The sequence below is a fragment of the Mastigoproctus giganteus genome, chromosome 5, assembly GCF_048544385.1.
Source record: "Mastigoproctus giganteus isolate SK-2022 chromosome 5, ASM4854438v1, whole genome shotgun sequence".
NCBI lineage: Eukaryota > Metazoa > Arthropoda > Arachnida > Uropygi > Thelyphonidae > Mastigoproctus > Mastigoproctus giganteus.
In genome coordinates, this window is record NC_143579.1 from 93,844,439 (window position 1) to 93,916,527 (window position 72,089).

The 72,089-nt window shown below is 38.3% G+C and overlaps 1 protein-coding gene across 1 annotated transcript; it reads right to left on the reverse strand.

Annotated features, from left to right (window-relative positions):
• Positions 1-5,826: 5,826 nt before the first annotated feature.
• On the reverse strand, positions 5,827-51,186 carry LOC150085571 (homeobox protein HMX3-like). The gene is made up of 2 exons (XM_090374608.1): positions 50,817-51,186; positions 5,827-6,446 (listed from the first exon to the last, which is right to left on the reverse strand). Exons 1-2 carry the CDS (start codon positions 51,184-51,186, stop codon positions 5,827-5,829), a joined length of 990 nt encoding a protein of 329 aa, XP_090230734.1.
• Between the last annotated feature and the right edge of the window lie 20,903 nt (positions 51,187-72,089).

Sequence of the window (72,089 nt, forward strand, 5' to 3'; positions counted from 1 at the left end):
ATATGGGGAAGAATTTTGATTCCATGCCAAGACAAAATAAGGCTCATCGCTGCCAGAGGATTCATGCTATGTACTGACGTATGCCGCTTTTTCGAATAACCAACGATATTTTGTTCTAATTTTGATAATTTCTTACTTATTTGTATAGTAAAGGTCGGATATATCGATCTACAGTTTTAAGGCAGAGACATTTTTCTCATATGCATAGCTTTTGGCAAAAGGAAGGCAGCCATTGGTCTAATGTCCTGGAGGTGATCACTGAGGTGTGAAGTAATGTAAGCACGGGTAAAGCTCTCAAGTTCCAAAGTGGTAGATGCTTCTCATCAGATGGCTCTTCTCGTCTGATAGCGCAATAATGTTGCCCTGATAATTTGGACACTTGAACTGATCAAAAGACTCCAGCATTTCCTCCATTTTTTTCTGCAGTGTATTACTTTAAGAAGTTTAGAGTCGGATAGCGAATATTCTTTTTGTCGCTTAATAGAAATATAGCCTCACTGGAGTGAGTCTGCAGTAATGGTATGGGGACTAGAGGAGAGGACAATATTGCAGGGACCACATTTCCAAAGGAATTTGATGTAACTTCTCTCTGTGCGTGTACTGCCCAAAATTTCATCCCACTGCTGCACGTTCCATTCAGATTTTGATCTTAATGACCCATCATCATCATCATCATCAGCCATTTTCAATCCACTGCAGGATGAAGGCCTCTCCAGCAACTTTCCAGTTCCTTCTGTTTCCTTCTGTTCCTTCCTTCTGTTCCTTCTTAATGACCCATGAATAGTCAAACTGATGGAACAGTCTTATTTGTTAGGAAAAAGAAACTTTCTAATTCACTTAATACGCAGTCAAAATGATCACGAAAGGTAACTTTCCACCTATAAAATTTTGATCATCACTTACCTTTTATTTAAAAAAATCTGAACTGTTGTTTTCTAAGCGCCACTTGTTTTAACTACCTATTACTTACCTCATGATTATTCCTACCGATAGAAATTCCCTCACGCTCAAATGCAAAGGATAATGCTTCTGCTTTTTCAGAAAAGGTGTGGGTTTGATTCCCGGCGGTAACCGATCTAATTGATCTCGAAGAGGGGGCGTAATATTTTCCACAGAAGTTCGCGTTCTTCATTCCGAAGAAATCATATTTGTTATAAACTGAGTGATTTATTTTTCTCCTTTCCTAATTGCACTACCATATCTTCTATTCCTTAAGCTTTCTTCAGTCGCAACTCTGGAATAATTTTTGTAGGAATGAAATCCTTCATTTCAGTTTAAACTCCTTTCCTTTCAGTTGTCCAGACGACAACAGAGTTGCTAAAAAATTGCAAGGAAATTACAATTTTATATTCAGAAACCAAACTCAATATAGAAGATTGTAAGAGGAAAAAATTACTGTTTTAATGGCAGGTGGGTTTTCGGATTCCTTTTCAAACCTATCAACTTTTAAGTATTACTTTTCTTCTATCTTTCATATTTCGCTAGTTATGATGCATCTTCTTTAAAGGGAAAAGCTGATATATCCAAATCTTACTTTTCTTTTAATTTCTATATTGATAGTTTTTAAAAGCTATGAATATTAGGGGGATCGCGAATGTTCTTGATAGCAGATAGTATCCAGATCATGAGAATTTCTGCAGTTTTTCTTAAAACTAGTGCATCAGGTTTAACTCCTATTTGTCATATTCTTTTTTTATTTTATTCCACTTGTGATCTTTCAACTTTCATGAGGATGAAGATGTTAGCTAGTCTTAGGCATATGTTTTAGGATATCCAGATTTCTTTTTTCCAAGCTTGCAAATAGAAACTGACCTTAAACGCAGGCACATTACCCTGACATTTTGTGGTCTGAATTTTGCCCCATTCATCCCTTACACCATCTTGAAACCTGCCTTCTGTTTTTTTTTCGTTTGTTTAGTATTTGTATCAGGGCAGCTAAGCGATGAAGTGTCGGTATTGCGTGTGTAAATTGCAACCATTCTATAGTCGGTCTGTCTGTTTTCTCGATGAAAAACACGTTTCTGCAAAAAAAAAAAAAAAAAAAAAACATGTAACCATTTTCCAAGACCGATTAACTCGGCCACCGTTTAAAAAAAAGTCTTCCCTTAAAGTTTCTCCCGCTGAAACGTAATTTGAACTTGGGTCTTTTCCACGGCGTTGAAGTACCACGATCATAACAGCTGTGCTGCTATGTGGGGCCCCCATCTGATTGACGACCGTCAGCGTGAATCTGCTTTGCCCACTTTCGAACAAATTCCATGGAACAGTGAACTCAAGAAGTTCTGAATATTTCAAAGAGATTTGACAAATTTTATCAGCGGTTCCATTCTATCCTGCTGTATCTGTTTTTCTGCAAGATGTATATCCATGTGTACTTCGTTGTGGAATGAAATCAATAACTCCTTCTAGTCAGACTGACATGGTCTGACTTCTAATCAGACCATGTGCGCCACTCAGTTAACGTCTCTTCTTGGTTAAATTTTAAACTTTTTGAATTAATTTTCTTTTCATTTTTTCACTTTAATTCACTTTTGACGAACAACCATCCTTCATATATCTTTTCTTAGTGTACATTAATTCAATTCTGTGTTAGAATTTCCCCTTAATTCGCAGTTCCCCCCAATCAGTCTATAGTAATGCATTGGATCAACTTGAAAACGAAAGGCTCTTTATAGCTAGAATGGCCATAGCTTTTGCAGCAACTTCAACTAGTAATATAAGTTCATATTTTACCTACAAAGGAATTAAAAGATTAATTATGCATAGAATTAAGATATTCTCATAAATTCTATGCATAATTAATAGATTGTTTTTAAGATTTTGCACCAAAAAGGGAATTTTATTTCTTCTTTTCAGCTTAGGTGGAACACATTCAATCGGTTTGATTCAAAGACTAAATGACAATCGTAGCACCAATCTTACGAACACTTTCGCACAGTTACCTTCATAAAAGAGAATCGCATTAGGAAACCATGAAATCTGGCAATCTGTGGATTAATTGCCCATAAAAATGCAGTGTCTTGATTTCTTAATAGTAAAAATACGAACTCTTCGAACCTTAATTTCTCAAAGTGTATTTTGTCTATTTTTGTTAAGTTCTAAAATCATCTGTAAGAAAAAGCTTCCAATGCCCGAGTTGCTTTCGACATACAGGAATTCTGTTGGATAACCTCCCTGTAGAAAGGTGTGCATTACGGATTCCCATTTGTGAAGAAACTCTTACCTTCCCGCATCTACTTTTTATGGTTGTATAAAATTTTTACGGCATTGTTTTCACCATAAAGCTGCATCATGGTCTTTGCTAACGGTTTTCATCTGCCTCTACAGTTGGATCATGAACTTTATTAAACGTGGTCTTTACAAGATCCCTTGTTTTTGAAAAATCTATCTGAATTTCGTAAGTGATGTTCCAAGCATCGGTTGCTAACATATCAGCGATTTCGTGGGTTGTCTACCTAGTGGTATTATTTAGAATAAAATATTGGGGATATTATTTTTGTTGATTGTTACCATTAAGATTCATTGTTTTAAAGAAGCCTGTCAAACAGGAGAATCCATTCTCTTTTACCATTGTATCACAGAAAGCAACAAGTCCATAATCAGATAAAACATATTCCATGGATGAAAAAGATAACACTTTGAAATGTGAAGGTAGTTTAAATTAAACATCAAATAACTTGCATTAAAATAACTTTTACGTGATTTGTACAATACATTTTCACCAAAGAGATACTTGGTTTGCGGAGTAGAATATAATGTCTATTTAACCTTTGAATGGCGTATAATATTCGAAAATAATTTATATATTTAGAAGAGCCTGCTCCTCAGTCGAATGATGTCAAAATGTCAGATATTTTGGCTGCCTACTCAATGCGAAACCAAGGATCGTCCAGAGATTAAATTTTGAATACACTGTCCACACCATCCATGCGGAAACGAAAGACATAAAAATTCAAGTTCCAAAAACTGAATATAAAGATGCGCTTGACGTTGCACGCAGCCAGTACAAAGTAGATCTCATGGCGCGCTATGTTTTTGATGTGATAAAAGGAGGTGTTGACCACAGTGGCAAGCAAAAGTAAACATGCTTCTGAAAATGAAAGATGGTGCCTTTTTTGGTGAAATTCATTTTCAAAACTACAATAACACCGTGGCTGCATTTCGTAATGGGAAAAAAAAAAAACTTAAGAAGAGGGGGGGTTTCTTTTCCAAAATGGACTGCGCAAAATGATTAGGAAATTGAAATGAACACTTTGTTTTTTTTTGTGGTTCTTGGCGGTGGACGCTCATAAAATTTCATCAAAAACCTAATGCCCAGTTGCGTAAGGTTGTTGAAAAAGCTACTGTTGTTGTTGTGGCCGCCGGTGCCACACGAAATGCGCACCCTCTTCCTCCAGTATCCGAACGATATTCCTATAATTAGATATTCTATGGACAACAGGCTGCAAAGTGCTTCGATCTCTCCTGCAATGGTGTCCGTACGAGAATATATGCTAGTTAGCTCTACGTGATCCCAGTAACGAATCATCTTCGCTCTACAGGTTTTAGCCAATATGTAGGTGGGTGATATGTGGACTTTGAATCCCCAACGGACCGATGAAGCTCATTTATAACTAAGCCGTGATGCGAACACCCATAATTTCCGAAATTACCACTATATGTTGTCGACGTTCTTCTGGAATGCCCAATTGTTACTCACAATTTCCAGGAAATGAAAATTCACCTCATCAGAATTTCTGTTTGGTGTGGGTTGGCAGAAAACTATAACTGGATCATTCTTCTTTGAGGAGGTTCGAGCGCATGATCCCAAAGCATGTATCATTACCAGTGTACATTACTAATCATCTCCGACACTGCACAATTCCTGCCATTCAAGAGAGAGAGAGAGAGAGAGAGAGAGAGAGAGAGAGAGAGAGAGAGAGAGAGAGAGAGAGAGAGAGAGAGAGAGAGAGAGAGAGAGAGAGAGAGAGAGAGAATGTTTGTGTCCAAACATTATCTCTTGAAAGGAGAGACAAAGTTTGGACACAACTCAGGATGGAATTTCACTACATATGACATGTTTCAGGCACCAGCTAACAATGCTATATTGAGCATATTTGCAATACACACGGCTATCAAGATGGAGCAGTTTTATCTTCGCTGCCTATAGCTGTCTCATACTGTGCTATAATTTGATCAAATAAATTGCGTTATTAGTTATATGCAGCGCCAGTCTTACCCGATGTCACTTTTTGGAACTAGTTTCTCTGCTTGTTTTTGCATGGTCTAAACGCTGTACTCCAAATTTCATCTCTGGGAAAATCATAATTGTCATCTGTAGGTGGCTAAAGTGACCGAATTTAATTGTAAGCACTCTGTACATATTTCTCCAAGGAATTTCCCATGGATGGTTGTGTAAATTTTCTGAGGAGCACACCCCGTTATGCAATGTACAGACAACTAAGCTACAGAAGAGAAAGAGAGAAGATACAGCCATTACTGGGCACACCTTTATTCTACCAACGGAAGCGGAAACTTACAAATGGCAAGCATGCAGGAATGAGTGAGCATACGTGAGAACAGGGATGTCTATACATCAAGCCGTATACATAAATAAGAAGATATTTACATGGAACTTAGTCCTAAACTTCAGGCGTCACCTTCACAACAGTCCATGCTGACTTCTTCCATACGCATGCACACACTAATCGGAGTTTAAAATGTCTTATGAGCGAGCACACGTGCATTCAGTCCTTTATTCCACACCATCACACACTAGTTCCAGAGTACATAGAAACTCTACCTTCCTTTTGTAGGTGTCGCTGCTGCTTCTGCTGTTCTCGGACATCAGACCAGACTAGGAAGCGGCGCCCTCACCGACGAGGCTTGGCTGGGGTTGAACGAAGGGTGGTAGTAGAGGGATGGGTAAGAAGTTAGGGCAGCTTGAGATGCCACAGCCAATGACGGAGAGTCGGCTGTGTGCGAAGGGGCTCCCGAGCCGCTGTCGTGATACAGGATGGGTACTCGAACCATCCTCTGGGCTGCAGCTGCGTGGGCCATGTTTGCTGCTTCAAGTTCTGCCGCCAGCTGGCGCTTCCACTTGTTGCGCCTGTTCTGGAACCAGATCTTGACTTGGGTTTCCGTTAAGTGGAGGGATGCGGCGAGGCCTGCGCGCTCAGAACTGGACAGGTAGCGTTTCATGTCGAAAGTCGATTCTAGTTGAAACACTTGACTCCGGGTGAAGACTGTGCGGGTCTTCTTCTTCCTGCGATTCTTTTTGTTCTTATCGTCCCTGCTGGACTCTTCGCTGCCACCGCCAACCTGATCACCGTCGTGTTCGTTAGACTCGTGTAAAGAGGCCGTCTGTTGTGTGAGAGGCGGAGACAAAGGAGACGAAGTTCGGCTGTCGGAAGTGATGAGGGCTTCCTCCCTGCTGGGAATAGGTGACCGAGAGGATCGACATCCACCTGGTGGAGAAAATAAGACATTATTACTTTGGTTGGCATCACTCCTTTATGAAAAACTAAACTTACAAAAATGTACATGAAATATCAAATATGTACTCGTTGCATTTTTCCCATATTTTTGGTGGCAAAAACATGCACATCAATTGGTGATGCATTCTTAGAAAAAATAGTTCAATATAATCGTTTCAATTGAATACAATCTTGGCTGACCATTATCTGAAGAGAACAGAAAGGTTAAGATGGCTTCGTATTTTCAAGGATTTAAAACAAACAAAAAAATGGTTGTCATGACTAAACATTGGTTGACATGACTACCACTCCTACATATATAAAGAACATTTTTTTACAAAGTGATCAGAATTTTATGGTCGTAGTTGAACTGAAGTCAAAAATGAATATGAAGTATTACGAACTCAGTGATGCTCTCCTTTCCCTCCTGGAAATCGAAATAACTATCAAGGAAGTCACATTCGAGTTTTCAGCTTGGTTAAAAACAAGTATTTCGAGAAATATTCAAATTAGATACTTTCCAGTTAGAGAGAGTTGCTATGTGTTGTCTCTAAAGTCATATGTTTTGGGTACCCATTTCTGTGTATATAAAAATTACTTCAATGTCGATGAAATGATCGAGTAATAACGTTTGCACGATCAAAAATTCTGGTCTTCTGAATAATGATGCCATTGTTTGGTTGCAGAATGAATTTCAAACTTTTTTTTATCTTAAACGCGAAGAAACGGATCACTTATGATTGAGAGAAGCCACAGCGTGAATATCGAATACTTTTTAACCTACAGCTAATTGATAGAAAGTAGAAATGCCATTGAGAAAGAACTTTCTGTGTTTGCCTTTCACGGATGCTTACACGAAAACAGAAACGAGAAGTTGACTGAAGTGCTTATCATCACATTTGCAGGCAAGCCAAAGATTAAAAACGAAAATAAAGACCTTCTATGAAACTGAATCCACAAGAGGAAACCAATAATAAATAATTAATCTGGTGTATGTAAACTGCAGCCAGAATCGATTCAGGTGAAAACAAAAAGATCAAACTCTCCATTTAACATGTAATCGAAGACCTCTTATGTTATCATGTACGAACAACAAAAGCCTCTCAGAAACTTAATACAATTTCGAAGATGCGCGCTATAATGGTAGAACACAAGGGGTTTTTACAGATTGTCTGTGGGTAATTGCGCTGTTTAACTTTCCGAAAATAGCTGTTTCGTTGAACTTGATTCAATGAACTACGACGATGATTCCCTTTATAATAGACCAATTGGTATGCAGATTTCTTTGTAGTGCTGATAAATTCACTGCCAACATTTTTTTAAGAAATGAAAAGATCCACTTCTCATAATTTGGATGCATTAAATATGACAAAGGTGTCTTCAAGACATTACTTCGAACTAAATGCATAAATTAAGCAGCGCACACAGTCGGGTTGTTTACCTGAGATTTTGGGGTTGAATCCTATGTATGCTTTTCTATTACTCTTATCTGTATCGTATTTAGCTTGTTGAGTATAACTAAGTCTTCAGTAGTGTCAATTTACAGGTTGGTTTTTATATGGGTATCCTGGGCTTTGCTACAAACAATGTCCACCCAATTATGCAACCAGTTATAGAACACACGATGAACACATACCTATTCTTAAACATCTAATACGCGTCTCTTATCTTTTTCCTTCGCTCGTTAGGGAGTAAGGACACAATTCCGGCTTCCTCTCTCTTTATATTATGTAAAAATTAATCAAGAGTAGCTATCAAAGAAAACAAATAACCTTCTGAAATGAAATTGTAATTAAAATTAATTTTATAAGTAATGAATCTATCGAATTAGATCTTATACTGTAAATGCAAAATCAGTATGAAATAAGTTTCGTGATTCGTTGAAGCGAACCCTCCTCTTTATCACTTGGAAATTATTTTCTCCAGAATAAACAGAGTGCCCTGTATGCTGGCTTTCAAGTACATACTTTTAATTTCGGGTGCGGATTTTCTTTCTTCAACAACTGTACATTCTTGCCAAAGTATATCTGTCAGAAGTGAATTTCTCTTTTTATTTGCGAGGTTGTCTCAAAATGTGAAGTACGCGTGCATACAACCCCAGTATTAAGATGAGAATTCAAGATTCTAACTTCGCTAAAAAGTCACTATAAATCAAATAGGGAAGTTTGCAATTCTGTAATTCGACAGGCCATTGGCCATTCATCTCGTACTAAATTTCTGGAGAATGGAAGACTTGATTTCCAGTTCTGCCAACTGCGTGCCATTTTTTAATCGGACTGAAACATGGATTGGGCGGTTTATAGCAAAGTACTCGTTTTCTTCTCTTCGAAAACTAGCTGCAATAGCTCCACGCCCGTCTAAGTGGTCCCCCAGGACTGTTGAGGGCTAGTCACGTAAATAAAAAGGGGACCATATCATCTTCACAAGACAGCTGCATTTTCAAGAGATAACGTTGTCACGACATGGCCAGAATTGCCTCGATCCGCACATGTTATAAAAATATAACCCTTAAAAATGCATGAGTCAGTATGGTCGAAGCCTTTCCACCTTTCCCTTATTGGAAACGATATACGAGTGATAGATATCCGCCTGCCAGTAATCACTCCAGTGTCTAAGAACCCACGGTTTGGGTGGAAAAGGCAGTTGGGCCAAATTGTCTATACATTTTATCAGTGCGTGTCAAGTGAAGACAGATCCTATCTGCTGATACTCGCAGATGGGAGTTTAAGTATAAAATCCACTTTAAGTTTTCATAAGCCGAAAGCTTCAAACTTTTTTGCAAGTTATCTGGTTAGGAACAAAATTTGTAACTTATTTTTGTGTCATATCTCGGAGATTTATTTCAAATGGCCACCGCAATTAAGAAAGAAGTTTGAGAATATTTCTCTGAATTACTGATAGTCATCGGATTCGATTTCCAATAGCAATTCTTTGGTGGATTTTGGAGCAAATAACTCTGGTTTCAGAAATTCTCTCGGAATGTTTTTGTCAAATATGGATTTTGAAATCGAAAAATATATAATTCAGTACGTTTCTTTATAACAAGTTTTATTTACTCAAAATGCTTCAGTACTGCGATGTTACGCTGATGAAACATTGGTTAGTTCGGTTATTGCCAATTCTGATAGCTTCTGTTATTTAAATGGAGTGAATTCCTACTGAAGAATCAAATCTTTCTTGTGTGCATATAGAAAAGAATCTCATTGGAAAATAATATCTTTGTGTACTTTGATTCCTTTTCTTGGAAGGAAACGTAGTATAACAGGACAAATATCATCTACTAAATAAAAAAAAATCTAATTTTACTTTCTTCTTTTTAAAAGGAGTAGTTATCCCAATCTATTGTCTTGTATATGAGAGACAACAGCGTAGTCTATCAATGATGATGTCGATGAATCGAGACAACTTAAAGAAAAGATGAACATACCATAGATTAATAATTTCAACCATCGGAATCAAATGAACCTCACTTTGGTAGCCACAGAAAATGATTAAGAATATTTGGGATTCCGGGTTATCATTTCTAAATACATTCTGTCTGCATACGAAAGGGAATCATACAAAAGAAAGAAAATTACAATAATTTGTGCATCTATTAGGTATCTTGCATGTTTTATACAGCTTTAAAATAACTGCCGCTGTTGTGGTGCTCGAAATATGGTAGTTCTTTCGTCGACCACGTTGATAGTTCTAATTCTGTGCGATGTGCCTCATTTAATAGATATCAAGTGTGTGTGTGCACATCATAATGTTCCCTCTTCATTTTCTATTTCTGTCGATTCATTATAGTATCTAATAATGAAACAATTTCCTCATCTATCAGAAAGTGATAGCGTGGATCGTTATAAAAACAACTTTCAGTTAGCGTCTCTAGTTTGCCTTTAGTTTTGTGCACTGCTGTTAAAATTTCTAAAGTATTTAAGTTCTTTGGCTTGTACAGGGAGAACCGATGTTTGTTGGAAACCTAAATCGATGGACTATATAAATAAACATTTAAAAGGAGGAGTATAAAAATTAAGATTGACTTTTTAATGGGGCCTTTCTTTATAATACCAACCATACGAATTCGATAGTAATATTGATGATATTCGCTTCATTCATAATGTCACTGGAGTTTATTATTTCATACGATAGTTCTATTTTTAATAGTTTATACATTAAACGTACCAATTACTTCGAGTAAAATCAGGAGAAAAACCTCGAAAGATTTTTCGGATAAATGGGATTGGTTATAATAATATTGTTAAATACTGAAGAAGATAAATAAAACATCGTAAGAAAATAAAATATTACTAAAAATCGATGTTTTCAAATATCATCTTGAAACTATATTTTGTTGCATGCTAGTTTTAAATTCGGGAGATGCGTGACTCTAAAGGCCGCCAATACGACCTCGGGTCTTCTAATTGAAGGAAGGGGCTGTCTAAAGTTTATGTTCACACAATATCGTGTGTGGGTTTGAGGGTTGAGATGAAAGAGGATACTTGTTGACATTACACTTGAACTTTTGTAGATTGTAATTTTAAAGAAATGAAGAAGAAGAAGAAAAGTTGGTTCTGCGAGTTTGAAGTTGGACAGTAAAAGGATGATGATTGGTTGCGGTACTGGTTTGGAATGGGGGGGGGGATTATGGAAGCCAATTCAGGAGAACAGTGCCCATGGAGGTGTCTGTAGAAAGGGCATGTAGCAGAAACAGAGCGTCTGTAGACAGAGTGGAGGGCCTTTGTAAGAGATGGGTCATCAATTAACCTAACTGTCGTCTTTTGAATGGAGTCTATAAATTTGAGAGACGTTAAGGGGCACCGCCCCAGATGTGGGAGCGATATTCTGTGGTAGGGCGAATTTACGATACAGCTGTTTGGAGGAAAAGTAAGGCCAAGAGTGAAAACGAAAAGCCAGTTTTTAGTAGCAGTATCAGTTATGAAATTGGAAAAGAATATTCGGTTTTAAAATAAATGTTTGAATATTTATTTTAAATATGAATAATGAATTTTTTTAAAACTAAAATTGTTTAATTTTCAAATATCTGAATGCATCGTCGTAATTTGTGATAAAGATTTACCAAGTATAATATACGCTGCTGCTCTTGAGGCCAAACAGATTTGAAAAACAATGTTTTAAATATGCCGCAAAGAACATGGTCACGGCACATGTAAATGGTGGAGAAATACAGTGCGAACATTTCTGAAAGTTCAACGAGTGTACGCTTTTTTCATAAAGATTATTTTCATGATGGTGGTAATTTTTTTTTAGAACGCACAATCAATGTACTAAACTCTAATGGCCCAAGTTGCCCTTTTATAACCCAATAGAATGTCATGTCGTGTCATATTACTGAAGTCAGCAAATTTGTGACGCAGACAGAAAGGGTGCATCTGATTGTGCTGAAGTGAACTAAAAGAAAAAAGGTAATCCAAAAGAGTTTGATTAATTTCATTGAAAACCTATAGCTAACATACCTGTGTTGTATTTAGTGGTTATACCTATTTTATCTCTCCACTGGTGTTCTGAGATGCAATTGATCAATTTCAGTCCGTACTGGTCAAGGAAGGTGAAAAATGGTTCTGTTTGGGCGACTTTTTTTCGCAGTACTGTTCTTATGCTAAGATAAGGTATCATGTCAGAGTATTAATTGAAGAACCTGATCATCAATTTATTGTCAATTATTGAATGATAGAACCAAAATAGGCTGGCTAAAAAGGCCTTCGATGACCATCGGACTTCCAGTCCGACTGGAGCAGTACATCAAGTTGTATTCACACAATAGTCTGTCCCCTTCCCTATACGTCAGGTTTATTTCTTGTACAAGATGTGATCAAAAAGTTATATTTTATTAAAAATGTTGTCACTTACCCAGTTTTCCATGCTGTTAACCATGGAGTAATCTTCTTGAAAGTTGATACAGCGAGTCCAGCCATTTTGCCACTGTTGGAAGAAATTGTTTGTTGTTGTTTTACTTCTTCAACACGTCCTGTGAGTCTCACAGATATCCGAAAATATATGAAATCTCTGCCATTTAGTGCAAATTTTAATTTCAAGAAAGAAGAAAAGACGGAGAGAGAGAGAGAGATATGAGGAAGGGATCATGCATCAAAACTTGATCCACTCAAGAAAATTAATTATTATAATACACTCTTATACCTCGTGAAATTAATATTATAGTTTGTTAAGCTCATAACCCGAACCAAGACTCCTGCTCCCGATGCTTCCAAAACTTGATGTGCATACATATCAGGTTTTAGAAGCATCGGCAAGCAGGAGTCTGTCAATAGTCTGATGATGGGTATCGGCAAGATGCCTGAAACATCACCTTAAATGTTTGGGCTATAAGCTCAATAAACTATATTATTAATTTCACGTAGTACAAGAGTGATTATTAATTGTAGTAATTAATTTTCATAGAAACCAACCGCGTAACATCCTTCCATAACACTATATTGTTCCACTCAGCCAAACTGCCATTCTAAAAAAAAAATAAGTTGATAAATATCTGTAAAATGGCATATTAAACTGCTTACTGTTCGAGTTTCTGTGTGTGACAGTTTCTGGCCAAGAATACAGTGGGGTTCTACTCTTCATTCTTTAGATGCAGTAGATCCCTGTAATTGCTTCATGTTCTCGAAATTTTGGTTTTCGGGCAAACTCGTTGGATTCGCTGTATCACATCACAAGGAAGGCAGTTTTGGGGGAATCCCAGTAAGTGACATATTTTTTTTTTACTTTTATTAAAAAAATACAATTCGAGAAGTTTCTGCTCTCATATATTTATACTGTTCGTGTAGCATCCTATAAAAATAAATGAAGTTTCTTTTTCAACGGAAGTAAACCTATGCTTTTCCTTGATGATACATTTAATCCGTGGTATAGATTGGATTATCTTAATTTTCTTGGCTGTTTGCCTTAGCGAATCTGTTTTTTGCTGTTATTTTCTTAGAAGGGTCTTTTCGGAGCCTTTGTAAACCACGGCTTCACACTTCATCGTTCTTTTGCTTACGGCCAAGACAGCGGGAATCCGCTCTCCGATACTCATCACATATGAGGATTGTTCAAATGAACTGTTGGAAAATCGATTGGAAAAGATTGGTTTGGACTGAACAGGTGTTTCGTATGCATGTGCAGATACAAAGAAGCTGAAACACGTTTAAATTTTGCGTTAACACAATGTTTCTCATATTAAAATCATTAAAAAAAGCCTCACAGGTATCAAGAAATTGTTCATAATCGTTATCGGGAAAATGGTTATGAACGGTTGGACGCCACTAAAGAGATTTACTGAGCATTCCCTGCGAAATATACTATTTATTTACCTCTGTTTCCCCTCATCCCTTACCGGTTCTGACGATGGTTACGAAAAGCAGGCAGCACAGAGATTATGATCGCTGTCCTCCCACACCATGAAGCAGCACGACAATTAGGTGTAATGGTCGTGCTGCACTTAGAAATTGCTAATAATAGTAATGCTTAATTACACAGTGTATCTGTTGTAAAACAATGAGATAAAAATTCAAAATAAAAAGCAGATGTTCAGAAATCTTTGAAAGCATTCTTAAAATTCCTCCAAAGTTATCTTCTTCATTTTTAACTTCAGAAAGAGAAAGAAGCCAGCTGGAGCCAGATCTAATGAATGTGAGGGAGTGGTTTATCTCAATAACCGCTTTTCGCAAATTAAGCATTTGAAAAATTGATGTGGAATCAGCAAGCGTATTGCCAAGCAATAAGAACCAGTTTTGTTTTCATGAAAATCTGGTCTGACCCGTCGAATTCTCTGCAGTAGTCGTTCCATCACTTCTAAATAAGTCCACCCTATTCACCAGGTTTGGGTCCACCTCTTTTTAAGAGTAAAATGAAGATGAAAGGGAAATGACTTCGCACCATCCAAAAGGATGGATGACCATCTCAAGATAATTTCTGAAGAATTTCAAAAATGCTTTCAACGATTAAAAGAGAGGGGTAACAAGTACACAGAGTAATTTTCATAATAAATTTTCTCTAAACGTTTTCTTTATTTTTTACAATTTTTTTTAGAAGAATTGTGTATACGCAATTTCAAGATGCGTGAGGGATGTTGTCACAGAATGTTGGTCGTAATTTCCAAGTGTCGTTAACCGTCAATAATCGATTTACACTCTGGCTTTCTCCCTCCGTAACAGTATCGTCGGTTCGTCACGTGTTCAAATCCCGTCGAAGGCGGAAGAATTCTTAAATATCTCCTCAATTGTGGCTGCAGTAAGTCGATGACGGGGGGAGGAGAATAGGGTTCTCCCTCCTGAGTTATTCCGGGTTGTTAAGCCCACACAAAGTATAAATCGCCCCGTTAGCGCTTTGTCAACCGGGTCATTATAGCCAAAATAATCTGTTTTCAAAAAGATTCCAACCACAACGGAGATACAGACACTCAGTAAACCTGACATATATATTGTGACGAATCACTTATCTTAATTGTGTTGGTTTAGGGTCGACCTGGATATGAAGATTTTTAAACGATTGCAAAAACTGAAAGCATTTCGGCCTAGTCTGAAATGTTACCGAGAGCCTGGCAGAAATACTTTTGAGAGCCACATCAGGGTCGCTATTTGACCATCTCTGCACTAGGATCCGCAAATTCTTACATCAGCTGCACGTGTAAGGATTTGCAGTTACAAATATAAACAATACCATCAGCACTAAGGCATAAATGACAGGCCTTTGGATGTTCTGAAGCCAAATATTGATAAAGTTAACCTATAAACGACACAATAATCTAAAGATAAAATAATTTTGTAAAAGTTAATTCGTCCACATATAATTCAAATCCTAGTTTAATGGTTTCAGCATTTACTAATAAAGAATGGGGATTCAAAGGAGAATCCCGGAGATAAGAACTGGCAAAGAGAAACAAGTTAGTCAATTACGACTGAGGTTAATGTATGTATTCGTATATAACTAAGAAATCCAATCCAAGGCACTAAAATGAACACAGTCAATAGACAGAGCATGGAACTGAAGCCCTGCCGTGACCACTATATCGTGTCTATAAATTTCTGGTATTCTAAGTATCTTTCTGCACGTAAGTGAAAGAAGAATTCTGATTTTTCAAAAGAAAACGCCTTTGACTGAGACTATCAAAATACAGCCCTGAGCGGAACCAGCCTTTATAGAAAATTTCTTAAATAGTTATGGTTAGTAACTTGTGAATTTACAAGGATTACGAATTAAAATGAGAAAATAAAAATAATGGGGGAAATTCATCGGCACTTATGCCACTAGTGAATTGTCATCCCTGCTATTACTTGCAGTCCAACCTACGGTTTTTATATTTCAACAAGCAGTCCACGCACAAAAAAAATCAGCACAAGCAAAATAAGAAAATTTACAAATATGAAAACCACTTAAAATTTGAACTGTGATATCGTTAATACACAAAAACAAGTTTCTTTCCCTTTAGGATCAAAAGCAGTCAGGTTTTTTACATTATAAATAATATCTGAAACTTCAACCTGCACTTTTTTGTATAAGATGTGCAGTCCGCTAGATGATAATTATTCTTAGTATCATTGCTTTAGATTTCACTGATAAAGTAGCTTTGAATGAGTTTTTCTAATTGTTTGTAATTAACAAATAGCTACAGAACATGTATAGTGGCCTTCAAGTTTAATGTATAGATGCACAAAAAAAGGGATGAGAGTTCTCCTTTCGTCACAATACTTCATAATATATATATTTGTACTCATCTTCTCTTGTAGACAAGATAGTGCTTTATGCAATATGGAAAGTGGCAGCGATAGTATCGAACTGAAGGATGATAGAGGTTTTGCTCAATAAAACTCCGAAATGCCGCTAGACCAGGAGGATTTCACATGATGCGATATTTTCTTTAAGATTTTGTCTCAGAAATGCAAGAATGTGGAGATCCTTCTCTGATTATTACTCTAAAATATCTTTTATTTATCATTAATTTTAAATAGTAGTAGTGGCATGTGATGCAAGAAAGCAAGTGTATGAGCTTATACAGCATCAGCCAAAAGAAAAAAAATCACACCATTCCCTCCAAATGCCTGTCCAGTTCCTCCTTAAATTTATTCAACCTATCAACTTCCACAACGACAGATGGAAGCTTGTTCCAGCAATTAACCACCCGCTGGCTAAAGGCAAATTTCCCCACATCTATTCTACATCTGTCTTTTCTTAATTTAAATTTATACTCCCTTAGGTTCGTAATCTGAACAAGTGGAAGGATCCCATCAGAATTCAGCGTGCTCAACCCATTCAAGCCTTATACACCTCAATTAGATCACCTCGCAGGTGCCCAGTTTCCAGCCACTGCAATTTGCAGAACTTAAGCCTCTCTTGGTAAGAGGATCTCTTCATTCCCCTCACCAATCTTGTTGCCCTTCTCTGTACACGCTCAAGAAAATCTACATCCTTCCTAAAATGAGACCTCCAGACCTGTACGCAGTACTCAAGGCGTGGCCTGACCATTGCCTTATACAGAGGGACAATCATCTCCTTTTCCCTGCTAGCAAAATTCCTATATATTATTGACAAAACCCCATGACCTACCCTGGAAGCCTGTCTGCATTGCTCAGAAAACTTCATATCTGGCTGCACAATTACTCCCAGGTCTTTTTCATTTTCTACTACCTTAAGTGTAGTACCACACAGTTGGTACATTTCTCTGGGATTACTTCTACCCATATGCAGTACTTTGCATTTGTCAAAGTTAAACTTCAGTTGCCACTTCTTAGCCCATCTGCCCAAATTATCTAGATCCTGTTGGAGTAGCACACTGCCATTACTGTCACTAACAACCATGCCAACCTTTGTATCATCTGCAAACTTCAACAATAAGCGTGATATACCTTCATCAATGTCATTGATAAATATACAAAACAACAGAGGACCCAACACCGAACCCTGTGGGACTCCACTAATAACATTAGTCCACGAAGAGCAGAGCTCATTGATTACCACCTTCTGTCTTCTCCCACTCAACCATCCTTTTATCCATTGTAGCAACTTACCCTTAATACCGTTCTGCTCCAATTTGTACAGTAGTCTTCCATGCGCAACAGTGTCAAAAGCTTTCCTGAAATCCAAGTATATGATATCAAAATTATTTTTTGCATCCAGTTCCTTTGTGACCACATCATAATAACCAATCAAATTTGTCAGACAAGACTTTCCCTTAACAAACCCATGCTGTGTCTGAATTATTGCTGCAGTCTTGTCTAGATGATCCTGCAATGCATCTTTAACCAGTGACTTCATTATTTTACCCGGGACAGAAGTTAAACTAAGTGGTCTGTAATTACTTGTGTCACCCTTCGATCCCCCCTTTGTGAATTGGGGATACATTTGCACATCTCCAGTCCGTGGGAACCTCCCCTGAGTCCAAGGATGCTCTCATAATTATGGCTAAGCCTCCTTTAATATAACTGGATGGATCCCATCCACCTCAGGTACCTTTCTCATGTTTAACTTCAACAATTTCTCCTCCACTTTGCTCTCAGTTATTACAAAATCATTAAGCACCCTGCTACAATTTGATAACCTTCTGCCATTTTCAAACCTTAATAATTCCTCATGTGTGAATGTCGATGCAAAATACTCATTCAGTTTGTTTGCTATCTGAGCAGGAGCATCAACTGTCGCACCATCGATATCAAGTGGACCAATCAGATTCATCCCCTTCCTTTTAGAGTTTATATAAGTAAAGACATCCTTAATGTTTTTCTTAGCATCTTTTGCCAAAGATTTCTCGTAATCTGCCCTCGCCTGTCTAACTCCTTTGTGACCTGATTACAGACTAGCTTATATCTGCCATAGGCTTCTGAGTCGCTTGATAATTTATATGCATCCCATGCATTTTTCTTCTTTTTCACGTATCTCATTAGTTCATGACATAACCATTTAGGCCTAAACCATGAATAATATTTCTTAATAGGTATAAAACTTTTAGTAGCTTCCACGATTAATTCCTTGAATACTTCCCACTTAGAATTTACTGTTGGTAACATCGTCAGTTGATCCCACTGTACAGAATTTAAAAACTTTCTGAGACCATTGTACTCACCTTTACGGAAGCAAAAACCCTTTCCTTTACCCCTGATAGTAATTATATCTTTAAGTAAATCCCACATCACTACACTGTGATCACTGCCACCTAGTGGTTCCTTTATCTTCAAATTCTTAATACACGAATGATCAAGAATATTACCCTCTCTGGTTGCCTCTCGAACATGCTGCTGCAGAATTTGATATTCAATCAATTCGTCTGAAAAGTTTTGATCCGAATAGTCGAGCTGGAGAATGCGGTAATGCACACTAGTTTCAACGGCCCATGGTTCAAGCCCGCGTAACTATTAAATGTGGTTAATGATTGTGCTTATTGTGAATGATTAATTGTAAAATCCTCTGATCAAGCAGTCGTGCCGGAGTATTTATTTATTTAAAACAATTTTTCCCACTTTTCCACAAAAAAAGTTTCCCACGTAAATGTAGTTTCTCTGCAGCGCAGACCAGCCTTACAGAGACAACCTTGTTACTATCCGTACAAATTTTTTTTTTTTTTTTTTTTTTTTTTGCCTTTCTGCATAGAAATCGAGACTATTAAACAAATTTAGCATAAATATGCGTTGATAACGTTAATGTTATTATATTCAATTAAGTAAGGAAACGAACTTTTTTTTTCATTTGCCAAAAGGGGGGGCGGGGATTCTCAATCTCCTTACTTTCCGCCAAAAATTTCCTATTCATTAAGGTTATTGTTATATTAATACCACTCTTATACCCCTTGATATTAACAAATACTTTATTAGGCTGTTCGCCTACGTTAATATGCATTAAAGTAACGTTTCGGGTATCTTAACGAAATCCGTCATCAGACCATGCCGTTGGGGAAACGGAAAATAGAAAAGGTTACAAATTTTGAATATTTTCGTATATTAAAATTGCAACTATCAATATTACACTTTGCAAATTGTGATTCTAAAGTATTAAGTTCTGAATTGCCGTTACAATAGAAAACAGGAAATTGTAACAGCAATTCAAAACTTAATACTTTAGAATCGTAATTTGTAAATTGTAATTGTAGTATTGGTAACTGTAATATTCTAAAATATTCAAAATTTGTAACTTTTTCTATTTTCTGTTTCCCCAACAGCATGGTCAGATGATGGGTATTGGTAAGATACCCGAAACGTCACTTTAATGTATAGTAATGTAGGCGAACAGCCTAATAAACTATATTATTAATTTCACGTGGTATAACAGTGGTATTAATATAACAATAACCTTAATGGATAACAACCACGTAGGGTCCTTTCCTAATTATATTTCCTACTCAATTTCGCTTTATTAAATTCTTCACCTCGACACTGTGGCAAACTCGCACTTTATTCCAATAAAATATATCTTCAGTGTTAATTCCCAAAATTTTGATTTGTATCCCCGGGGTTCTTGTCTCTTCTGACAGTGAAAATATATCTCACTCGTTCATTCTGTTAGCCCTCCCAAGGGGTTAATATACCTCTACCAAATCCTTCATCCCCCAGTTACTAAATTTCGCAGTCCGCACCTTCTAGGCATCATTCACCAATTTGGTTGCCCTTCTTTTAAAACCCTTTATAGAAACTCTGTCTTTCTTCAAGTGTGGGTGACTTTAACAAGATATTCTAAATGCGGTCTCACCATCGTCTTACACAAAGGGACAATGGCATATTTCCCCCCTATTTTCGAAGGTTCTGTATGTCACGATGTGTTTAGACTGAGTGGAAAATTTAAGAATTACTGCTGACCAAATGTTAGATACTCCACCCTGTGAATAGAGGCGAATCAGACTCTTTAATTACAAGGTGTGAGCTTTGAATAATATGGAGGTGGAAACTGTATTCATTTTAATCTTCTAAATTACGAGTATTTTGACGGGAAGGCAACAAGAGTTGGAAACAGTAGAATCCGAAACACAAAGGCGATCTCTTGCCGTGGCGAAATGAATATATTATTATCTCTTCATTTTCGATTACCCTTCCTCCTCTGGATTAAAAATAGCCTGTTGCTCGATGGGGGTGGATGGGGTATACTGCTTGTCATGCAATAGCAAGAACCTCTCCTCTTTAGAATGATGTATTAAGAATAAACAGTTTACATATTCATTAAATTTATATTCTACAAAAAATAGTGGGAGAAAATCAGAAAACTATTAAACTGCGTTAATCGAATAATTTCTTTACTTATTTTTGAGGAGGTAAACTGATATGGGAAAAGAAGAGAGAGAGAGAGAGGCTCTTATAAAGTGGTAGTAACCCAGAATACTCCACGCATATATGTTCTCTTTGAGCACTTCTGTTGGAAGGTAGAAATACTCACCAAAAATGGTGACACCGCCTTCCGCTTCCGTCCTGGTTTCTGGCTGCCTGTGTGGGGAAGGAAGATCAAGCACCTTCGCTCGTGACCGGTTAACTCAAATCCTAGTGAAAAAGGCATTCAAAAATTACGCCGATTTAGGACACTTGAAACTGAACCATCCAATGAGATTCTCCCTGAAAATGTGATTCGTCATGATACTAAGCGCGTTTCACAACGATTTTAGTACCCAAAGCGGGTACACGACAAGCAATTTCCTATCTGCCATGAAACAGACCAACGGATATTTCTGCGCTACTGTGGCAGCTTTTTCAGCAACGGCTTCGGAAACTTCTTCCCGATCACATCGAGTTGGGACCTCAAATGGATCTTTCGCTTCGTGCGGTGATCACGTTACTTGGTGCATTAAGCAGCTCATCTCGACAGTGGTTTCACAGAACCTATTGTTCGTTGTTTCCGTTTTGACGAAGCTTGGATAAACATTGCACATTTCGTTGGTGTCTTTGCCCGTAGACGCTCACTTTCCGCTGAAAGAACCCCATCTGATCACTAACGGTTATTGACTTAATGGCTTATTATGCTATGTGCATCACCTGATGAAATGCGATTCTGTTGGAAATACACAGAAAAATCGGTGAAATGGTTTGTTCTTTCGGTGGTCGGGGAGGGGATGTTGGAATAGGATCCGTTTGAAGTTAGCCATCCGGCATACCCTCGAGCTCAGAAAAATGGCTATGATTGTGACTATTGCAGATTCCTCCTCGGAAAACCGGGTTTTTCATTCAGCAAAACAGCCAAGCCAATTATCGAATTTACCTAATTCGCAATACCAGATGTTCTACAATGATGCTGCTAATGCAACTTCGGTTTCCTTTCATAATGACAACTTAATTTGATCTTTTTGACGAAAGCTAGCAAGCATAATTTTTCTGCCTCTTGAACATTTGTTGCTTTAGTTGCTCTTTGCAAAAACAAAATAAACACATCTCATAGCTGGGAAGTGCGTAATTCATTTACCTTTTGAAGCTTTTATTAAACAGTCCATGTTTAAATACTAGTGTGCAAAGTACAGGTAATTGTTACTAAACCTCCTTACTACAAAAGTTTCAACTGAGCATCACATCAATACCTCTTGACATCCTCATGGCTAACAGAGCATCTACTTTCGCTGTGATTTCACCTGTGAAAAGGATAATTGGTCAAAATCTGTGTCGACAGAAGGAACATTAATGTGCTTTTTGTGATCGGGGGGGGGGGGGGAGACTTATTCAGTCTCGGTTGAGAGTTGCATGGTTTTTCATCCTCGCAACACAGACAAAATGACCATAGAAAGCCCGCAATTTCTGGACGCGATGTGTGATGTTCCCTTTTGTTATTGTAATAGGGTTTCAGGAACATCGGCAGCTAAGACCATATTGCTTCATATATACTGTCTGTAAATTGCTTGGGGTTCTGTGGTGGATTTTCTATTTGCTGGATGAAAAAGGCCCATAAAAATTCCACGTCCTCGACGGGACCCAAACTTAGGTCTTTTCCACCCGGCGTGGGGAGGACGGCGATTCTACTAACTCTGCTATTCACAAGAGCATGTGATGTCCCCCTGGCATTACTTACTTCGGTATATAAATATATATATATAGTCAAAGAGAACAGCCATATTTTAAAATTATTGGATTCATCAAGGTGAATATTCTCTGATTTACCAATTACAAATAAGCCGTCCTCCTGTACAAGACAACCATTCTACCGGTTATTGGCTACACCTCCTTTGTTTGAAAACCTTATAGAAATATTGGCCATGCCTTTTGCTTGGAATCCTGTAGGAAGATTCACTCTAAGAAACTCGAAATTGTGCAGCGTAACTGGTGAAGTACCCGTCCTCCACGAAGCCTCTGTTCTACTACTCAGAAGAATTCTAGTTGATCTCAAATTTTCTTATGAAATTCTCTTTGGAAGTTGATTCTCAAGAACTTCACTTCAACACTTCCACGACCCAACTAGAACAACCAGATATCAAAAGACTTTCCATATATATCCACGCTTCCAACAGTCATATTGCGAAATACCGTCCTGTGAACAGATTCTTCTCAATTGCAAATAATTTCAGTTTGGATTTTTTTGACAACTCTTAGACTATCTTAATACCAATATCCTGCACCCTCCCTTGGTGCAATGAGTATTGATAATACTTTCATTCTGTTATTAAGGACCGTGCATTGTAACTGGGTACTCCATAGTGCAGGTTCTGTTTTAATAATAATAAATTAAAAAACCCTAGCAACTTGACAAAATGCTATTCGATCCGATTGAGTACCAAAAGCAGTCTCGATGTTTGCGATGACTTCAACGAAGGAAACTTTTATCGACAAAAATGTAGCATTTATCCGCTGCGTGATGTTTCCTGAGATCCTTTTATTGGCTAAAATCTAAAGGCAAGGAGACTGAACTTTTAACTTTGACGAACATTGACCTCAACGCCATTTCCAAGAATCGTGAGGCAAATTTAATTGATCAAATTAAGATGTTTGAGTTTTTCTACCACCTGAGTAATCGTTGCAGCCCTTTTACGATCATTTTAATTACGGGGTGAACTAGATTTTATATGCAAATACAAAAAAAAAAAACTAAATCTCTACTGTGGACAATTGAGAACGGCGCACGCTCATTAATAAGATTAACCAATTAATCAGATTAACAATTAAAAAGGCAGTCGCTGTTCTGGATCTAAGTAAGGTTTCTTTGTTTCATTCTTATTTTTATTGTATTGATTTCAATTTAGTAATTTAATACTGCCGGTGCACGAAGCCATTCGACAAATTTTCAATCCTTTCCACGAACTCTTCCGTTACTCACAAAGGTTCGCAAGCTATATTTTTTGTGGATAATTTTTCGTACCATCATCCTTCCTCACACCCAAATGGAGCAGTTTCGAACCATTTTTAAATTGAAATGAAATCTCATCGCACTCTTTTTAACTGCACGGTATCTATTTACATTATAGTTCTTGACCGCCATTACAGGGAAGCTCAAGACATATTGTTAATCTCTTTTCGTCCGAGTTTCGGAAATCTGCAAAATAAATGCTGTACTGCTGTCATAATGAAACTGCCACCTGTCTAAAAATATCGCATCCCAGATCAGATGATATGATGTGTTTTGTTCTCATAGTTATCTCGGTGTACATGCGCATCTTTGATCAATAGATGATATTTCATCTAGAGACAATGATGAATGCGGTACTATCCCTCTAAAATGTTAAAAAAGGACACTAACTGTGGCGTTGTTCTCGTGTGGGGTGGAATAATGATCAAGGGCCGCACTCCTCTTCGTGTTTTTGGTGGATAGGAGTATGGTAATTGCGCAGAGGTACCGAAAAGATATCCCCCCCCGAATCTATGTGTGACATTTCAGGGGTGCGGTTGACCCAGATTTTCTTTTCATGCACGACAACGCTGCTACACATAGAGCACAAGCGATCGAAGAATATCTTGAAACTGAAGATATATAACGACTGCCCTGGCCAGCACGATCACCAGACTTAATTCGCTGGAACATGTGTGGGACGCCCTTTGGCGTTGTACTGCACGCCGACAGCCAACTCTTAGGTCGCTTGGTGAGTTAAAGAATACCCTGGTGGAAGAATAAGATTTGTTGCCACAGAAGCTTATAGACAAACTTATATCGAGCACGGTTCACTGCAGTCAGACCTGTTTAGCTGTTGGAGGGATCACACGCCATATTGATGTCATGTGACCATATTTTCGAGCATCTTGTATCAACTTCTGTAATGTGACATTGTTAGTAATTCTTACACAACCCCTATACATGTCCCTTATACTTGTCCAAAGTTTATCGCTGTCTCCTTACATCATTGTTATTCTATAGTACACCACCATACCAAATTTTGTCCTGCTTCGTCGCAAGCTGCACGAATTACCACGTGCTTTACGTGTTCCGTTAATTTTGTCGAGCAGTGTAGTATTTACAGAGCCTAAAATGTGTATTGTTAGAAAACTTGGAGTGAATATTACACTGGATGCAGTGAAATGAAAACAATTATTTTATATATTATTAATCAATCAATTAACTGGTAACAAGATGCTAATTAAAAAGAAGAAATCAATTTAAGAAATAAAATTCTAACACACCTGAAATGTAAACCCACTGCTTATATTAACTTCGTTTAATTTTCACAGTTTCTCTGAATAAACTCGCTTGAATTAAGAAAGTAAAGACCAAATCAAAAGATTAGTGATTAAGTATAATTATTCCTTCAAGTGCGTGTGTTCTTTTTATAAGTTCTTAGGAAACATTACTCACGACAGAGTACACTTCCACACTTGATTCTATATCAAGGGGAAAAAGAAAAATTAAACGCAAATACATACACCTACTGGAAATTGTTATAGACTTTTAATGATTCTTTCTGAAATTAATGAGAGTTTTAAAATTTCTTGGATTTTCAGATATTTGACAAAAGTCGTCTCTTATCTTTGTGGTATGGGTTGCTGATACTGGCAATCAGAGAACTTGCACTTCCTCCTATAGGAGAGGGTTTTTAATCCATTAAGGCGATTATACAATTAAAGTTGTGGCCACTTGCTAGTGTTGTGAATGGCTCTTAGGAAGTAGCCTTTCTGGTTGCAGATTTGTCTCCACAGATTGGAGACTGAACCCGGTCTCCACAAAAGAGTTCATAAATCCACGTTATTGGGCAGATATTGGACGCAGTCGCATTTCCTTAGTCGTATTCTCAGTCAGAAACTATCGAGGCAATAAAGTATAGAAACCATTTCGCTTTCTAGATTTGTGAACTACATCTGAGGGTTGCTTCAGGGATCCATAATATTCATTTTACGTAATGACCTGTCTTTAATCGTAAAGAAAGCTGGAAGTTAGACATACAGTAGCTCTATTTTCAATCAGTAAACGGGCGCTCAAGGGTAGATCCGCTCTGTCTCCCAACGTCTATGGCATAATGCGAGAGCGTTACGGTGGGTTATTATATCGATGATTATCAATTACCACCGAATAAATAAGTCAGTACATTTCAATGGAAATTTGTCTCAACAGTGAGATTATGAAATTCTAAAACTTATAATGGGCGGATTGCAAGTGCGAATTCAAGAAATGCACGCGCCATTCAGATAGTTTGTAAGAGACAAATACGCTTTAAATGCTAATTCAGGGCGTCACACAACAGCTAAACAGTCTTTAGGGCCACGTCGCATACTTGTACACTGGACAATTCTCGTTAGCTTTGTAAACAGCGCATGAAGTGCATCCGATAATGCAACCGTAATTGGATGAAGTGATTCTTCGTAAGGGAACGGAGTTGTTCCCTCATATAATGAATACAAATCAATAGTTTTTACAAAATTAGCCATTGCGATGGACGAAGAGAGCCCAGGTAGTGAACAGCGAACCAGGAACACGATGGAATTGTTATTCAAGATCTTAGTGTAAAGGAAATGTTGATAATTTGGAGTCGAAATTCCTGTTGTAGTAGTCTGTACTCTAAAACCGAAGGGTTCTGATGGTTATCCGCTGAATATTTTTTTGTGAGACGTCAAGAAGCATCGGTTGTGTCCTAAGGCTGGTTTTTCTTATGGAAAAAAGTGGGCAATCTAAAATGAACTACTTCTAACCGGCCATTAGAGAATGTATTGTATAAAACAAAACAACTGCGATCTGTTGTTTTCTTTTATACAGATCAATTAATTACATCAGTGTTATAATCTGTCTACTGAAAGAACAGATTCAATGAATCTCCTGTTCGATTCTCCAAATTGAAAATTTGTGTGTTTTCTACTAAAAAGATGTGCGTGCACACTTTATTTTACAACAGAAATTTAAGTAGAGCTCTGGTATTTCGTCTATCAATCCTACCGAAGAATATGCGCAGGCGGTTATTGACACAATACACTAACGCGTCCTGCCCTGATCTGCCTTGGCGCCTCACATACGCACACGTACTTTTCCACCACCTCTCAATATTCAGTCACCTCCGTGAATAAATAATGGACGTCAATTCACATCAGTGGACTCCAGAAAACCAACAATGGACATTTATTCAGAGATTTCACCAACAAAAAGAAAGGATTCACTCTTAAACTTTGGCTAGCTTAAAATTTACATAATTCTTATTGGATGCTTTTATTATTCCTCTTATAGTACGGGGAAAAAAAGTCAATATTAGGATTGTTGATTTATGAGGAAGGAATCCGCGGGGGGGGACAAAGAGGAAACTGACCGGATCATCGCATTTATACTTCAGCACAGTCAGCATAAACATTTCACTTGTCCCATCGCTTTATCAAACGCTGGAAACCCGCTGCGTAAAAGATTGGTTGCTGTTATAACCAGTGGCGTACATCATTTACAACCCCCGTATCATCAGCGTCTGTCACCAAATTGTTCAAGTGGCCGAACAACAAAAGAAAATTGCTAGAGGCGAGATTAGGACTGTTGGGTGGATGATTCAAGAAGTTTCCACCCCCAAATCATTAATGGTCTGCTGGGTTGCACGCGCTGTATGTGGCCTTGTATTTGTCATGCAACAGCAGTACTTAATGTCTCAAAGTACGTGAGTTTTCAGTTGTAAATAGCCTTAAATATGATACGTTCTAGCCACACACGCTGGAAACAATTCTTTTTGAAAAAAACACAAAAGAAGCACAACAAAATGGGCTATTCTTCGCTTTAACACACATGCAACAGTCTCTCTTTCACCATGGTAAAATAATCGTTAGTTGACAGGAGACACTAAGGCGTTACATTTCGAATGGCGATAATCTTTGGAAACTTTTTGCTAGCAAGCCTTGGGAGTGATTATCCAGTGAAAATGAAATTCTTGGAGAGTTTCTCCAAGGCCTCTCTCTCTTTAGAATCTAATTAAGGACCAAAACAAGCACTTTCAGATCCTTAATTACATCTACTTTACTTCACTCTACGAGCATCTAATACAGTGTGAGGCTTAATTTTTTTTTAGATACAACAGCTGCGGTACACTGTGAAATGTATATGGCAATAGATGAAGAGAAGTATAAAATATTGCATAACTCTCCTTATTTGTGATATGTTTCAGCTCTCTCTCTCTCTTTTGGGACTCATTTTGCTTTACTGACTCTCGGGATCTCAAGGAAACTGAAGTGTCGTAATAAATCTCAAAATCCACAAGGAGAATTAACCGCGGGGATTCTTATACGTTGAGGAATTTAAAGCCTTTATAGTTGTTTCATCTATTTGAAACAACGGTTTCATTTCGGTGTGGTTAGGATCTTGTTATGTGTAGATACCTTTATTAATTTCAACTCTTTATATAGTTGAAGGATTTACGGCATATGGGCAGCTAGGGCCATAATGCGCCACACATAACGACATGTTCAAATAGGTAGTTGAAACTATTATGGTACGAATAAAAAAATATTTTTTGTTTATATGTTAATGGTGTGTTGTAGTTCAAGAAGATCCATCGTCTAAGAGTTGTTTCAAGGATGGAGGATCTCGGATGGTCCAACTTAAAAGGATAGTTTGACTAATCCTAGTGTACAGTGGACTATCAATGAGGAAGTGCTAAACTGTGAGTTGCACATTGCAGTTTGAGAAATTTGGGGATTCAACTCTTCTAAGAGCGAAAGAGAGCATAAGACTGGTATGGCATATGCGCAATCTTGAAAGCTTGACTCCCTTTCTGTTGGAACTCATACCGGACTGGCGAAGACGAAGATCCAAGTGCGATGTGAAGAAGTTTATTACCATCTTGGGCGAATGATGAATCGAGAGCTTCTAGAGCTGTTTTAGAAACAATGTTGGCTTTTCTGTTACCAGATGATACCGGTGCGGCAAGGTATCCATCAAAATAAGACTATTTGTTTTCTTGTTTCGCTGGAGACTTGCTAATGGTGACCAGACATGTTCAGATAGGTAGTTGAAACTATTATGATATGAATTAAATAATATTTTTGTTTGTTCTCTAGACGGCCGAGACCAGAAGAGTTTTTAAAAAATCATTGTGACCCCCATCTCCCACTAAGCGACGTATAAGGATGTTTAGTTTTTTTAAGCATGAGGATCGTAGTTGTTTGATATGGTCTAAGAAATAAGAAATTAAGTTTATTGTCAGTGATTAAGCCAAGAAAACGACCAATGGGAAAAATATGGATTTCTTGTTTTAGCTCTGAATCCTCTGCAAAATCTCAGGGTGGAGATTTTGCAGAGGTGAACGCTGACAGTGTTTTTAAGCTGGTAAATGGGAACCGTTATCTTATATTAGGTGAACGGCAATGGGATAATAAAGTCATCTGCATATAAGGAGGTGAAACTGTGGATGGAAGGTTTCGAACTATGTTTGATAATGAAGAGGGTAGCACTCAGAAGTGATCTCTGTAGAACCCCTTTTCTTGGATGAAAGAAATCTGGGAAAGAATATTTTGAATTCAGTCTGAAAGGAACGATTTTGGAAGTTACCTCTTAGACATAACAAATGCAGATCACATATTATTCATAACGCCTGGGCCTGATGAAGCCGAGTGATCAAGCCCGGAAGTATAGTAATGTGCACGCGTTTGAGTGGAGTACCCAAACGCGTGAGTGAACTGCGTGAGTTTCACTTGTGTGGACTACAGTCCACTCAAGTGAAAAGTTTAAAGAATACAGATTCTTAAGACATTTAAAAGTTATAATCGGAGATTAATTTAAAGCAAATGAAAAAGATAAAATGGCTACAATTGATGGAATTCACACGAATAGTGGGTCAATTTGAATTAATGATGAGGACGATTATCAAACTCTGTTGACTGAATTTTTCACACAGGTAAAAAAAAAAAAAAACACTTTAAGACAATCTAATATCAGAAGAGAAGCTACTGCCATCTGGTTCAGCGACATGGCTAGTTTGTAAGGAAGTTAACGAGTTTCTGTAGGGAGAAGATATACCAAATAGACTACAAATTCTCGTATGATAAATTCCTGCTTTTGATGGTTGGATTAAGTCCCTTAAAAGATGCAACTTTTGAAATGGTGAAAATCATAAATGGTAATTCGTATAACTACAAGGTGATCTGTCGGCAATCCAATTACAAAACGATCACAATAGATAGGAGTTCGTGAGTAGAAAGTTCATTACCAGCCGGAGCGGTAAACTACAGTACAACAGGGTGACCGAGTGTTTCTGCTCTGTTGTAATAACACCGGGCACACAAGAGAGCGCCAAGTAAACGCTGTAACTTGGAATATATGATGATACGTATAATAGTGGTTCAACGACGTGGCTAGTTTGTAATGAAGTTAACCAGTTTCTGTAGGGAGAAGATATACCAATGAACGTAATCTGCTCTTCTGTTAGTTTGAATAGTCCAATAAATTTAGGACCACCGATAACTACTGCCATCTGGACTGGACAGTAGTGGAGGAACATGAAAGACCTTTGATAACAGCACCGTCCAGCCAGTTAAATGAAATGATTACAACCGCTACTGATTATGTATAATTTGCAGTTCTCCTCGGATCATTGCTAAAATTCAAATACTGTATTGCCCTCTCTGCCTTGGACATACTCGTAATATAAACACATCGCAACGTATTACAACGAGAGCGGACATTTGATACGGCGCAATAGATTGTGATAAATGGGTTGTCGACTGCTGGGCAATTGAGGATATTACAATGTGGCCATCTGGTGAATAGAACAGGAGTCTATTGGAATATCTGCTTTTACAGGCATGAAGTCAAGTTCCGGCCCTCTTTCATGGGCACGCACATTTGGGAACTAGTCGATGTGATTTGGGGAATTTCCAAGATTTTGAATTTTGATTTTCAGAATTCGTTTAATTAAAAAGAAAAGTTGCCATTCTGAGTACTGGTTAAGCATTCTGCTTAATAGATTAGTGGGAACAAGGATGCCGTCTTCACAGATGAGCTGAATAAAATGCAAAGATGGTTTTGTTGCAATGCTTAACAACCGGCGTATAATTCATCAACGTGAGCGGACCAAGAAGTTCAGAAAAGAACGTGCACTTGTATTAATAGATATTTGGTGGTGGTGGTGGCTACAAATTCTTTGGACATTTTGCTATTACATTCATAGATATATTCTGTTTAGATCGCGATCCTTTATTTCGCTAATAGCAGACATTCACTATAAGTGCATGTTATGCCGACATCAAAGAGAAGCATGGAAATTGTCACCAGAATGGATTTTAGCCACAAGTGCATCTAATTGAAGCGCATTATTCATAACATTAAGAATATGTTTGTGTCAGCGGAACCAATTGTATCGCTAATTCTGCTGATCAATGCCTTTGTATCCATGCATTTTAATTTACACACTTCCCTCTTAGTAGTCCCAAAACAATTATAATATGATATCATAGTTACATGATACAATACGACTCTTTCTGAATTGTAATCTGTGACAAATGATACCTTGATGATATCTGAAGACAATCAATTGGAGCGCGCGCGCACACACACTGTTTTCAAAAGTATTGGGGATACTAAGAAAGTGAAGAAACTAAGAAATGAAAATACCATTTAGAACCAGCTCTTTCCTCCACTACGGCACACAATCTTTGTAGAATAGTTTCGTTGATTTATGGCATGTGTCAATGGATATCTTTCCATTCCTCCAGCATAGTCAGGCAAGTGATATCCACCATGCATGAACTTTAATCACATCTTTTCGCCAGCATTTCTATGTCCATTGGCTTCCGTTTGCCTACGATGTTCCAGATAGGTCTTTTGAAACGTTGAGAAGCTGTGGAATCGTTCGTTAAGTCCTGCTGTATGTTATTTTATCTCTATTCCATGGTAAAATTTCACTATGCTTGTTGCAAAGGATGTTTAAAAATATCTATTGCAAAGACACCACTTTCTGCAGCTTGAGTACTGAAACATTACCCATCGTAATCTTTTCATAACGAGCAAGCAATTGCAAACGCAGACCTCGCGAGTGAACTGATTTACTAGAAATTGTGTAAACCCAATTACGCTATAACGGACTGAAACATAATTACTACTTCAGACAATAGGATATGTCTCTAGGTTAAGCTAATAGTGTAATTAATATGGTGCGATTTATTTTTTCTCTAAAAAAAGCACTCAGTTTAATAGAGAGTTTAAAGAAGTTAAAGTCATTATTTAATTTTCTTTTTGTAATTGATAGAAAAGCTAAAAAGGATGTAGTCAACATTGTCTGAGAAACGTTTGAGATTGCGTACCACCATCAGACGTTTACAGTTTACCACATTGTCTGTGTCTAGACAGTTTCTTTTTTCATCTCAACAACCAATCCAATTTTCATTGATTCATGAATTTGCTTTGTTATTTAATCGCCGGATTGGAAAAACTAAATATTGAGCCACGATTAGTGGTGGACACTATAAAACCTTTCGCGTAGTTTTTTATTCTTGAGATCTGTGGATTCGTCTTCATTATTTAGTGAAACAAGCTGCTGGATATTTATTTGCTGTCTTGAAAAATTAAATGGCTATACGAATATCTGAAAATATTAAATATAAATGCATCTTCGGTATTATCATGTGTATTCTGTTGGTGCCATCTTCAATTCTTAACATTATTTACACCGAAGTTTTTGAAGAAACCGTAATCAGGATCACTTGGTGCGTGAGTTCTTCGGTACCGAAGCTTCACGCGTCTTTTGCTCTGCTTCCCTCTTTGAAAACAATGACAAGTTTAACCTCCTGCATCTTCAAGAATTGGCATAAAGAAAGTGTCCATCTTGATGATGTATGGTGCTCCGAGATGCCAGCAACTGCTTCTCTACGGAAAACCAGGTAATCGACGCGGTAGTACCCCGTGCCACGAGAGGGGGGGGAACTGATTGATTGGTAATGTTTCCCTCAAGTCAAAACGGAGCAAGGTTACATTTATCTACGTCAGTGTAAAGAAGTCGGGATCGATAACTTTAGCGTGTGTCGTAGGAACTTAGTCTCCACACAAACACACACACACGGATTCCCAGGGAGTGAAATGGCTTCTGCTCCTTGTACTTAAGACGAAACCAGTGTAAAATGATAAATTGAGTGCGATAGTCAAACGCTACGGGTTATTTGTCACAGTTTAGAGACAGAAACAGGCGTAATTTAATTGGTGAGGTGTCGGAAACAGTTTGCCACCATTTACTTCCGAATACCGTATGGAAAATCGAGGTGAGGTGGGACACATTAAATGATTTCACAGGCAAATACTGATTATTAGAAGGTACGCTTCCCACGCCTACATTTTTCTATTTCTCTCTCTCTCTCCCCGAAGTGATAGTAAACATCCTTTAACTTTATTCTCCTAGCGTTGTATAGGATAGTGGTTCTTGAACGATAGACTGTCAGCATATGTATACAGTAGGGCCACAGTTACTGAGTTGATCTGTTTGATTCTAAATGGATCATATTGATTTGAAGATTAATTTGAAGGTTGGAAACCTTTTAATGATGACGGAACTTAAGGCGACTATATCACTATCGTGTACCAACGCAACGCCTTGATGTTTATTCATGAACCAAACTGGAGGAATTTCTAAACTCAATGTATTAATACCAGCCCCCATAGGACGAAGCGCAAGTCGTATGGGTGCAGCAGTCTCCAATATTCACGTATGGTGGTGAAGACCACAAAGAATCCCGCATCAACTGGAGATAGTACAATACCAGAGGATGCCAGCAGTTCCTGTACCCAGGAAGCTCAAATCTGGGTAGGAGTAGGTGAAAATCCCGTCTCTAATAAACTGGAGACCAGCGAATCATGCGCCCGAAGGGGCTAGCATAAAAAAAAAAAAACTGTCCCTAAAGGGACTAGCATAGTTAACAATTTCAGAATAAAAAATAAATTAAATGGATAAAATAATAATTATTATTGTTAGAGAAAAAAAATAATTAAGGAAAGAGAGAGAGACAGAGATAATAATAAAGGTTAACACTGTCCTAAGGAAATAATGAAGTCCAAATAAATAAAGTTGAACTTCAACATAGAAGAGTTGTAAAATGAGTTTTGTTGAGTATAAAGTCAATTCAGTAATCCACGTCGTCTGTTAAAAACCTATGTCGCAAAATCCTGTACAGCTAAGAAGGCATTTCGATTTGCAATAAGATATCTTTCATTTCCAGGAGAAAAATTATGTACTGTACTAGATAATTTTTGTCTTAAATGTTGGTAAACTGGGCAAAAGAATAAGACGTGACTCCAGTCTTCTGAGGCGCCGCAGAAACAAGTATCGATGTACAAGATTGAATTGAGGCAGACGAGCCTTCAAAGAACTATGGCCATTTAAAATGCATGATGTAACGAGGCTTGGATGAAACCCAAGTTGATTACTTTTTGAGGTAATGAATTTAATATCAGGGGTATAAAACATTTGGTCACTGCCCCTTTTGTCGAGGAATTCCATCTCACTTGCCATCTTTTATGAAGCTCAGTCCAACATTTCGCTTTTTCATTCTTTGGATCGGCAGTGGGATCATAGGGCAAATCGGAAAAAAAGTTAGAGGATGTCCTTTATGAATATAGTAAGCACAACCTTTTTACGTGAGATGTAGATCCAGAGTTAATAATCTTGCGATGGCTTGTAAAGATTTAGGTTGAAACTTTTCTACAATTTCTCAGAACAGCTAGCAAAAAGGTCCGTTGGACACTGTCTACTTTGGTTAGAACTGTAATGTTTGGTTCTGAAAAACCATATGCTGGCTGCATATGTAAAGATTGGAATAATAAACACTGTAGTATAGAATTCTGAGAGTTCCCTTTTTTAATCCCAATCCTGCTGAGAGATTTGAAAACAAAGTTGCCACGCATCACCTTGGTTAATGATTAAGCATTATCATCAAAGGTGTTAAGCATCATGATTTTTCATCTTTAGCAATCGCTTCGCCATAATTAGACAAACGTGATATTTATAGATAAACAGAGTGTTACGGCATAAATTGTTCTTAAAAAATTACGATTTCTTGGATAGTGAAATCAGCTTAGTTCAGTGATATTAATGTCTTCTCCATCCTAGAAGTTGAGTTATTAGAAAAAATAATACTGAAAGGGCTGCTTTTTTTCTGGATAACAATGTCCAGAATACTTCAAATATGTCTTTAGTTACTTGAAAGCGTTATAAACTGCACGAGAAAAAACAGCCTTCTAACATTTTTGAGGAAATACTTTTGTGCATGAATATTTCAGTTATTGGAAAACTACAATTTTTGTAAGACGCCTATGGAGCATCACTCGTGGCAGTGAAGTGAATGCATTTTCTTCTTCGAATTGGCCTTTATGCAGCGGATAGTTTCGAAGAAGAAGCAAACTTGATTGAAGGTAAGATTGAATTCCGTATGTATGTGTGCGTGCCTGCCCTTGTAACGGTGTTACGCCTTCATGTATTCGAGAATTGCTATATAATCGAAAAAAGAAACAAAAACCGAAGAAAGAAACCCCCTGCAGCAGCAGACCTTTGGTTTTGGGATGAGGTAGATATGCCCAATTTGAGTTCTTAAAGTACCCAAACATGCTTAATCGGATTCAGGTCCCGGAGAACTGGAATATCACTGTATTCGACCCCTGTATTCAGCCTGAAGGAATTCAGCAACTAGCTGATCCGTACGTGGAAGAACAGTGTCATCCAGAAAATGAAATATAGCACCTCTAAAAATGTGAAGATTGGTATGGCTGCATGTTGATACCTTCTCAGGCCATCAGACCGCCAGCAAGATAGGGATGGGAGCGTTTTTTTTAATTAAGACACTAAAGACTGTATTGTCTGCATCAAGTCAGAAGGAATCCGCAATTAGTCTCCTTGCAGCATCCCAGACATGCACAGTTTGATTCATGTACATACTGAGATCTGAGTGGTCCCTCTATACGTAGACTAATTCAAGTCTGAAGGAATTCGGTGAAGGATTGAGGGAGAACAAAAGCACGGGCTATCTCTCATAGAGTTCTCTTTCCTGGAGCTTTATGTACACAGTCTTCCAGAAATTTGTGGTTGCTGTGAGTAGTGAGAACCACGCATTCTCAGAGAGAGAGAGAGAGAGAGAGAGAGAGAGATGCTCGAGTATTATATCCGTGTGGTACTAGCCATTAGGATTAAATAGCAGTCATTGTAGGATGCAATAACTCTTGATCAACCCTGAACTTGCCTTAAAGTTGCACGTTACCTCAGCTTGTGACTGTCTTACATCATCCTATGAACCATCACTCTAAATTTTCCAAACGTCTACGTTGCATTCTTCAGTAAGAGAAACCTAACCTGTTAAACTGGAGCTAAGTTGGAAATGAGTGGTTACTGCTACAGTGCACAATTTTTTTAGCCGTTCTGAATTGTAAAGCCTTATTTTGATCATATTTGGAATTACTCTGATATATATAAGAACATCAAATTTCACGAAAAAAATTAGGGAATATGTTTAAAAAAATTAAAAACGTGATTGTAACTTGACTTTTAGATTTTAATGTATTGCTTCGTTTTAAGTATTCTGTTTGTGTCACCCCAGGCTTTGATTGCACTCAAAATAAGCCAAACAGGAAAACTGACCGTACATACATACAATTTAGAAAGACAATGTATTGACGTACTGCAAAAAAGTCAACCAATCATAATTGTGAATCTTTCTTTCTCCATTGCGTTTTGGGACAATGTAAATTCCAAATTTGATTTTGCCCTCTTTCGCTCAAATAACTCATTTTTTCTCATATTAATGCTAGGTAAGACTCCTGTTTTTTCTTCTCATCAACTGCTTGCTGTTAAAAAAGTTAAGAAACAAAAAATAATAACAAAACACATATATCAAAAACGTTTAAAGTTTTGTAAAAATTTAATGAAACTCTTTTTTTAATGTGACTTAATAATGCACCAAGACTGAACAAATTTCGATCGATCTGAAATTAGATCTGTGCAAATAATTATGATTGATCAAAAATGGCACGTCGCTAATCCAGGGGTACCTGTATACATCGTACTTCAGGCGTCTGATCCCCACGGAGAACGAGACTGTTAATTATCACTGGATGTATCGATTCCCCTTCTTATGTCGACTGACACCAGCTCAGTAAGGCTTCCGGAAGGGAACTGAATGGTAACACTTCTTCCCAGATATGCTCTATTGAATTAAGGGCTAGATATCTCGTTCGCCATTCCATATCGGGTATATTTTCCCTTTGAAGATGGTATTTCAGTAGGAGGGCTCTATGAGGACATGCATTATGATCCATTAAAATCTACCCATATGTTTATTTTGTCTGTAAATTGCGTGCGTTCTCTGGTCGATCTGTTTGCTGGACGAAAAAAAAACCCAGCCAAACTAACTCAGCCCGGTTTCGAATCCCGTCATCAACGGGATTCGAACCCGGGCATTTTCCACCCGATTTGAGGAGGACGGTGACGATACCACTGTGCTACTCGCGCAGGCAATGATCCATTAAAAGAAAAGTTTGGATCAATTGCTCCTGCAAAAGTGTAGGCATAAGGATCATGATCATTCGATAACTTACAGCAATGACAATTTCTCGCGGAATTCATGGAGATATGCATGTCGTTGATAGTGATTATAGTTCACACCACTAAATCGCTACCTTCAAACGTATCCCTTTCCCGGATATTAGCTTAGCGGGACGGAATCTTGTTCCTTCTTCCGACCACATGATAGAGCGCCGAGAACTGTTGGACTGATTGGCGAAGAGCAACGTGGCTCATTGCTATTTGGGCCAACTCGACATGCTGCTGGAACCAGCTTCAAATGGACTTTTTATGTATAGAAATCAAGAGAACGCAGACTGCTGCCCGTCATGTATAAAGACCCTTTCATTAAGGCTTCTGTCGACGGTATGACTGGATATACGAGTCTTCTTGTAGATTCAGCAAGCCTTTGAAGCAGATTGCCGTGTGAAGTCTCTATAATGGCTCCCTTTTAGGGCCAGATAACAGTAATCTTGTTTAGAGGTGATATGAAAACGTTCTTGAACATCTTCGAGAGGCAGTGTGCGTATTTTGGAACTGGTTCCACAGTCTGTGAGTTACAACATTGGGTCACCTGATCGATTAGGTCACCTACAATTTCGACTCGACTTTGTTTTACCTGTTCTCATCCATCATATCATATCACATCACCTCGCATCCATCTTTTAAGATGGATGCGAGGGATAAAGAAGTTCAGAAACCATGCTGTTTTAATCTGGTTACCCGATTTCATGTAGTAACAACAAGCTGTGAGCGATTTTCTTTACATGCTCGGACACCTTTTCTTTTTTCATAAATAACAAATAAATTATATTTATGTTTAAAAATGCATTCTCGTTTTGGTGTTTGGCCTTTACCTTTTGAGCACCAGTGTCTTATTGAACAGGGATACCAAACTTAGAAGTGCTCATGGACCGCGCACTTGATTCTAGGGGGTACTAGTGGGACGAGTAAATAGTTAACATATTTCTCTCAAAATGCGATTGGTGTGTTGTGTATGCATTAGTGCATACACAACGCACCAATGGCATTCTGAGAGAAATATATTAATTATTTACTCGTCTATGCGTGTACTCTTTGGGTGTGAAGAGCAACCAAATATGAATCACCTAGGAAGTACCTAGGTGAATATGAATCACCTTCTGCGTCTTTTAGTCGAATAAAAATAAGTTTATTTGGAACCAGTATTAACATCATATGAACGAAAGTATAGCAGTGCACGAACTCACATTTCTTATAAATTTAAAATGACAAGCAAGCAATTTTTTTTATATTTTGAGATTCCAAGTTAAAGGAACGTATGGGTACATACCTTTTTGAGTAGGTTTTTTTAAAGAAAGCGCGTATAAGTTCTTCACAATAAAGGACACATGCCCAGCTATAATTAATATATTAATACTCTATTTAGGGATGAAATTTTTAAGCTTCTTTCTTTTTAAACTTTAGGTAATGATTTTAGCGCAGGCTCACAAGGACTTGCTCATCAAGGTATTAAGAGATTAAAAAGAAAGTTTAATCTCTTTATTCTTCATTCAATCATTAAACTTTTAACGTTTGAATGAAGACACAGAATGTAAATCTACTGTAGGAATACTTTTTATTTTATTAGGTATTACGGAACGCAAATAAGTAGAAAAGTTTAACTTAAAATTGGAAATAATTCCTCATAATTATGTTGTACAATCATTCCATAATGGTTTCTGATCCTTTCGAAGATGGTTCTTTCAATAAGTGGACTTTGGCGAGTTGCTTTTGCAGTCAAGGCCATTTAGGGAATTACGAGAACATTTATATGCTTCAGTGATTTGTAAGGACTCTTTGCTGTTGTGAAAGGAGATTTCCTTGCCGTGGGGCTGGGGAAATCGTGAGTTTCTTATGCATTGCACTTAGTCTGTTTCAGTACTTTTTGGACTCAATGATTAGTTTGTCATCAATAAAATCTACACGAAAATTCTAGTCAACACACCGTTGCTATTCTTTTATAAAGGCACTTCGATGGTTGCTGTGGTGTGTATGACGACTGTTTTGGTTACGTGCACTTTCTCCTGCCCCAGTTTTTGTCATTAGTTGTGCCCAGCGTTATCAGATAAAATGCTATATTTAGTGTGTCCCTCCTGTTTGTTTTGCTTCTTATCTGGAGTAGTACTTAGATTATTACAACGCGGTTAATTAAAGGAATTTACTCATCTGGAGCTTCTAGACCAGGAGCTAAACCCTTTTACCATCGGACAGAATAAAAAAGTATATATATTACGGTTGATGTCGGCAATTACGTGGGAATAGAATTACAAAGTACACTGGATCTCAGATATCAACTACTCAGCAGTCGGCGTCGATGATTTTGTTAATTGTATGATATTATACAAAATTTCTCCTTTCTGCTGGTTCTCAGTTTTATTTTCGATCATAATTAGAATCACAGCGTGCGCGCATACAAAAGGCACGTACGGTACAAGTATGATCAGAGATTGACTTTGTATCTTTAAATTGGGGCGTCATAGAGTTGTGACTTTTCGCAACCTGTTCGGTGAACAGAAAATGTTTTAGGTGTTTCGTCGCTTTTAAATCGAGTTATTTTCCTGAACAGCGAATTTGCATCAAATTTTGTTCAAATCAGGGAAAAGAGCAACAGACACACACGAAATGTTAAAAAACAACTTTCAGAGAAGATACTTTGGCGTTCAAAGAATCACTTTTTCACTGACGAAAAAGCTGACCAAGTTTAAAGAGGACATTTGTCCGTCGAAGATGATTCTTACTCTGGTTCTCTTTCAAGAGAAACTAATGATTCAACCCCTTTGCATTCGTTATCTAGTCAGCACTAATCGATGGTTAACTATCCGCGAAGTTGCTAATGAAACTGATATTTCTTATGAGATAAGTCAATCAATTTTAACACAAGTTTTGTGGATGCGAAGCCTTTCAGCCAAATTTGTGCTTTGCGCCTTCACTGATGATCACAGAGCGCAACGAGTTTTCGCATGTCAGGATCTTCACCCTATCTGCTGCTGCTGTTGTTGACATTCTGTTTCTTCCATCATTACTGTTATGAACCCTGGACCAGAAATGCTATTACACGGAAACAAAGGCCCACTCTTCTAATGAAAATGTCTTTCCAAAAAGCAAGATAATATCGATTAAATATGAAGATCACGCTTATCGTATTTTATACTCTACAGTATTGTTCATTATGAATTTGTCCCGTTTAGTCAATCAGTGAACCAGGAATACTAAAAAACGGTTCTGTGGCGCTGTCCATTCAAGAATTTCTTGCGAAGCACTCGATCACTCGGGTTCTCAGTCCACCATATCCTTTGGATTTAGCTCCTGTGATTTCTTCTTCTTTTTTTTGTTTCTCAAGCTTAACCCTTTCCTCCCTTTGAAAGGTCATAGATTTGCAAGGACTCAGGAAATTATTCAAAACGCTGCACAGGAACTATTAGCAATTTCAAGATAAGCACATCAGAATGCTCCCAGAAGTTGCATAAGCGTTGGAATGGGTGTATACAGTGTCAAAGAGACCATTTCAAAAAAGATCCATCCGAAAAGCCAGTAAATTTAATATTTCCCAAAATATTAGGTCGGACTATAGCGAAAGAGTGTCCCGATACCCACATTTGAGAAAGCAGCGATTCAAGCTCGTGACTGCTAAAGATGGTTAACAATTTTATTCATTGTCGAAATGATTAGTTGAAAACTCTTCTGACCTAGTGGTCGTGTTGGAGTGGGAAGAGAACATTTTTTTTATTAGTTCAATCCCCACCTCGAACTTTATAAACACACTCACGCGCTGCCAAACATACTCGTGTTAAAAAGAACATTACCAAAATATTTAGGTAAGAATTGTATATCAGGGCTTCGTAAAATAATATTAAATAATACATTTGAGATTTAACGAGTTTCACAATAAATACGTACACATAACTTGATAGCTGATGTACTAATTGACCATTTCCTTGTAGTTTTGCGTTCAGATCATTGACATCAGCTAAATAAAACAAATAATTTTGTTTTATTCGTGCAGAATTATAACAATTTCGTCCTTTAGATTAGAGTCTTTGCCAATCAGCATCCTCTACTCAACCGGCGGGTTTCGCAGTGGTTTTTGTATTTTGCTTTGATTTCTTCAAGGAACTATTTAACTAGCCCGATTAAATTGTCTTAATTTTATAAAATTTACTACTTTCTGTAAATAGGATCGTCAAGATAGCCACACCACCATCATCATTAGCTTATTAAAACACCATTCACTCTAAGTAATAATAAAATAATAATAATCATAAGCGTCCAGTTTAAATCAGTTGAGGAAAATTTTATTTCAAATATATTTATTAATTACTATGCAGGCCGGATAAAATTCTTTAGTCCAACCGGGGGTTTCTGCCTATTTTCGCTAGACCAACATAATTCGTTTGTGCCCTGTTGGAAGTATGTAACGAAGTTATTGAAATTTTTGTGAAATTTCTAAATTCCAGCTTTTTCGAGTATTGTTTTAACATTCTCTTTCTTTCACATTCTCATACTCGTATAAGAGCTAAACAAACAGTGAATGGACGTGAAAAATGTTCAATTCTGGAGTGCAAGTGACACCAAAAATGGAGTGAGCTGAAAGTATACTCCACTAATGTTTCCCCACGCATCAAGTTTTTTGAAGAAACTTGAGCGGTAGAAATAGAATTTTCCAGAGCCTGTCAATACATTGGATTAAAGTGCCATTTAAAGTTTCTAGCCTTCGCAGTATCCTCTGAATTTTTCTAGACCTTAGACTTCACCTAGCATAGGCATGAAAAGAAGGGACAGCATTCTTGAGGAGCATGAAGATTGCCGCTAAGAACAAGACTAATAGAGCATAGGGAACGCCAACCTACTTGTTTGATGATTATTGTTATCTTCGAAGAATAGAATTCTTTCTACTAATCGTTAAAAAACATACTCAGCAGTTCAAAAAATTCACCGAGAGCATGAAACCTCTCCAAAATTAAAGAGCAGAGGCTCAATTCTAACCTCTCAATTCAAAAGCTGACTTTAAGTAAAAGAACGCGGAATATAAAGCTCTTTCTGAGTTTCAGGCATGCAGGACTTCTTTGCGTAAGCGCATAGTGATTGATCTCTTCAGCGCATAATGGGAGTGTGACCAAAAATTATGCGCCAAAACTTACCCAGCACATTTGCGTCGGGTGTGTGACCTATTGGTCACACACCCGACGTGTCTGACAAATCCTGAAAAACACACGTTTTAAGGTATTCTCAAGAACAGGGATGCAGATGAGATTAGTTGAGAGTCAAGAGAAGTTTTCAGATCCAGCTCGACGGTATTTCATACCTTTCAGCTGAACGATTCAGTTATAAAGCCTGGCGAAATGATTTCTTTACAAATGAACCGTGAGTCACTTTTAAAATTTTACAGAAATCAATTAAAAACTGCATACGTGAAAATTGGTATCTTCTTCAAAGCATTTTGAACGCAGGATTATTACATCTTTTAATTTATTTCTCTAAAATTTAAGAAGAGTGAATTGCGATGTTTCTGATGACCGAGTCAAATAAATAAGAGGCAATCTTTAATCCGAAGGTTGGAATACCATCCACTCTCATTTGTAGATTGTTTGGTAGTGACTTAATTTTCGATCAGATTTTTAAGGATATTTACTCAAAATTTACTGCAGAAAGACGCCTGTCTCTGTGGCATATAGTTTCGATTGATTATTCTGAAATTACTCCTGTATAATGCTGTGCCCACCCCTGTGCCCGAAACAGCCGTGATTTCAGTGATTATTGTTCACCTCTTCAGTAAATTTACTGTAATATCAGAATTGGCTTCCTCTTCACCATTTCGAAGAATAAAATTCTCAGATACCTAAAAATTCAAGAACTGAAACTTCGAAGGGAAGTGAAGAAGCAGCGCTCTTAGCAAAGCTCCTTATGGAAAAGCAGACTCTCCTGACGCCAGCCGAATTCTCTCTCCAGTTCCCACAAGTAAAACGTAAATGCAGGTTGTGCTCTACAGCAGCGGCTCTCAACCGATGTGTCGCAAAGAGCTACAAAGTGGGTCGCCGAAAATTGCAAGCAGTTCACTGTTGCCATGCAAAACTCACCTCTCAAAATTTTATTATTTGGTGAGTTGAGTTTTGTATGGATACATTATTTTCAAATTCTGTCACTAAGTAATAAATCAAGTGAAAACTGACTGTTCTGAGTACTGCCTATAAAAGTAAAATCCACCAGAAACACGAGTCCTTATTCTTATCTGGACAGCAATTAAAAACTTAAGACAATCAAAACCAACTTCATGCGGATTACCAAATTGCAGCTGATAGTAGCAGTACAATCTCGTAAAAAAGGGAAAGGAATTCAGGCTAATCTGATGATGGTATGGTGGTGGGAGTAATCTGTTTTAAATACAGTCTATACTACTAAAATATCATGTTGTATTATAAGAATCTCTGTTAAGAGAGATCATTACAGATTATTGTTAGTTTGTCATTGCTTCCGTAATGACACTAAATAAAGAGTAAGAGGTGAATGCGTCTTACTAATGAAAGGCACCTGGGGGTGGATGGGATCTATCCAGTTATATTAAAGAAAGAGGCAAATGAAGTAAGCAGACCCTTAGCCATAATTATGAGAGCATCCTTGGACTCAGGGGAGGTCCCCACGGACTGGACATGTGCAAATGTATCCCCAATTCACAAAGGGGGATCGAAGGGTGACACGAGTAATTACAGGCCAGTTAGTTTAACTTCTGTTCCGGGGGTAATAATGGAGTCACTGGTTAAAGATGCATTGCAGGGTCATCTAGACAAGACTGCAGCAATAATTCAGACACAGCATGGGTTTGTTAAGGGAAAGTCTTGTCTGACAAATTTGATAGGATATTATGATGTGGTCACAAAGGAACTGGATGCAAAAAATAATTTTGATGTCATATACTGTACTTGGATTTCAGGAAACCTTTTGACACTGTTGCACATGGAAGACTATTGTACAAATTGGAGCAGAATGGTATTAAGGGTAAATTGCCACGATGGATAAAAGGATGGTTGAGTGGAAGAAGACAGAGTGGTAATCAGTGGACTGCTCTTCATGGATAATGTTATTAATGGAGTCCCCCATGGTTCGGTGTTGGGCCCACTATTGTTTTTTATATTTATCAATGATAGTAATCCTGCAATGCAGCTTTAACCAGTGACTCCATTATTTTTCCCGGAACAGAAGTTTAACTAACTGGTCTGTAATTACTCGTGTCACCCTTCTTAGCTAAATGGCGAAGTTTGCAGATGATACAAAAGTTGGCAGGGTTGTTAATGATAGTAATGGCAGTGTGCTACTGCAACAGGATCTAGAAAAGTTGAGCAGATGGGCTGAGAAGTGGAAACTGAAGCTTAACGTTGACAAAAGCAAAGTATGCATATGGGTATAAGTAACCCCATATAAACGTGTGGCACTACACTTAGGGTGGTAGAAAATGAAATTTTCTGAGCAGTTCAGACAGACTGCCAGAGCAGGTCATGGGGTATTGTCAATGATATACAGGAATTTTGTTAGTAGGGAAAAGGAGGTGATTATCCCTTTGTATAAGGCAATGGTCAGGTCACACCTTGAGTACTGCGTATAGGTCTGGAAGCTTCATTTTAGGAAGGATGTAGAGTTACTTGAGCGAGTACAGAGAAGGGCAACAAGATTGGTGAAGGCACCGAAAGGCTTAAGTTTTGCAAATTTGCTAGCGCCTGGAGACTAGGCACCTGCGAGGTGATCTGATACCTATTCAAGGTGTATAAGGCCTTGAATAGGTTGAGCACGCTCAATTCTGATGGGATTCCTCGGCTTGCTCAGATTACGAACCTGAGGGGACATAAATTCAAATTGAGGAAAGACAAAGACAATTATGGAATAGATGTGCGGAAATTTGCCTTTAGCCAGCGGGTGGTTGATTGCTGGAACAAACTGCCATCTGTCGTTGTGGAAGTTGATAGCTTAAATGAATTCAAGGAGGAACTGGATAAATGCATAGAGGGAATGGATGTGTGAAATGTTTTTTTTTTTTTTTCGGCTGATTATGCATAAGCTTGCCTTCTTGCATCGCATGACTCTTCTACTACCACCACCTTAAATATATCGGTAAGGATTTTTGTATATCCAACTATATGTAAACTTTCATCCATTTGTTTATGAGGAACAGTTTATTCTGTATAATGGATATCTTGAATGCTCACCTAGCTTCGCAGCGAATATCTAAAACACGTATTTTTATTGCTCATAAATTAGACAAATCTTTGTCGTCCTAATTCGAACCATTATTATGACATCGCTTCCTAAGAAAATACATTTTATATATAATAATTACAAATGAATGTTAAAGTAAATAACAAACCTGTTTTTTTTTATATAATTCGCGGAATGAAATATACTCTTTCTCTACTGCTTGAATATAATTAGAAAGATGTTTAAATAATAAAAATGTATATATGCAGGAGTACAAGCATGACATGATTGCCTCACAACCTCGGCTGTAAGTAACGAAGCATGCGCTTCCATTTCACTCTTCTAACCATATTGGTTGACTAAGCCATGTATCTTTTATATGTATCTTCACAGGCTGATTTGCATGTTGTGCGGGCGGAATAACTCAAGAGAAACTCTGCTCCCTTTGTCTGATATCGGGTAAAGAAAGTCACGGTTGAAGAAACCTAAAGAATTTCTCCACTGGCAGACACGGAAGTCGAATCTTGACCTCTCCAAACGAATAATAGGCAGCGATGTATCGTGCTGACAAGCTACCACGAAAGTATGAACTTATAAAGATACTATATTGGTTTTCATTCAGCGAAAATAATAAACATGTGAAAAATGAAATATCAGAAATAACGAGCAACGAGTTTTGAACCTAAGACATCGGTTTCTTACCTATAAGATCATAAAAAAATCACTTTTTCTATAAAACAGTTTTGTATTATATAATTAGACACACATTTATCTGACAATAGTAAGTTAACACGTACTATTTATCCTTAAAATTCATAAGGAAACCATTGTCTAATTTCTCGGGGATGAAGGATGAGGAGAGTATATACAAAAGCAGTCACCAGAGTTCCAACGAAATTTCGGTGACATTGATCAATAAGTGTGTGACTTAACAAAGAAGATTTCCTTTGGACTGATAGTGATGAAATTAATATTGGAGATCATTCATTAGGTGAAAAGTTCAGAAGCAGTGTATAAATTCTTTTTTCAGTGCATTTCTCCATTACTCTAGAAAATGTTGAAGTAAAGACCTTAGAATGACAACTGTATGATAAAAATTTCCCATCCTTTTCAGGAAATGGCCGGATGGAGGCAAATTTTCATTCAACAGAAAAATGACAATGGCATTAAAGAACACAAAATATATTAATTCTGGAGCATATTTTAAAAGATACTGGAGGAACTAAGAGCAGCATGTGGTATTAACATTTGCTTGAGATTCTTATGATCTCTTTCTGATGAAATTTATAGACAAACATACCTGAGTAGGATGTATTTGGTAAGGCTAGAGGGAATAGGGTTATAGAAATGCTAGGATGTGCGTAGGCCAACCCACTAGTTGTGATCTGCTTTGTACTTATCCCAAGCTATAACACATTTGTTAGAAAACGATTAAGGTTATTCTGGCATGTTGATTGTGATTTTTTAGATTACTAAAGGAAAATAATAAGAAAACTGAATTCTCTTGCGATCGACCAACTCTTTCATAGTGAACAGACCACAAAAAGTTCCTCGGGTCATTTAGGGGAACTGAACTCGGGCCTTTACAAAATAGATAGCTGGTGGCAAACCAATCCGCCTCAATGACCTCTTCTAGAATCCTCTATGGGGGAGGTTACATTTCTATCAGAATCTTCATCCTGTTAGGATTATTTATATAAATAAATAATTCGTCTCAAAGCCGCATCTGACCCTTATAGTTAAAGACTGTTCCTCTACAATAAAATGCATTCCAAGCCAGACCAGCCATCATTGAATTGGCTCAATTCAGTATTGTTTCTCGGTTTGCACATCTCAACAGAAGAGCAGTCTAAATGTTGTCTTTTATCTGATGTGTTTTCGAATAGGTGATGTATTTGAATATCACAATGAGTTAAAGCCTTCAGTGCTGGAACTGATAAAAACGAAATGAATATTATACATATAGCTTGTGCCCACAGTTTTTATGTGACAAATGCGGTTCATTGAAGCTGACATATTCTTCATATATTAACTGCGATTCCAAGAAAGATTAATATGGAATATTTTTCCTTTACGCAGTGTCATATTACATAGAAGGAATTTACACTGATTATTTACAATTACAGTACGGAAACGTAACCATCAGACACATGTATAAGAAAATTCGGCAGTACTGGACTGTAAGAAGACTGAACAAATTCAGAGAAGAAAACGGATAACAAACACAAACCCTCTCTTCACATGAAAGGCAGGATCTTTAAGTAAGATATCTCTGCGTAAGATTTTTATTTAACTCATAATATTCGGTTATAAGCCACAAAGACTTGTCCACTTTTCTTTTTCTGCTTGGAATTTCGGTTTGGGAGAATTTTTGTTTACTCTGTGGGGAATCTTGTATATCAAATTTATAAAAATATACAAAGGCATTCCTTTTGATCACTGTACGTAGAAACAAATAATCAATGATCATTGATTATTTGTTTCTATGTACACCTGATTTTTCTCTTAACTGCTTTTGTTTTCTCCCTCTGCTCTTCTCATTCTAATTTTCGATTTTATTCTTGAATTTCTTTTAATTTGTGCGCTTTGAATTCCATCCGAGCTTCGTAATCTCCGACTTACAAAGTCTTTTGTATTACCTTCAAACATCGTGATTAAAAGAATAAAATAAAAATTAAATTACCTAAATTAGCTAAGGAATAATTTTCCTTTTTGTGGTTTGAAAAGGTTTCAGGCTTTGCATTATTTAAAATAACCAGTGCTCGTAGATTATAAAGACATTAATAAACTATCAGCATTTAAATTAACCAACGAAATAATTAATTCTCCCATTAAATAAAAATGATTACCCAAGTTTCCAATTCCGAAGAACTGTGGTGAAAAAAGAGAGAGAAAGAGAGAAGAGCATCTACTCTGCTTCTGTAGAAAAATAAGAAATAATCGACTGATATCGCAGTGCGAGGTTCCGGGGCTCTCACTGTTAATCATATCCCTACCCCCTTAACTGTAATCCACGACTGTATTTAATGAATAATCCCCTGATGAGTTCATAACAATTTAATTATTTTTCAGCCCACAACATCGCAGTGAACTTTGGTTTGTTGCTTTTGTTTTGTAGTTAAAAAAAATATTCCTCCTAAAAATAATAAAATTGAATAAATGCGTGCACTGATGATCATTAAAAATTGAAATCGTTCGGGATGCTTTGCTATATGACATTATAGTCACTCGTGAGTTCAGGGGTGGTCGACTTAGTGATTTAAACCACGCACTCGTACGAAGGAAATCGCTTTCCATTAAAAAAAAATAAATAAAAAATCGTTATTGAAATAACATTTTTCATTACTGCGCACTTAAGATATGAAATAATGCTTTAAGTTTAAATAGAAACTCTATTGATTCTTATAAATGGTTGAGTTCAATTATATCTGCGAGTTTTAATGTATATCTCTAAGTATTTGTTTCATATTTTATTAAATAAATAAATAGATATCAGAAACTGTGCATGGATATATTCCCGAAAGGTATTAAGCTTTTTTTTTTTAAATAATGTATACAGTAATTATTCCTATATTTAATATGAATTGCAATTTAGCTTATCTGCGATTTAAATGCAATTTATTACTAAGCCGTGGGAATTAAACATTTTAAAATCGTCATGAATGTTTATGCGCGATATAAATTTCATTTTAAACATATAAGAGAAGCAACGGTGTTTATGGAAACATTCTACAGTGTACTGAAATCCCAAATGACCTCTGTGCCTGCATCATCGCACTTGCCCTCTTTAAGAAGATGAACGAACTACTTTTCACGTTAATAACTCCAGCGATCGACCCATGATTGCTGTCCTTTATTAATTATTTAAGAAATGATTACAGAAATGAGAGGCTGCGGTAGACTGTATTGGGCTTCGCACGAATACTTGTAAGACTATCGTTCTGACAGCTTCGAAGCAGTACAAGAGAATGGTAATTCATCCAATACAATCGTCCAGCAATGAAGAGTGGAAAAATTCGTTGCCATTCTCCTAAGAAGGTAGGACAATGGCTACGAAACTTGTTCCAGTTTCTTTGAGACTAGGTAATGTATTCTGAACAAAGTGAAGTGTATAATACCATAGTGTGTTCTAAGATAGGTTTGTATGTTTGGCGGTGAGTAATATCCGGAAGAAAACAACCGCAGGCTAACTGATTAAAATCACTGATAATGATTGAAAAAATCTCAATGTCCGTGTTTTCTTATCAAGGGTTCAATCGATTGCCAATGTCAATCAATCGATGGGCAATGTCTGTTTGCTTATTCGATTGACTATCGAATCAATCTGACGTCAATAATACTTATGAGGACCAAATTTTAATGGTTGTTCGATGGCAAAAACGAATACATCATTGGAAATCGAAAATATGTCATTATATCGCTGTTCTGTGCTAAACAGAACAACGATATAATAACATATTTGACAGAATTGACTAGAAATCTTTTTCTGGAGAGATTATTGAGGATGGACAACAAATCCGAATGCAGATATGTTGCTTTGTTTCGGTACTACAAGTGTGTTGGCTAATGTGCTATTTTGTTAAGCAAGGTGTGGACATAATGGAGAGAGAGAGGGTTCTAGACCAATGAATGACTCACCAACAGATTAATTATTCGGAGGCTGTCACGGGATCCAAATTAATTGTCGACAGTCATCATTGTGAAGTATTTATGATAGAGTAATATTCATGAGAGGGTGGAGTTGCAAAGGATTGGCTTTTAAATTTTCAGACTGAAGGAGCTTAAAAACAGAAGCGTACAGATGTAAATTTTAACAAAATAAATAGTTTTGTCTTAAAGGAGTTTGAAAAAACGAAAGAGCCAGGGGAGTATATTTTTTCTTCTTCTTTTTTTTTTTTTTGAACTTGGGTATTGTCTGGAAAAATTTATAAAAATTTCCTACGTTACTGTTTTAGTACTACTAACACTGGTAATTACTTTTCTTAAAGAAAAGAAACTTGAGATTTTTAATACTAAAATAAAATACCTTAATCTGGAGGTTAAGAAATTGCAAATTCCACTAGGAACCAGGTTCATTGAACCGATTTATTTTAAAACTTACACGTACATACACCAATATATCGTATTTCTTATTTTACTATCGTTTAGTGGACGTGAGGGCAACTGAGTTTCAGTTTTGGAACTCAGTTCTTACAAATTAAAGTTAGAAGTCCAACATCATCCAAAACATAATGCAGATTAGCTGTGGAGGCAGCTAATCTTATGTTCGCATCACAAAGAATTAGGTTATTGTTTGAGTGTTGGTTTCTAACTGGATTATTAAACCGAGAGGTGCTTAAGTTTTTACGCTAAATTTTCCATCTTACCTGACCCCTCTTGGTGGGACACCTGCGCGTCTGTCACTTGAGCCCACGGAAACCACGGCGTTGGTTTACGGGAGAGAGAACCTGCAACAGGAGCCACGGGGAGGAAAGCAGGTGGGCGGATAACTGGAAAGTGAGTATCAAAATACAGTCGTGTGACGGTCGCTTCGGTCCCACACACGTCCCCTCCTCGAACAGGGGACCGTCTCTTGGGATCGCTCCTGCTGAGGATGCTGAGAATAGAGAAAGGGTTCTTTGAGGGACACGGGGGCGGTTTGGGAGACTGTTCAGAAGTTTGGGATGATGGAGAACTGTCAGAGTCTGGGTTTGGAGAGGGCGACTTCACATTCTCTCCGCCGTGGTCGGACGCCATGGCGGACTGCGGAAACACTTTAACGTTACTTCAGCGGAAGGTTCACTGGATCATCGGAACCTGAATTGGAGTGTCGGAAAATGGGAGCGATTAAAAGTCCAGAGGTCGCCACTTGAGTTCTTTTTGTGCGGCGGAGGGTCACAGAATATCCGGGAAGGCACGAGATGCTGGAACAGAGTTTTCTGTATTCTTGTCGGTGAAAAAGGGTCCTTTACTCAGAAGTCACGTGGTTGGTGGGTGCACCCGTTCTTGGGTTCCACTGTGGCCAGGCTGGAGCACGATACTAATAAAGAAAGCAACTCACACGCTCGAATCCCTTCAAAAATGACGGCACAGGGGGGTTACCTCCGTCAAGCACGTGATCAGATCGACATTCTGCTAACGATGCATCGTCACTGACAGAACCACCGAAAAGGGCTCTTTCTGTTCAGTTCGTCGAAGCCACCATCCGTCTCGACTGGCAGTTTGGTTCAGCGCGATCTCCCTACCTGTCGCTTAGCGCACCTCGAGCCACGCGCGCACATGCTGAGCGTTTCCCGGGAAAATGTCCGATTGGCTCGCCGCGGGAGCGGCACGCGACAGTTGAGTGGAAGAAGCGGCAGCGGGACACGCCTCTCTAATCAATGGGCGTTCGTAGGGAGCGAAGACTGGCTCGTGCCTGGAGACGGAGGGGATTAATTTCTTAACACCGTTACCTGATGAGGTGGGTAAAAGTGAAGTGTTTCGTCGGCAATTTGTTAGCGCAGTTGGTTTATTGGGGCGGTGACGCCATCCTAACCCCGCTGCTGTTTGGGCAGGGCTCGGCTGTGATGAACTACCGCACTTTATTGGCCATGCTGACATTTGGTTCCGCCGTCGTCGTGTGCCCAGTGCCGCTTTTAACGCGTTTCACTCCCTGCAACACTTCGGGTGGCGGTGAATAAAACCTGGGAATTATTAATTAGCGGGGAATGGCGCTGCTGCTTCGAAACCTGTTCGGCAAGCTTTGGAAAGCGACGTCAGAAGGCGCGATAATTCCTCTTTAATTGCAAAAACGCGCGTGTTTGTCGTTACCATGGTTACCATCGACGCGCAAAATTTTATTTTTCACGCACTCCCTCATTTTGCCTCGAACAGAAACTCGAAAATTCCCTTCCCCCCCCCTCCTTCCACTTCACTCACAAATATTTCTGTCTCATCGCAAATCGGATTTTGATCACAGCGGGAAGGAAACACCCACTCAATAACAGAAATCCCTCGATGTATTCCAACCGGCTTCCACCAATTGCAGGAAACTCCCTCGATGGATTTTCTAAGACTTCAAACATATCGTGAATACATCGGTTATATGTTCAAAGGTTCAAGCAGTTAGCTTATAAATCGGTAGAAATGAGAGTAGTTCGGGAGAAACTGATTGTCCCTAATTGAGGAAGAAATTTGAAGTCTAATTGTTTTTTTTTTCGCCAGAGGGCAGCTGTTTAGACCGCACTAACTGCAATGAAGCACGCGACGTTATTCGAGACTAAAAAAATGAGAAACTGCTTGCATTTTTGGATTAACACTTATTGCCACGCTGTTGTTGGTTTTCTTCAAAGGAAACAGATTATTTCTCAATTCCTTTTGTGAAGACCGCAGATCTCCCCTCTCCACGTTTGTTTGACCTTTTTTACCTTTATTGATCTCGAATAAAGTAAAATTCGCTTTTATACGGTAACTGGGTTGTCTCAAGTTCAGAATCACTTTGCTAGTTGTCATCAGATAGTTGGGAAATAAGAGGGTGGACGAAGTTAACAAGAGACTTAAGAAGACCCAGAAGACGTGTTACGGTAATGTCTGAATATCCCAGAACATCTTTAAGGGTGGGATGAGGGACATCTCAGGTCCGCAAGAGCATGGAGAAAAGCGTCTTCTGCTCCAGAAGAGCCACAGATAAATAGAAGCTGTCCAGCAGTATACGGTACAATATGGAATCGTCTGTTTAACCCCATGAACTTGTCAATTCTCTTATGACAACAACTACCCAGCTGGAACGGAATTACGTAGGGGAGTGGTCAGGAGTGTGAGTGCAGTAACACATGCTCTTTGAGTGGACCAGGGTTCGAGCCCGTGACTGCTAAATACGATTAACACTTGTAGATTGATTTAGTGTAAACTCCACTGACCTAGTGGTCGTGCCGAAGTATAAACAAGGATTACCAGATGAATGCGATGGAACGCCTATGGTAAAACGTGGACTAATTTCTGCAATATTCTGATGCAGGCTGTTCCCCATTCCCAACCAGTACTTGGCTGACGCTTCCCAAGTCCAGATGAGAAGATCGTGTATTCCGTATGTCACTAACTTCTGCCCGTGGCTGCGTTCGCTTTATTCTTATTCAAAGTAGAATTGAAAACTATCATTTACGAAAGTATATGCTTTTCGATAAACTCTCCAACGATCACGGTGCAAGAACAAGCAAAGTGTAAGGGCCCATGAAGACAGGGAGGGGAACAGGTAATGGTGGCTAGTGTTGAAAGGCCATTTATAAATTAAAAATAATAAAAGACTACAAAAGAAATTCTACGCAGCAAACTACGTTAAAAGATCTCTCGCTATACTAGCTGTTGAACACGAAAAGCTGGCAAAATGGACTTTAAAGAATTAATTTGTAATTTTGTTAACATAAAGGCAATGAAGATGGCTTTTAAAGTTTTTTTATAATTTATATTCGACAAACTTACATTATAAATTATATATTTTTACAAGTAAGGCATTGGCGTTTCGTGTTAAAAATATTTATTATATATTTATTAAAAATACAGATCTGGAGTCTTTTAATATGGGCCTAAAATTCTAGCTACCCCACTGCTCTTGAAATTCATGTTACATTTGCCCCAGATACCTTGTGTTTAAAATGCCACTCGGAAATATGCCTCATCAGAATTCGACGTGTTTCTTCATTACTTCATTCGCCATATTGGTTAATCTGTATGAAAGGAACAGGAGTTTTACGTATTTGATGCGAATATGGCTTATGGCGAATTGACTGCAAAAAATCGTTCTGGCCTCCATTAATCAAGAAGCCATTCACCATATTATCGCCATGCACAGAAGTTGAGGATTAATACTCGCAATGAGTTTTAATTGCGTGACAAATGTATAGCATTCTCTATTACAAGCTATAGCCAAAATCCTGAACGATTGCAGTCCTCAAGTGATAAAGGAATGTAAAGCACTCCCTCCGACCGTACCATTCATAACCCACTCCCCCACGACACTGTTGGTACTTTTAGATCTTCACAAATTTAAATCATCACTACGATTAGTTGATCCAAATGCTGTCCAACTTACAGACTCTCCACAGCCTCAGCGAAACTTATAAAGAACTCAACTGATTATTAGTTTTCACTCAATTTACAAGCTCATTGAAGGTCTTGGTAAATCTCTTCTTGTCATATTCCTGCCACCAGTAGGCAAAGGTTTACCAAGATCAAAGGTTATCTCGTTTGGCAAAAATAAAAATTATTACAGACTAATAATAATTATTAACTTTAAAGTACACTTCAAAGTTCCTCTTCAAAGTACACTTCCATTCAATACTTCCTTTGAGTTATCGTTTGAAACAGATTACCAGATACCTTGAAATTTGCAATACTTCCAAACGTTCGGATTCAAGCAGAATTTCGCTAGCTATATTTAACACAGAGTTTAATTGTTCTTTGGTGAAGCCTTATGTATCCTCTTATTCCACTTTTCATTCTTCCTGTTGCATAGCAATTCTCCCAGAAACACCATTTTCTTAAGAAGAAAATGATCTCCCATTCAATTTTCGTCCTATTGTCTTTATTTCTTCCCTTACTGAAGATGGAAAACTTACTAATTGCTAAATTAAAATAAAAATTTAATTTTGGGCCTAAGAAGTACAGTTCGTGCTTCTTTGGCCCAAGATTCAAAACCTTTACTTAGCTTTACTTTACTTAAATGTACATTAGTATATTTATTCTAATGTTAATGATCGTCATTATAGATTCAGTCGGAGTCGACTAAAGGAGGATCCTTTGGCTCACATTTCGAAAAATTTCATGGAAACGTTTTCAGAAAACTCAGTTGATTTATGATTGAGCAATTGAATTGAATTCGGTATGATGGTTTTCTGAATAAACTCGCTCTTATGGACAAAACATCTTGCTTTTGCATGTTGTTTGCTAATTGTAGTGGGGGATCATTTTCTGTCTCGAACCTTTTCAACCAATCTTGGAATACCTCAAAGTGCTGTGCTGTTCTTCCTTGTAGAATATATCAGTGACCTTATCTCTTGACTGTAGTTCTATCCATAATTTTCCTATACGATGCCTTCATTATATATCTTAGATACTTGGCAGATCTTGTGCTCCACAAAGAACTACAAATATGTTGACACCCCTCCTTAAATGCTGATCTTCAGATCAATCTGCGAAGGAAAGGTGACTCCAAACATAACTAAATTTTGTTTGTTGGTCTGCAAAGAAGAATCTGCTTTGCTTACACTAACTTTCTATATTATTCAAATTTTCACATTTGTGAAGAATAAGGGAGGATGGCGCTAAGGTTCTGAGGAGTTAGTATACAAGTGGTGTCAAAAATTACATCACTTGCAAAATTCACCGAATTTCTGTGAAATTTGGCAATATATCATATATGTTTTGTAACAGCGCTACTCTATTGCATCATCAATTTCTTAAGTTCTCTTAGATGATGTTACGTGCCATACATGATTTCTCGTGTCACAGCGTGTTGTTTAATCGAACACCTTGACCATTTTTTATTGTAAGTTCTACTTGAATGTTTCTTGTATTTATTATTCAGAAAGCAGTATTTTATTTTGATCTAACACAGTGCAAGCGGATTCATTTGTCGCTATTCCAAATTTGTTTCCTGTAGCCAACTAAAGTTGAGAATTACTTCCTGGGACGGAATGAACTTTTTAAGGACTTTACACGTACCCTGTAAGCCCTCAAAAAACCCTGTATACGACTTCCCTTCCAGAAAAATTGGTTTTTCACCACTTAAACAAGCATGCCATTGCTGAGTGGTGAAATGCAAAGGTACTGCCATTTCAGCTGACCGTGGTTCTAGTCATGTAACTGCTAAACACGGTGATAATTAAATTTTTTGTTTATACTCCCCGCGAGGACCACACAGGATTAAAGGAGTTCGCAAGATAGAGAATACCCAAAATACAAGAACACTATCCTTCCAGTCACGTGAACTTTAACCACTGTCAACTCAAAGGCATGTACTATTTCACCCTCACATTTCATCATTCTGCTACGTCAGGCATTTTTAATGATGTCCTTCCATTCTGTCTATCTTATAAACTCCTGGAGTATAAACAAAAACTTTTAATTGTATTTTTATCGACCGTAGAAGAAATGGAATTACTGACATTGATTTTGAGCTTTTTAGGCGTTTGTTTTAAACAAGTTTACCCAATATAACTAAGACATTCCATTCGAAACCTCTTTCAAGGGAACCATTCCCTGAGCCGTAGCTCATCCATGGCTAACTCTTGAAAGGAACTAGTGTCGGAGTCTTTTAGAATTCAACTATATATAACAAAAAATTTTGGTAACGTTGTTTCAACTGTCAACTATTAACTACAACTCTATTTAATTTAAGCCACTTAGCCTCTCCCAAGAAAAATCCACTTTTTATTTCTTAGATTTTAATGGAGAGAGTTGCCATCCCTACCGCGTGGAGGTAGGCTTCTACTATCCAGCTACTTCTTTACCCTTTCCTTTCCACGCAATAGGGTTTCTCATCCTGTAAACTCTTTCATATGAGTAATGTTTATATTTCACACTATTATTTAATTCATTTAATTTAAAACTAGAATTCCAGGGATTACAGGATCCTTGCTCACTCACAGAAACCTCTAAAAACTATCTAAAATAGTTTACTATCTAATATAACTAAGACAGAGGAAAGAAAAGTATTCAATCTTAATCAAAATAACATAAAACTTTTCTTTCTCTGTTGCGGAGATACCAAATCCATTTGTGTTCGCTGTCTGCAGAAATATTAATCAATGATACCAGGAATGAATGACAGATTTAGGCACAGGTGGAGTAAGCAGCCCTTCATGGCTCGAAATTACTGCATCAAAAGCATTCTGCCGACCGGGCTAGCCGGGTGGGTAAAGTGCCTGCCTAGTAACCCAAAGGTCGCGGGTTCGAATCCCGCCTCGGGCTTGGATCATAGTACTGCAAAAACCTTGGGAGGCGCATTATGGCCACAGAAGCCGATGTGCCAACAACTACCAAAAAAAAACAAAAGCATTCTAAATATATCAGTAAATAAATAAACTTTGTAGGCGTTAATTTTAGAATACAGAATTAGCGTTTTTAGCATTGTGCTGTTGCTTATAATGCAAAAGTTAATTGATTATGAAAAATCATGTAATGTATTTTCACACCAAATGAACTCAAAAACTAGCTTGACCTCAACACTCCTCCCTCCCAATAAAGCCAAGTGCACCCCCATGGGAGCAAATTCCACACATTAGGAACAGCTGAATTAAAAAAAAAAAAAAATCATCCATAATCTACATGGGCTCTCAACCATTGATAATTCCATGATGTTCTCATCTGACCACTTGCCAGTTACTATAGAGCTTCTATATACTTGAAAATAGTACTATCCACCAAATTTATTAAGGGAAAACTTATGCTGGAACTGACTTCATCTCGCAAATCCTCCGAACAGTTGATGCAAAAGGAATTGTCGAGCATGTTCTGATTTGTCGCTGGATAAAACTTTGATTCTCGGCTGGAATTAAGCGACTCTTTGCTGACGAGCAACGAGTCACTTAATTCCATGATGTTCAAAACATTCCGTTCCTGAAAACAGAACTAAGTTTAAGTGGGCAAGGGCGACCTATTCCTTTGCTAGGATCCAAGTCCACCATCATCTTATCTCTAGGGCGCTTTCAGTATCGAAAAGAATGCTTCTTATTAATCTTTGACCGACCTACTTTATCACTGAAGCACTTCTTAACTGGGCTAGTTACATCTTTCATGATCGTTACATAGATCTAACTGCCATAAATATTGCTTTCTCCTCTCACGTCGACTAACGCTCAATGCGTTGTCCAGTTCTCTGTCAAAATAAGATAATCCATGCTATCAACAGTTTACCAAGCAAAGATAAGACGTGAAAGATTTCCATTGTTTTTTCTCAAAATTTGCAGCCATGTTATCATTGATCTTTTCCTCGAAACCTACAACAGAATTCTGCAGCTCCCGCTATATTAAAACAGTAAGTATACCACGGCTTGCATTCCCGCTATATTAAAACAGTAAGTATATCACGAGATCTATCTTAAAATAACCGGCCAAAATCATATAGGGATTTCAGACGAATTTCAATTGGATGGTATCTGTAAAGTTTTTAAAAATTCAGCCTTGAGACATCTCAACGACCACTACTTCCGTCACAGGATGAGTTACCTACAATTAACCTTGAAGGGTGCACCGACGATTACCAACTTGCTTAAGATCTTTTGTAAGATCCAAAAAACCTTGAACAGCGGCAGCCAAATTGATGTTGTTTTCCTTCATACCTCATGTAAACAAGATATTATGTGGAAAACATACTGCAGCTTTTGGGACAAGTGTTTATTTCAAATTGACCTTAAAAAAATGGCGAAGACAATAGGTACTTTATGTATTTGGGCGCACTCCTAAAAATGGGGCAGAGTACAGTTTAGTAATGAGCTCTTGTAAAATTCACAGAGCGATAATAGTTACAAGATATCTCGTACTGCTAAATGATGTTATAGAAATGATGGTTCGAGCTGTTAATTTAATTAAAGCCATGATATTGAACTCTCAACTTTTAGCTATTTGGCGCTATGGGACAGCTCCTTCTCGTGATCAGCTTCTTCTGCATCTAGAAGTATGATGCCTTTTCTGAGAAGAAGTAATCACAAGATTGTGTGAATTTAGAAAAATGTGAGCCCGAATAAATTGTTATTACCCAACAAATTTGAATTGCATGTTAAAATAAAACGAATGTATATAAATTGTGAATACATATAGGGCAGAACTAAAGTCCTGGATACAATGAGTGATGGTGCGTGCCATGAGAGACTGCCTAAAAAAAAAAAAAAAAAACCACTATTTTATCAATTAATAACGTGTTTCTGTAGTTCCAGCATATTGGGCAGATTGACGAACATTCATGTCTAAAATGAGTACAATCTGTGATTTGAATAAACCTGTTCTACAGCTATGCATGCCATTTCTTCCTGATGGTACTTTATGGATTTTCTTTCGAATAATTCTTTTTCATATTACTGTTATACATCCTTCTATTATATCCCCTGAAAAAAATCTTAGTGTCACGATGATACTCTAATTATAACAACTGTCTTTTACCGAAAACTCTGTATGCAGCAGAAATCTGATCTGTAGCCCCCACCACTACTAAATTTATCTTCGCTGCAGAATATTGGCCACCTTTAAAATGAACTAACAACAAACGCAGGTTTCCTTCTCAACTTCGAACCACAGAACTGGCAATTAACCTCACCATATCTAGCCTTTCCGTGTTGATCCACAAGTGCCGAGTTCTAATTACAGGCAAACTGCTCATATGTCTCATCTCTGATCCGTCACCTTGGGACATAGTGGGCATAGTATATTTGTCGGGCCGGACCAGTTGTTTCCCACAAAACTGCATTTGGTGAAGACGCAAAATTCTGCTTAAGCCAGATGAGTGTGAGTTATGTGTTGGTCTGTTGTTTTTGTTGTTCTTCTAGCCACTTAGTTACCGAGAGGCGCGATCATCAAGGAAAGCACTTCCCAGCATTGGTCCACGGCAATGGAGCCGGGCCAGGACAGTGAGGGACATCTGACGGAGCCTCCCTTCTAGCAAAGCAAGGAAGGAGAGAGCCCAGGAAAAGAAATGGAGGAGGAAGAGAGTTGGAAGTAAAGGGGGAGACATACAAGGGATGTTCCCCCAGGCGAGCAGGAGTTCAAAACCACAAGTGAATAAAGAGCCATGTAGACATGTATAGTATCTTATGTAAGGGGCTCCCAAACGCTAGTTCAACCCCGCCGTGGTACATTTGGTATTTGGTATGTTGAGGGTCTTGCGGCTCCTGGGATTTCTCCAATCTCCGCGGTGTTCTCTGTATCGAGTGACAGTATCCTGTCAAGCCAGAGATTTAAAGTATGTGGATTGTGTAGTCTGTTGTGCCCATTGTTCATCTGGCGTATTGGCCATCGGGCCCCTGATGGGACCCGACGTTGCCCATACCGCGCCACGTGGAGGCTAGCCAGGTGTTACCAGTAAGGAATCAGTACTCTGCCAGGTCCTGCCACCTACTTTCCTCAGATTTAAATGGCTAGGACCTATTAAAAAAAAAGAAAAAAAAAAGACATTGTTTTAATCGCTGTTGGTGCTTTGTTTGGTCATAGAGATTTGCCTTAAGAGCGAGAATGGATTGTACGCTGGATGAGTTTTATTTTTGGCCGAAAAGGGTCTGGCAAGCAATTTTGGTGTAGTTACAATTTTGACATGTGGGGCTGTGCGCTGTGAAGGTAGACAGATTTGGGTGGGGAGATGGAAGGCTGGAGGGTAGAAAAAGAAGAAAGGGACCGATAGAGAAGGTGGCCCCCAAATGTTCAGTGGGCATGCCCATGCCACACCAGAGAGAAAGTGGGTTTTGCAGGGAGAGGAGGAGACAGGGGTGCCCCCCCGCCGGGAAAAGGAGATAAAGCAGGCCCGGAAAGGTGTCGTATCTGGGTCGCCACTTGGCTAGTTGGCAGCAAGGCTGCAATCTAAGTCGTTCATTTTGACTCTCCAGGTGGTGGACTTAGTCTCGGCAGAGGCCAGGATGCGTCACCTGCACGTGACAGGCCAACTACATCTAGGTCCCAGTGTTTTGTCGCATCCAGTTAGGACTCAGTTGTCTTTCAGTTGATGTAGGTTGTCCCCACCACTTGTGTTCAAGTGCTGTAGTCACTCAGCTGGTCGTCAATGGCCAGTTGTGTTCTTTCTGTCCATCGGTGGTCCAAAGTCTGAAGTTTGTTTCAGGGTGGTGGAAGTGCTCTTTGCCTCGCGAAGAGATTTTGAGCGAAAAGCGTGAAAGCCTTATAGTTTTCTTCTTCCTGCAGCACTATGTCCTCCTGATTTCTAAGGATGGAGCGTAGTTTGGTAAACAGCAGACCACGGATGTCTTCATATATATTACATTCATAGAGCAGGTGCTCCCAAGTTTCTTGTCCGCATCTACACTGCGCTATGTCCGAGATTCCAAAATCGTGTAGTTTCTTCCTGAAGGAGCCATGCCCTGTCAGCAGGTAAGTGGTATGAAGTCCAGGAGAGTACCAGGTCGGAGAAATAGGGTAAACACGTCCAATGTCTGGTATGAAGCTTCTAGTTATGCGGCCTTTAGTGGAGTCATTCCACCGATTCTGCCACACTGTTCTCATGTGGTCTGTAAGACGTCTTTTTTCCTGTGGTCTAGTCAGAGTTGGGTCCGTAGTGTATCCCAAATGTGTGATTACCCTTCCTTTGGCGTGTTGGTGCAGCAGTCCACGGCCGACAATCTCCAAGTCCAGAGGGAGACATCCCGCAAAGACCTGGAGAGCGTGGGTGCTCACCGTGCAGCATGCTCTGGTTGTTGTGAGGAGAATTATTCGATGGGTGGTTTCCAACACTGCGATGTTACAAAAACTCTGCAGAAAGGCCAGAAATATGTGTAATGCTATGTTTGTGCAGTGTATGTTATGTTGTTTTTGGCCGCTTTGCTATCAGGAAGAAACAAGCGCCCGGGTGGTGCGTCCTGATACCCGTCTACGCCGCGAGGAGGTGGGCCAGAACTGAGCGCGAACCGCAGCAAACCTCGAGTGTCACATACTGAATGTCGAAATCATTCAAAATGAGCGAATAAAATTAAATTTAACTGAAAATTAAAGATAAAAATAAGTAAATAATAATATGGAGGGAAAAAAATAAATAAAAAATAAAATAAAAATAAGTTAATAAATAAAAAAAAAAAAATCATCCCGCACCAGTGTAAGGTGGTGCCAGCAGAGGACCCCGTCTCAGGACCAGCCTGAGGTTAGCAGGAAATAGAAGTCAAGAAGACACAGTGATGTCACTCGGCCTCATACAAGTTTGTTAACCAACTTATAAAATAAGGCCGCCGTAGCCTAGTGGTCAGGCGTGCGGGTGCATAAGTACACGTGCCTTGAGTGACCGGAGTTCAGGCCCGTAACTGCTGAATACGGTGCTGTTTCTTGTGAACTCCTCTGTCAGTTTAGTCGTCCCGGAGTATAAACAGAAAATTTATTTATTTATTAACTGTTCAAGTCGAAGATGGTGATGAAGATGGTAGTTGTGATATGGTGGTGGTGGTATCACGAGATGGCGACGATAGAGATGGTGGTCTTGTCTGGACTGGACTAGAGGTAGAGCTGGAATAGGAGTAGTTCCTAAAATTGGGGCACTACTGATGATTTGTCCACGTCTGGCAAAGGCTTTATGTGCAAAATCTTGAAGAAGATGAAATTTTTCTTTGGTGTCCAAGAGAGATGACTCATTGCCTGGGGAGAATGGTTGACAGACAGAGGCTGACGAAGATCCAAGTAATATGGACAGGTGAAAAGAACATGCTGCCAGTCTTCTGGGCTCTCACAGTTACAGAGGGGAGAATCAGACAGATTAAACATAGCAAGTTTAGCACGAAGGGAACCATGACCAGTTAGAAGAAAAAGAATGCGGAGACTCGGACTGAACCATTTTAGAATAGACTTTTGTAAGGCAAAGGACACAGATGGAATAAAGTTTCTTGTGACCATACCTTCTGACGAAGAAGACCGCCGATCTTGCCAGAGTTGAACCAGGTGGTTCCAGCAACGAGTTTTTTTGGTTTTAGGATCGCAGTGGATATCAACATTGAAGGATAAAAAGTTAACTGGAATGGCATGTCTAAGGTAATAACAAAAACCCCTATAAGTGATTTGGAGATCCAGAGGTAGGCAACCGTTTAAAACCTGAAGCGCAGCTGTCGAGACAGTGCGACAGGTACGACTCATCATTAAGAGCATACGTCTTTGGACAGAGGAGAGTTTCTCTTGGATGGAAATCTTCTTAGCGCCATAGGTACAAATCGGAACAATAAAGAGTCCTATAGAAGGGGTGATAGTTAAAAGTGGCGAAACAAGTAGGGCAATTAGACACCTTTAAAAATAAAGGGAATAAAAAGGGTGGTCGCCAAGTTGACTCCACAATCCTACCCCAGAAAGGGGCTAGCAAGGCTGGGCCAAAGACCCGGTAACTTCACGCTACGAAAATCCAGCTGTCACCGTTGTACTCCTGTGGTTGGAGAAATCCGCTTGCCTTTTTTGGTAAGTGGATTTATCCATAAAAAGGTAAGCGGGTTTCTCCAAGATCCTTTGTATAACCTCCTTAATCTCGCCGGTTGGTTCATACTTCAGGATAAAAATGCTTCAGGATATTCAAACCTTTGATGCAAACCTTCCCATCTTTGCCAAAACAAATCATATAGAAATCAGATTCGGGACACCGGATTTACCTTCCGCTAAGTCCAAACCGCTCATGTAGTGATCAGCCGACAACCCCACGAAATTGAACTGCAAAACATCATTCAAACATAATCTTGATGAGTCCTTGAGTCTCACTAAGTCTCTTCAGATAACGCCTCTGTTGAGTATTATTGTCAGTTCTTTCTTCTAAAAATAATTGTATATAGTAAAATTAATGTATGCTACACGTATTTAAAAAACTTACTTACAATCCCTAATTCGTATTAGTATTTTCCCGATGTGTGTGGCGGAGGCAGCGTGATGGTCCGGGCTGTTTTGCTGTTCGTGGTTTGCCCTGGGACCATTCATTGTTTTGAACAAAATCACGAGCATTATAGCCAAAGTAGCTTATGCGCCATCAAACCCCCATATCAACAACAAAATCACGAATGCTGAGGTCTCTCTAGAAGTCTTGGACAGTTATGCGTTACCTACGTTGTGGCAACGCATCGGGGAAGGTATCATCAGGACAGCGCTCCATGTCATCTTGCTCATGTTCGTGACAGACTGATTTGAGGACATGAACGTCGAAAAGTTGGACGATCCGTCCAGTTCATCCCAGACGATGAACTGGATCGTTCAGCTTTTCAACGAGGAGAGGACAGGTTGCCTAAAAAACAGAGTTGAACCGGTCGCCACTTTGAAGGACGAATGATGGAAAATATCGGAGACTTGAGACTGTCATAGAGGCTAAAGGTTTCAGCCCACGTTATTAGTTTTCTTGTAGATATGCAGGTGCCCGGATATTAATGGTAGAGTAATGTAGTGTTCTATACAAAAGTTACTAACTTATATTCTTATTGGTCTGCGCAAGCATTCTGTTAAAAATATGGGCATTCTATCTCAGCAATTTAATACCTATTGGGGGAGAGAAAAGGGGAGGGTAAATCGAAAAGATTCTCTTCTTTGAGTGAATTCGTGTTTTGGACTAACTTCTTGAAGTGAATTCGTTTTCCCCTAGATGTAAAATATATTTAATTGGAAGTACACACCAGTATCATAGCCAATGGTTCATACACTAAGTTAGCCGATAAAATTCGATCTCGAATTTTAAAATAAAGTAACTTTTGCTGCGCGTTTAGATAACTTTTATTTTTAACAATATTAGTATGGAGAAATTATCGCTCTCATGATGAAAATTTCCAATGTTTTTGTATCCTAATGAAACAAACTCGTATCAGTTATTTGTTTAAAATATGTTACAGAATTGGTCATAATATGGCTACCAAATGTGATTCCGACTGTAGGCTCTGAACACAGTTAAAAACAGAATGAGTTTTTGATTTATTTATTAGTTAAAAAATAAACTGTTATCTATCTAATTCACTTGTTAGTTCCATGTTATGGATAATAATTGTATAATTCTTTTTTTATTAATTAATTATATAAATAATTCCGATTGCAAAATATTTTTATTATAAAACATCTATGACGTAGTTAGATAAAATCTGAAGTAATTCAACCAAATAATTAATGAGATTTATTGCATTAGGGTTCTCCGAAAAATTATAGTTTTATTTCTATGCATCGCGATCGACCATCTGCTGAACCTTTTGATCCAGGGCCTCCCTTTCATAGATTCTACCAGGAAAATATACTGTATTTGCTAATAAATTTATTTTTAAACGAATAATATTTAACAATATCCATACTATCGTATTTTGTATGATAAAGAGAAAATGCATCATTATGTTCGATTAAAAATGGAATTTTCTGAATTTGTAGGTTGAATAACGAAATATCTTCTGAGGGTGTTCGTATTTGTGGTCTAAAAGGATGAGGAAACAGATCCGGCAAACAGTAAAGATGATTCAGGAATGGCGAAAACTGAAGGCAATGTTTGATGACATCGAGAATCTGCAAAAGCCAGAAAAAAGGTAAGGTAAAAGTTGATTTGGTAGCGTAGCCATTTAGCAACCAACCAACACGCGAATTCCAGCTGGTGAACTTCTTGAAGTGAATAATTTATGAAATATAAATTAACTATTAGGAGGAAGGCGACAGTGGTCTTCAATCGTTTCTGGTTGTTGAAGTATGCTGTAACGGCTCACTTCTATATTTCTTTGTAGCGTACAAAACGAATCGAAGTGATCAATAAAACCGGCGTTACTTAATAACTATGATTCGTTATAAGACCGAAAACAAGGCTGGTGTTTCATAAACCGTTATCAGTTTGACTCGAATTATAGAGCAACGCGCTACTGCCTGAAATCGCGATCCGAATTAAATCCCTAAAAGCCTCGAATGTTTTTTAAAAACCCAATCCTTTCAAAGGGTTTACAGATATTGCCACGAGTGTACGTCAATAATCACAAGTAATAACCACTTGATCAACCTGCAGATCGCCGGCCGTCACAGCGACAAAGTCAACAGTCTGTTAAAGTCCTAATCTCGGCATCATTGAAGAGCGCTATTAGCTGCTACTTAGCTGCACACTAAAGCAAACTATCCGGTCCAACAACTCGCTTTTCACAGTCGCACTCAGCGATACAGACAGCCATAGAGAGCACTTCTAAAAGGCTCCATCTTTGTTCCCGACTGTTGTGAGCTCGTGAAAAGGGCCTGAGGCCGGAATGATGGGGCTTATTGTGCCAGCCTACAGACGATGGCCTTACGCGCTCTCTCTCTCTTTTAATATAGAACGCTTTCAGCAAAGGAGCTCCTTTCTCAGAGGCACGCGGCCGCCGACAACACGAATAGGAAGCACACAATGAATAGCGACCGGACTATCTTCATTTGCCGCAGCAGGCCCGCCTATAAATGTTATGTTATTCTCCCCTCGAGCGCTGTTTTTCCGGTAATTTGCGATGAGCCGGTATTAAACTGGCGTTCCTTAGTAAGCCGTGGAGAAGAGGGAGCAGGACTCATCTACGGACCGAGGACTTGTTCGTAGTTTGCGACAGAGGACATTTAAGTTTTGGGCGGGGGTAAGGGGAGGGGGTAAGGATTGTTACGGTCATCATCTGCCGTCTGAAACGAACTGTTTTCTGAAGACAGATGTTCGAATGCGTGTGGCTCGTTAGAGCTCAGCTTGACCTCTACACTCGTTTTCACTTTGAATAAGTTACAACACAAATAATGGTCCTTTCAATGGACTGAAACTTTTTTTTTATATCAAACACACTGATTTCGGTGATAAACGAGCCCCGCAAAAAATAAAACTGTCGGTGGCTCCACCAAGCGTCATGCACATGTCTTTGCAGTTGACTGAGTTTTAAACTGAATAAACCAACGAGTCCGACGAGCGTGTGGTATCGTATGGATTAAGGGAAAACAAAGAGATAAATTGGACTTTTCTGGAGCAAACAACTGCTCCAGAAACATATCTTTGTCATCCTCTTTCGCTTTACTACCAAGTGCTTTTACGAGTTCGTTTATGAACGTTAGAATAATGAGTAATTCCATTATTATTCAATATATTTCAATTAATTTCAATATTAATCCAACCAACGGACTCACTTCATGAAATTAGATCTATCATAAATTGGTTGGAATGAAAATAAAATATATCTGCGGTGATTTTATTTATTTTTCTTGACAAAATGCAAGGAAAAAGTTATTTTTAACGAACTTAACCGGCTCCAACAGGACTCATTGCCTGCCTCTGCCACGTTGGGAGGCAACTTATTCCAATTTGTGGCAACTCATCATCCAGAGGTGAACTTAATGAAACCCAGTATTCTGTTATTCCCTGAGATTTTATATGCAAACAGACCTTTCTGATTCATTCGTTGTCAAACGTGACGTCCACTCCTTCTAAACCATTCTTCATATGTCCGTTGATTTGCACACATCACCAATCTGTTCGTCCTCTTTTGGACCCTCTCCAGTCCTGAATCGTCTTGTTTACCACGATAAAAACGTCCTTCTCTCAAGAAACAAAGGTTCTATAAATCATGGACAGGATACCATTCGTCTTCGTAACCGTCTCTGTATATAGCATGGAAAAATTTCATGTCAGATTGAATCATAGCACTTGTCTTTTTTCGACTTAAACCACTTAGTTCAAACTCCCATCCCCCAGCTTATACGAACCTGCGGGATTTCGGTTACCCAGATGCATAACCTTATATTTATAAGCATTGAACTTTATTAGTAAATTTTCGGACCATATATGGAACCGATCCAAGTCATTTTGAAGCACATGGTCTGGTTCGGATTGTTAACCACCCACATACTAATCGTGAAAGAAAATTTTGACAACTTATCTCAGATACCCTAGTCAATATGATTTGTGAAAATTAGAAATATGGGTCGACCCAGCTCTGAGGAACACCACTTGTTGCACTTATCCACCCTGAAAATTGATCATTTATGACAACTCTGTCTCCTATCTTTTATCCAGCCTGCGATCTTACCTATGACTCTAGCTTCTTACAGTGTATGTAGCAGCGTTTCATGAGGGGGGCCATATCAGAAGCTTTACTAAGTCTAAATATATTATGTCAAATTGCTACCGGCATCAGATTGGTCAGGTTACATTTGCCCCCTCCTTCCCAATGAACACATGGAATCTATTCGAGATACCATTCTTGCCGAGATGGCCCTGAACCGCATCTTTAAACATAGACTCCATGATCGTCTCTACAACTGAAGTCAGATTCATTTCCATATTGTTATGTAACTGCTCTTTGCCTTCGCGGGTAGCAGGGCCGGCCCGAGGTATATTGGCGCCCCTGGCGAGGAGGCATTCCTGTACCCCCCTTCCAGATAGAAAAAAAAATTAAGGTGTTTTTATTGAGTTAATATTTTTATTTTTTCTAGAGAAAAGTTAAAAAGAAATGTAAATACAAAAAAAGACAACCAGAATATTTATGTTTTAATTGTCATATTAAAATATTAACAATAAAAACAATTATTATAAGGACATTTATCAAAATGCTAGCAGCGGGTTGCAGTTACGCTTGCTTTTAATTTATATAATAATAACAGTTCTATAATTAAATTTTAGCCGCTCATGTGAAAGAAATGGGATGTACATAGGATTGTAGCCAATCACCTATATTTATAGTTTTATACGATTTGTCAAAGATTACGGGAAAGCTTTTGACACTGTTGCGCATGGAAGACTATTGTACAAATTGGAGCAGAATGGTATTAAGGGTAAGTTGCTACAATGATGGTTGAGTTGGAGAAGATAGAGTGGTAATCAATGGACGCTGCTATTCGTTGACCAATGTTATTAGTGGAGTCTCACAGGGTTCGGTGTTGTTTTATATATTTATCAATAAAATTAGTGAAGGTATATCTGGATTAGTGTCGAAGTTTGCAGATGGTACAAAGGTTGGCATTGTGCTACTGCAACAGGATCTAGAAAATTTTGGCAGACGGGCTGAGAAGTGGAAACTGAAGTTTAACATTTACAAATGAGTAGAAGTAATCCCAGAGGAACGTACTAACTGTGTGGTACTACACTTAGGGTGGTAGAAAATGGAAAAGAACAGGGAGTGATTGTGCAGTCAGATATGAAGTTTTCTGAGCAATGCAGACAGGCTGCCTGGGCAGGTCATGGGGTGTTGTCAATGATATATAGGACTTTTGCTAGCAGGGAAAAGGAAGTGATTATCCCTTTGTATAAGGCAATGGTCAAGACATCCCCTTGAGTACTGTACAGATCTGGAGGCCTCGTTTTAGGAAGGATGTTGAGTTGTTTGAGCGTGTACAGAGAAGGACAACAAGAATGGTGAGGGGAACGAAGGGGGTCCTTCGAAGGGTTCCTACCAAGAAAGGCTTAAGTTCTGTAAATTGCAGCGGCTGGAGACTAGGCACCTTCGAGGTGGTCTGATTGAGGTGTATAAGGCCTTGAATGGGTTGAGCACGCTGAATTCTGATGGGATTCTTCCGCTTGCTTAGATTACGAACCTGAGGGGGCATAAATTCAAATTGAGGAAGGACAGTTGTACGGAAATTTGCCTTTAGCCAGCGAGTGGTTAATTTCTGAAATAAACTACCATCTGTTGTTGTGGAAGTTGATAGCTTAAATAAATTCAAGGAGGAACTGGACAAACTTTTAGAGGGATGGTTGTATGAATTTTTTTTTTTTTTTTTGGCTGATGCTACATAAGCTCAATCGCTTGCCTTCTTGCATCACATGCCTCTATTACTACTATTATACCAAATTTTAAATCGCTATCCCATCTGGAAGGATTTGAAGACAGACTGACACTTGACAATACTTAATAGTAGATGCTTACAGAATAAATATAGATTTACATTGCATTACAACAAAGCATATTTAAAAATGAAAACCAAATTTTTTTTGTTATTAAGAACAAATGTGATGGCTTTATCGAGTGCCGAACGAAATTCCTTTTAATTCATTCCTTTCCTTGATTTTATATCAGAAAATTTATTAATGACATCGTCAAAATCCAAATTTGCAGACACGTCATTTCCAATTGACAGTATTGCTGATGAATTTAATCTTGCCTGCGACATTGATGATCGCAAATATGTTTTAATTAGCTTTAATTTGCTAAACCTCCTTTCCTCAGTCATTGACCCTCAGTAATTGCTACAGTCAGTGGAATAGTCAGCATAATTTTCAATGCTACCCATAAATTTGGCAACGTATCTTGTTATTTATAAACTTCAGAATACTTAAGTCTTTATCAGGTACCTTATCAGCGTCTCAATTTCCTGACATTACACTCACTTCTATCACTTAATTTAATTTCAAGTGCGTTACCCCTTTTCAGTAGATCATCATGGTTTACATTATTTTTTTTTAATGTTGTACAAAAAATCCCCAAGTATCATTATATTCTTTTATTTTGCATGAATCGTTCTGATAGCGGCGTGATCTACGATCACATTAAATACATGATTTTGATTTTTTTTTTTTTTCATTTGTAGAAATTTCCTTTCGGGCGGGGAGGACCTTTGCATCGGACGCATGCCACGTGGGTGATGCATTTTCCACTGTTCACTGCATTATAGAGAAAGAAAGAGCCTCCACATCTTTCCCCAAATCTTTCGTTTTCCACCCTTCCAAGAAGCATATGCGTCCTTTCAAACGTTCGACACCCCCCAATTCACTCCTCGTCGGATGGCCAAAGGCCAGGCTCGAATTCCATCAATTACGCTAGGAATTTTTATAGGTTTTTTGGAACGTGAATGAGTTAGTTGGTCCCTCTTAGGCGAGGGTTTCATGGTTTTTCTCTCGGCAACTCGTTTTCATCCAGAAAACAGGCCAATTGATCACCGAATACACACAAAATATATACTGCGCAATACAGTCAAGTCGCTGACGCCCCCTAAAACCCAACAACTCCTCTTTAGCACTATCTTTGTGGAGTGGGGAGACATTGGCTATTCCAGTCCAAGTGATCTTCTCGAACTCTAATGACACTCTGATAACAATATACAGTACTGTGTTTTATCTCTCTCTCCTCCCACCACCATCCGTTTGATACATTCGTATGCAGCCTTTTCTAATATAAACCATCCTCCATGCCCTCCTTTAACCTGTAGCAGCTTTTCTGAAGAGAAAGAGAGACTTTTTTGCGACATTCTGTCTCCTTAACATTCCCAAGAGATTCAGGATTGTTTTCGACTGTAAAACAATCCTGGCCTTTTGTGGCTCTTTCACTGAAACCAATTAAAAGACCTATTTGATTTACTATTCTTTTTTTCTATTCACAAATGACTATCCTCGTTCTTAGCTCTCTTTGCTACTGCTTTCGCTCATCTTGTCCCACTAGTGCTGTGTTACATATTCTCTTTTAATGCTCGTTCAAATTGCCAGTTGCAAAATACTTTACGAACTGCCGTATATTTCTTCTTGGTTTTGCTGTAGAATGTTCTACATCGCAATCCTTCACAAATTAGAGAGATTTCCATCCCGAGTATTGAAGATCATTTCTACTGGACGGGTAGAAATGATCTTTAACAAAAATGATTCGCAAACAGCGACGCTCTATTAATCCGTGTGTTGTCTTTCCCATCAATTTTAAGCGAGATATTTATTTGGATTAACTTTCAATTGTGAACTGATCCACTTTGATCAAAAAATTACTAACAAGTTTTTCCTCGATCGAGAATAAAAGAATGTTAACAGATATGAACGAGTGTCGAAAACCTCTTTGGCTTCAATCCACAGATTTGAATTATCATTTTTAAAGAAGAACATTTAGAAAAATAATATTGCACATTCTTCTAAAACCCATTGGATTCAACCCGGAGAAGTGATTGATTTTGATTATTCTTATTTTTAAACACGGACATATGGAAAGTACTTCCAATTCTCCTACAACTTAAAAAGTTGACACCAACAAGAAAGCACCCATCTTGATGCATGCTAATATTTATTACTTTTTGGACAATTTTTTTCATCCACGATTGTGTCC

Coding starts and splice junctions, on each gene's coding strand:
- LOC150085571 (XM_090374608.1), bottom strand. CDS start 51,186: ATGGCGTCCGACCACGGCGGAGAGAATGTGAAGTCGCCCTCTCCAAAC. Junction 6,447..50,816: donor GTCCCACCAAGAGGGGTCAG/GTAAGATGGAAA, acceptor TTTCTCCACCAG/GTGGATGTCGATCCTCTCGG.